The sequence below is a fragment of the Echiichthys vipera genome (genome assembly GCF_963691815.1).
Source record: "Echiichthys vipera genome assembly, chromosome: 13".
NCBI classification, from domain to species: Eukaryota; Metazoa; Chordata; class Actinopteri; order Perciformes; family Trachinidae; genus Echiichthys; species Echiichthys vipera.
Genome location: NC_139838.1, coordinates 26,717,331 through 26,788,933, shown reverse-complemented (window position 1 = coordinate 26,788,933; position 71,603 = coordinate 26,717,331). Strand labels below are relative to the sequence as shown.

Sequence of the window (71,603 nt, the reverse complement as noted above, 5' to 3'; positions counted from 1 at the left end):
GTTGGGGTTAAAGGTGAGATTGCAATAGGGAAAGGTTTGTCTCAAGAGCCAAGGGTCGAAAACGGCTAATCCAGTAAATCCAGACTCTTGTGTGTTTGGAGCCAGAATCTAAATTAAGGAAGATCTGAACGATAGACGGGAGATAAAGTACAAACACAATTGTCCCAGTTTTGCCTTTAGCTGGGGACCTCTGTTGCAATTTTGCATTGTTTCTGTGATGAACTGGGATATTATTTATTTGATCAGTTGGGTAGAAATAGTGAATGAGAACGAGAGCAATGGACTGTACCATTTAAAATGGAAAAAAACATCATGGAGTCTGAATATGTAAGTGATTAAACCATCTCTGATTAAGTCACCAAAACTGTCTCGTTAAAGTCTGGTCTATCGAGTTTGCTAACTTGCTAACTTGCTAACTAGCGCTAGCATTAGTCACTGGTCATGGACCTGGACGCAGCCACTGTGAGATCACCCACTGGTTTGTCGACTACCGATTTGAGGCCTTAAGTTTGGCATTTAGGTTGACGCCATCTTGTTTTTTGGGAGCCAGAAAGGGACCATATTTGGACGAGAGGACGGAGCTTACTAGTAGCTAACTAGCTTGATTAGCAAAGTGCATCTGTAATTGAAGTTAACATATTCATTGGGATAATAACTTTAGCTAACAAAAAACGGACTTTAAACTAAATATACTTCCCTGAAAAACAGTCAACTCCTTAAAGTGTCTTTCAGTAGCTTCACCTGAAGTCTTTTTTTAGGCCAGGCCCCCAGGAAATGTGCCGGGGCAACTCCTGAGTATACTGAAATGAGAAATGAGTACATTTAATTGGCTGGATTATAAACAATTTGTATGGGGAAGCTATTTTACTCCCAAGGTGACATTGGCTTTGCATGTCTTCCTGGCAGAGCTGTCCAAAGCCTCAGCAGCCAGATGGCAAAATCCAATTCACCTGGGGAGTCTTGGCTGATGGTGCCAACAGGGAGGCAGGGCTCTGCGGTTTCACGTCAGCAGAGGAATTAAGTTGTTTTATTTAAAACAGAAAAGAAGATCAGCGGTTTGCCAAGAGAGCTTGCTGTAGATGCTGCTCTATACTCCTGAGATAAGGAATTAAAGCAGCGAGTGTGGAGCATGTCTGCAGGCAGTTATGTCATCTTAATCAGACTGAATGCACTTATAGCTTCTTCTTCTTCTTGTTACTGTGCTGCGTAATATTATTTAATAGGAGTCAGACTTACATGTGAGTATTGTTTTGTTCCTGCTTCACGTCTCGATTAGCAGTAAACCTACTTCATAACCATGAGATATACGGTATTAAAGTGAGCTGGTAGAGAGAGGTGGGAGAGATCAGAGTGGCCAAATACCACTCCAGACACGACCCCCAAGTCCTGAAGAGTTCACACATTTCATTCCTGCTGCTTTCCCCACCATGCTTCAGTCAGGTAGTTTACACATATAGAAGGACCACCCCATTAAGCAGGTGCACTGTTGTGTGTTGATGTGTTTTATAGCAGAGCAGATGGCGGATCAGCAGTCATCACTCCGTTAAGCCACTCGCCACCACTCGCTAGTTTTAAACTATTAAATCTTTTGCTGCGTGAAGGTCCAAGGTAGCTTGGGGAAGGTCTCACTTTGTCACTTTACTTGATCTGGTTCATTCAAGGGGGTCAGAAGTAGATCCTTGACCCACCCAACACCACTACACTCTACACTTTATGCCCCTGATCCCAAAAGACGTGCAAGATGCAGCTATGAAACTTTACAGGTTTGTAGTTGTGATCAAAATGAGGGCTGAGTTCAAAGATGAGTGTGGAAAGTAGGGAAGGGGCCCACCGCTTTATGCCCCTAACCCGATTTGCCCTCACAGCTGGTGCGATCCCAACGCAAGATGGTCCCTTGTTTGAAGGTAGAGTCTGAGATTCTCATCCAATACAGCTTTTGTCAAAATCAGCAAATATCTCCTCACGATCTGCTCGCTGTCTGTTCTATATGTGCACTGACACAGCCCTGGCTCTGTAGATGAGAAACAGTCTTGGAGAAAGTGTCTTGGACCAAGCCGCACAACACAATTCCAGCTAAACAGCCACGTTCGTGCTTGTGCACAGGGCAGGGGAAGGCCATTGGCTTATACAGACAAAGGCAGTGGGAGTGAGAGGGAAGAAACACTAACGATGGTTGTATTTGTTTTGGTGTTGAGTTCAAATATCAACAGTCTTTCTCCCGAATCGCAGAAGATCCCTGAAGATCTACCTCCTCCACCACTGGTCGTCTGCGACATGCTTCTTGTTTTTAACTGTACCTGTGTCTCTTTTGTTCACACACCATCTAGAAAGACGTGACTTGGCAACTTGACTACTTGGGGGAAAAAAAGATGAAGCTCAGTACGCTAAGGGGTTCACATGGGTGCTGCAGTGGCTCCACCTCAGGGTGATGCAGTTTAATAGACTTATCTCAATAAGGGGAGGCTGATATCCTCTGCTGCTCACAGACCGATCATCACTGATTGCCCTCCTCAGCTGCTCACGAAGGTAGGAAACTAACAGAGCTGGACTATACTTTACAACACCAGATATCACCATCCTCACGACTCAAGAAACTGAACACTCTGCATGGACCTTTTGACTTTCTTGGACTATTAGTATTAAAAGTATTTATCTACGTGAGGACCAACATATTAGTGAGGATATGAAGCACACAGAGAAAGGACAAGGGAAGAAACTACTTTTGGATGAAAAGCATCAATGTTTATATTCATTTTCTTGTTGTTTTTTGTGTATTAATTACCTTTAATAACATTGGTTTTTCTCCCCGTCCACAGCACTGTGGAACATTTTATGGCTTAGATGATGATGCGATTGCGAACAAAAGACCTGAATGCTTTGATAATCTTAATCACCTGCTGTTCGCCATAAGAAATCATTACATGGCTTATAGAAATGTACTTCTGCTACTTCTACTCTACTCTTTCCAATTAACACGGTAGAGAATTACAAAACTGTTTGAAGTATCACACTAAATGTCAATAAACAAGCACTTAGCCTTAACCTGGGTGAATCCTCTTGCTGCTTTTACTAATGGTTTATTGGCTTAGATAGCTTACCAAGTGGCTTCTGCTCTTTTCACAGCATATGCTTCTGTGACCAGGAACAGGATCAAGAAGGATACTGCAGCCCAGCATACCCCAGGATTAGTCTTGTGTTTACTACTTTGACAGAGGAGGAACTCCCTAGGTTGACGCTGTTTGTTAATTGCCCTAGAAGAGCTAAAGGGCCACAAATTCACATTTTGAAATACCTCTAAAACATCTACAACACCATCAACAATGGGTAACGCCAAGAGTGGTGCTGTATCCAAGGAGATCCTGGAGGACCTGAAACTCCATACCAAGTTTTCGGAGACTGAGATCGTCCAGTGGTATGAAAACTTCAAGAGGCAGTGTCCGACAGGACGCATCTCAAAAGAGGAGTTCCAGGGCATCTACAGCAAGTTCTTCCCAGAGAGTGATGCCCAAACTTACGCCCAGCACGTTTTCCGTTCCTTTGACACAAATGATGATGGCACACTGGACTTCAAGGAGTATATTGTTGCTCTCCACATGACATCAACAGGGAAGACAACCAGTAAACTGGAGTGGGCCTTCTCGCTGTTTGACGTGGACAAGAATGGATACATCACCAAGTCAGAGGTCACGGAAATCTGTACGGTGAGTTTTGGAGAAAGGGAAGTGTTGTAGTGGGCTTGCAAACAGCCATTTATTGTAGTTTGTCAAGTGTTTGGCTTCAACATGTTGAGGAAATTGTTTGAAGGAACAGTTGAATAAAAATGAAGCTTAGATAACAGTGTCATCTGCTTAGAAGTTGATATTAGACCGTCCTGTACTGTATCTGTTAGAGGCTTCGAAAGAATGGTGTCAGACATTGGCAGATTTTGACGTGATGGCTGCAGGTCGCCCTTTATACTTTAATCTTTTAACACATTAAAACATTAAATGGTCCTGAGAGAATTGTGTAAAGGAATCACTGAGTACTTTGAGTAAAGATGAAGTAGAGACAACAGTCTCATCCACATATAAGTTGGTATTAGACCCTCCTGTTCAGTATTGAATGGGCAAATTGACATCACCAGTGGTTAAACAGGGTTTAAATGGGTGTGTGATCATCTCTATACTACGGAACATATTAGAAATTAGGTTGAATGGACATTGACGACTTGAATGAGAGATTATCCATTAATGAAAAGTAAGAGAAAGGCTTAGGTGGATGATTGAATCAGAGGTTCATCAGTAAAAAGGCAGGAACTAAAAGATTAACACATTTATTGACATTTGCTGAGGAGTGAACGCTAAAGGAAGCTACATGTATCATATTTGTAGACACATGGAAATCAGAGGAGCATGTTCGTGTGTGATTTAAAAAAATATAGATTCACATTTTTCACCCACTCCCTCAATAATATCACTGATTTTTCTGGCAAAATAATTTATCTGCAGCATTAGAAAGCTATGCTGTATCTAATAGAATTACCCTCGTTAGGTTACATGATTAGTCTTGATCGATTGACGCTGATAAAGAGTTTAGGGTGAATTAAGGGCTTAGCCTACAGAGAGTATGGGAGGATATGTATCTATGAATATAGAATGAAGAGTGGACAGGTAACATGTTCTCATCTTATTTTATCTTATTATGTGAAAAAGTAAAACATTAAACCAATGTAAGGACTCAGTAATCTATTTAAACCATTTGAGTAAACTATGACAAGTGCAAACAACAGTATCATCTGCATACAGGATGATTTTGGGACTGTCACATACTGCTACTGCATGTTTTGGTGGCTTCTTCATCTTAAAACTTTTCAATCATCAGATAGTTTACAAACAGCATGGTCATATACTCACTGAACAATGCCAGAGAAGCCAAAGAGTGTGTTGATTAATGTGTTTGTTGTCAGTTTGTTACTGTTTCTGTCAGCAGACACAGGGTCAGACCATTGATGTGACAAAACGATTGAGATTAAAGGAGGATTTGGGTGGGATGGTTCCCCTCCACTTGCAGTCCTGAATTGAGAATAACAGATTTTATATTAGGTGATGACTGGCAAGAGGGGCTAAAGGGGAAGTGGCTGGGAAGGGAATCCATCTTGTCTGATCATCATAAAAAAGTAAAACATTTAAAGAGTGCTGAGTGCTTCTTTGTCTCTTATGTTTCTTTTTCCTAACAGGCGATTTTCAAGCTGATTCCTAAAGAGGAGGTGTCAAGTTTGGCTGAAGATGAAAATACAGCTGAGAAGCGGGCAGAGAAACTCTGGAAGGTCTTTGAAAAGGGCGATAATGGTGAGACCCAACAGTGTGAATGGAGACATTAATGAATACATTTGAAACGTGCTCTTGTTTCTGCACTGTCTTCACTGGATGACTGTACAATACGATACAATACAACAAGTCCAAACACATGTTTATGGTCCAGTGTTGAGTAATAAGTAATAAAAAGTCTGGTAGAAAAAGGGTTCTTTCAACATTATGCATCTGAATCAGGACAACAAATAAGAAACAAATGGAGCAAACGGGTTCATTTGCAGTCAAAATGATTTTGACTTTGGTACTTTAGTGTGTTGAAATGCTGGTCTTTCTTTCTGCACTATAAAAGGTCGCAACTGAATCAGTGTGCTCCAGCCTCCAGTTCCTGTGGTACCCTTAGGTACCGTCTTTAACTTAATTTAATGAAATTCCAACGACTTCTTCTCCCTTTCTCCCTCCAGAACGAGTTGCAGAAGGAGAGTTTATCCAGGGAGTGTTGGACAATGAAGACGCTCTTCGTTTGATTCAGTATACACCTTTGAAGTAACTTTTCTACAGATTCATTGTCTCCCTCTCCCGTCATGTTGTTTCCACTTTACCCTTCTCTCTGCTGATACAATGACACCTGACGGCACCTTCACAAATGTGAACACGTAGCAGGTATGACGATAACGCCCCATCGCTCAAATTACAGAATGGTGCAGAGTCTCCTTCAGGGTTTTTTGTGTCACCAACAGATTTCTTTATCATGCACCACATACAATAAATGTCCCTGTCTGTTCACCATGAAGTAGACACTGATACCCCCTTATACACTTCCCCATGACTAAATGAAATGTGCACAAATTTTGCTTTTTCTGCTAAGATTAGCTTCATTGAAGTTGCAATAGATGAAGCACATACGGTATTTTTGAAAACTGTTGGTGTTTAGTTTACATTTCTTGGGAAAATATTATTATGAAGGTGTATTTTAGAAACTCAAACATGCATTTTATTATGATAACATGTTGGGTTTTTCTGTCTTCTCATTTTACACTTACATGTTATTTTTTTAAAACCCCGACCAACACGAGTGCAGCGAGGTGTAACTGTACTTGGGCTCGTTATTGTCTCATTTTGTGTCTTTCGATGTGTTCAATTCATCCATGGGGCACTGTGATATATTATTATATTTTTGATGTTGTAGTTAAGTGATTCACGTTGGAGAATACAGTGTATTTGATCATGTACAACAACAACAACAATAAATTGAAACCATCAAATTGTAATAAAACTTTAAGTGTCGGATTAAGTGTTCTTTTCATAATTCTCTCTTTTTCAGTTTATAATGTTACTGCGTGAAATCATTGTGTTAAGAAGTGCCGCGGTGTGTTAATGGATCAGCAGCGCTCTAAGGGCGCACTCGCACTGTCCTTCTGCACCGGGCCAAAACAGGTTTTTCAGCTAAAGCCTAGTGCATTTGACCAGTGTGAGTGCACCTGCTCCGCGCATAACTGCAGCCAGTCTGAGAGAGGTGGGCTTTTGTAGAGTACGAGCGTGCGCACGTGTACGAGCACGAGCATGCACACATGTATGAGCACGAGGCCTACGACGTAATTTATGTGCGCCTGTTGGGACATAGAAAAAAGAAGGAGGGACCATGCGCGGGCATTTAAAACAATGGCGGTGAAAGGTTGACGTTGGTGTGATGCAGAGGTGGAGTGTTTACTGCAGATTTGGTCGATGAAAAGATTCAAAAACAGTCGACAAGACGCACAAAAACTCTGAGGTCTATGGACCTTTTGCAAAGGTGTTCATGTATGGAAACTAATGAGGATGCTGAGTGTTAAACATGTTTACTTTTTTAGTTTAAGATACAATCCAATCAGCAGCTGTAAAGACATTTGACTCAAAACCACACATGTGAAGCTCATGGTAGCACTGGAGGAAAAATCAGATGATCACCAAAGAAATCGAGATTCATCCTCTGGGGTCCACGAATATCTGTCCAAAACGTCAATCTGTCCAACAGTTTGATGTGTCTGGACAAAGTGGTGAACCAGCATAACATGTCTTACTGAAAGCGTGTCCAAGAACAGGTTCAGAACCGCGGTGCATCGTCTCTGGCCTCCTCTCAGCACCTGTCCCCGTTCACACAGGTGCAAATGACGCTGGTCAACATCTGCTCCGCTCAACCCGCTTTTTGACCTGTTTACACAGCGCAGGACCTCTGTCTGTCTGAGTTTAATCTCTAAAAACAGAGGATTTACCTTTAAAACACTGTTGTCCAACGGATAATCCACATTCCCCACGGTTCTGATTGGGAGCGATTTCCCTTGTTCCCAGTTGGGTCTGAGGATTATCGGAGAAACCAGAACACGCTTTCTATGTCGCTGCTCAGACTGTGAGTTTAAACGGCAGTCTAACATATAAATGATCCTGCAATGAATGCTCTTTTTTTCATTAGAGTCTGCAATATGTTTAGCTCTTTTGAGGTATTTTGGTGTTGTGGTACTACAAAATAAGAGCCCAACCCTTCGCTCCTCTCGAAGTGTCCAGATGTTCACAGTTGGCCTGATTCATTCAAGACAAACACAGGAAATAGTCCGTATATAAAAGATTTATATTGTTTCATAAGGAGAAGACCTACTTTACTTTCTTGCTCCACTTTCTGGAAGACATCTGCTGAGTTTTTATTAAAATACACATGTTTTTTATTTGATTAAGAATTCATTTCAAGTAATATTTTACTAGTCCACCAAGAGAAAATCTATTTTGTAGAGTTCCTTCAAAATAAAACAATCATCTCTGAAAAAATAAAAGACCTTCTGTTACGGATCGTCAAGGATTAGGACCCAAAAGCGGGAGACTGAGAGAATGAACACAGGGGTTTATTAACAAAGTCCAAAAAATATCAGAAAGTGTCCAAAAGAGATGAACACAAGGTGTCCGCGTAGGCAGGCAGCTGGAGGCTGGAGGCGGGCGCGTGGCAGGCAGGACAAAAACAGAGTTAGTGCCAGAATAAGCTTCAAATGTTAACGAGTTACCAAGACAGTAAGAACGGTGGCACCAAGCTCTACTGATGAGACAGAGTTATCTGGCACAGGAGTCAGAGACGGCTTCTTATGGAGCAGGTGATTAAGTGGAGATGGGAACCAGGTGTGCCTCGTTGCCCTTGCCTGAGTGGGTCAGCCCCGCCTCCTGCCGCTCTCCACACTGAAAGTAAGAAACTCAGAAAAGAGCAGAGTGCACACAAACATACGTCAGCCCGAGCCATGACACCTTCTTTGCTTTTGAGGTTGACCTTGTATTAGCGACACATACGAGCTGTGAAACGACAAAAGGTTTTAAACACGTGGCAAACGAGAATTAAAAACAAAACTTCCTCAGTTAGACCTCTGAATGTTCTCATGTGTCCAGGTCGTCGTTCCCCTCAAAGCAATTTCAGTCAAAAGCAACTGGACTTGGTTATTTGTCTAGGAGGACGTTTCACCTCTCATCCAAGAGGCTTCATCAGTTCATGTACGCATCTGACCAGGCTGGGACTGGACCAGGACCAGGACCAGGCTGGGACTGGACCAGGACCAGGACCAGGACCAGGCTGGGACTGGACCTGGACCAGGACCAGGACCAGGCTGGGACTGGACCAGGACCAGGACCAGGACCAGGCTGTGACTGGTCCAACTAACTGGTGTTGAGATCCAGGTATTTAACCTCTCACAGGGCCGATGATGTCACTGGAACCCTTTGTGCCCCAAGTGCCAACGACCGTCGTTAGAGTGAGAGTCATTGATTTCGACTTTGTGAGTGCTGGTCCAGGTCCTGGTTCTGGTCCTGGTCCAGTCGTTGGTGGAAGTAGGTCTGGACTTGGTTAGTGCTCTATTGAGTCTGAACGACAGTCGTTGGAGTCACAGGAGGACGTTTGTTAACAGTTGTTCTTTGAGGTTAGAAAAGTTCGCAGACGTAGACTGACTAGAAACACATTTGTGATACTCTGTGGTACTAGTTGAAAATATGTTCCCATCAAAACGTCATTAAGAATTCAGTTTAGATGCATGGGAACGTAACTTTAAGGAGACAGGGCAGAGCCATGATAACATCCACTAAATCAAAGAAATAACCCGTGCGTGTTCCATGGGTTGTGTTGTGTTTGAACTTAATGATCTCAGTGACAAGTGGCGTGGGAGGCCCATCTTACATAAACTGTTTTACATTTTTAATTACGTTCCACAAACTTAGTGACCTCTAAGTGACGACTCAGTTTATCTCTGCCTATATCCCGCCAGTCTCTCTCTCTCTCTCTCTCTCTCTCTGTCTTCCTCTGACTGGGGAGATTATTGCGTTAATCTTCTGTCAGGCAGCATTCAAAGGCATCTGTCTTAATGTCCAAATCTCTCTGTTGCTCTAATCTTTTATTCTCACTTTTAATTCAATTCAATACAAGTTTTATTTATAGTGCCAAATCATAACAAAAGTTATCTCAGGACACTTTACAGAGTAGGTAAAGACCACACTCTATGACTTATTTATGATTTACACAGACCCAACAATTCCCCCGTAGAGAGCAGTGTCAACACAAACCTTCACTATAACAGACAGGAACGCCAGAATAGTACTAAAATGAGTCATAGGGCAGCCAGTGTCGTGCAGCAGTCATAGCATAGTTTGTTGAAAAAAGTCAAGGAAACATCAAAACGGCCCAAAAATGCTTAAATCAGTCATACTTGTCTAAAACAGTCGTGGTGGTGACTGCTGCCGTGGTCCTGTGTGCAGGTCTCTGCTGATGGTGGTGGTGCCTGCTGCCGTGGTCCTGTGTGCAGGTCTCTGCTGATGGTGGTGGTGGCTGCTGCCGTGGTCCTGTGTGCAGGTCTCTGCTGATGGTGGTGGTGCCTGCTGCCGTGGTCCTGTGTGCAGGTCTCTGCTGATGGTGGTGGTGCCTGCTGCCGTGGTCCTGTGTGCAGGTCTCTGCTGATGGTGGTGGTGCCTGCTGCCGTGGTCCTGTGTGCAGGTCTCTGCTGATGGTGGTGGTGCCTGCTGCCGTGGTCCTGTGTGCAGGTCTCTACTGATGGTGGTGGTGCCTGCTGCCGTGGTCCTGCGTGCAGGTCTCTGCTGATGGTGGTGGTGCCTGCTGCCGTGGTCCTGCATGACGCTTCCTGCTGCTGTTATAATCTATCACCTTAGCTGTGCTTGTTCCTACTGTTCTGTTGTATTAACTGCCATAACATATAAGTCATATTCACATTACTATAGATGTTATTATAGTTACTGGAAGTGTGTCTGTCTTTGTGTCTCTGTCTCTTTTCATTGATAAACATAAATATATATAAACAACATTTAATACCTGGGTACAAACTCAAACCAGATACTGAGGCTGCAGGTAAAAAAAGAAGACTCCTGATAATGTGTTACTTCTTCGTATTTGTCCGGGTGGTAAAGACTCTTGAAATGGGAGTTATTCCAAAAATCTTTACATTTCGTTCTAAATATTGCTGCAGCTGCTTCTTATGGTTCATACTGAGGAGTCTCATGGGGGTCTGAGGCTGCAAGTTGTCTATGAACGTCACACTTTCCATTTCACGCGAGGAACCCCGGTCTTTAAAGTACTGTTACACAACCTAAATATCTTGTTACTGCATTTTTATTTCCGTGTAGACATCATCAGACAATGTGCTCTGTTTCCATTCATCACATTATACTGGACATGACTTTTCATCCATTCATACAAAACACATATTAAAAACAAAAATCAAATACGGTCATATACCACAGTCGTTGTCACAGTTGTGTCTCTATCACCTTCTGAATATGAATCTCACGTCACGAGTCATGAAACCACGTGCAGTCCCTGAAGAATTCCCTGTAAGGCTGAATTTACTGTACATGAGCAAAGACCTGCTACTGATCTGTGTGTTTCTAAATGTTATATAGTGAGACAGTGCTGACAGGTGACTGCATGATGTCACAAAACACATTTCTACAAGAATTAACAGGGTTTATAAATGATAGTAGACACAGTCTTCTGTTGACTTGGCCACACATTACTGCCTTTTGGACCTTATATGTATATATATATATGTATATATTTATATCTATTTATCATGTTTTCACAGAAATCCACACTAGCAACAAAGTCATTAGCAGAAATGAGTTGCTCCTAGTTTCCTGCTGAATCAACACACATTTATAGCAATGCAGTTTTCAGGACTCGTTCCGACCGCTACGCTCTGAAACCCACGATATCCAGTGGTCCGTGCCACTTTCAATCGCAGGCCGCCGCTGTGCCCAAAAGCTGTGACGGAGACCCACGTGGTCGTTAGAAAGGAGGCAGCCGGCCAGGCACGGAAGGCAAAACGGAGGAAAAACTAATATTGTGTGTGTTGGTGTTTCCCAAACTGTTGACTAGCAGGGCTGGATGCATCTTCACAGTGTTCTCTCATCAACAGGTTTGTACGATATCTTATAAAAATGTGTACGATATTGTGAAACGGCGTCCGCGAATGGACCGCGACGGTTACATTTAGGAAACAAAGGGTGACTGTTAGGGTTACGCATCAAAGGGACTTGGTTAGGATTAAAAAAAAGACTGTTTTTTGGCTTAGTTCTTCCAGGACAAGAGCACTGGTCCCCCGGGTGAAAGTCCATCCACCACCCTGACCTGCCTCTTAGAGTTTACTCAAACAAAATGCCAAAGTCCAGCCCGGTGAACCCGGCTGCAGGAGCGTGAGAGCAGAGGTTTGCAAAGACTCCAGTGGGATAATTGCATAAAAATGCGATAAAACCAACCTTACAGTTTATTTTTGGAGTCTTTGTGCCCTGTAGTGCTCAAGAAATCAAATGACAGCTTTAAATGATCAACTGTAAAACCGTCATGCTACAAGTCTGATTTGAAACTGCAAAAAAAACCCAAATGAGTGAAAATGTCGAGCCGATCCTGGCGAGATATGGTCCCAGTCCTCGGTCTCCCGGGGTTTTAGCAGAGCGAGTCCTCTCTCTCCTCCTGCAGAGCGTAATCTATCTCGTCCATCTCCCGCTCACAGTCTTCACATCCTTCAGCGCAGCAACCCTCCACCACCACCATCCCCTGAGGGTCCACCAGCCGCCCTCCTCCCATTTCACATCCTCCTACTCCTCCCATTGTTCCTAAACCCATTCCCCCAACTCCTCCCATTCCCATTCCTCCCATTCCTACGACATTTCCTCCAACACCAACTCCTCCCATTCCCATTCCTCCCATACCGACTACATCAGCCCCCATTCCCCCAAGTCCTCCTACTGCCCCCATTCCTCCCATTCCAACTACATTTCCTCCCACTCCCACTCCTCCACCGACAAGCAGTGCTCCCCCAGCGCCGCACGCCAGATGGCCGACAGCTGGTCCCACTCCTCTGGGCCACATAGGGTCCATGAGTGCCCCCTGCTGGCCAAGTTGAATGAGCTGACTGACGGAGTAAACCCCTCCACCGCTGGCTTGAACGACCTCCTCGTAGGAGGGGGCGCAGGCAGCAGCGCGCGCCTCCTCCAGCCTCACACGGGCACGGTGCTTCATCTCGATGATGGTCTTGGTGTAGGAGTTGAGCGTGGCAACGGCGGCCGCCATGCAGCAGCTGAAGGACAGCCAGGCCATGCTGGTGAGGGAGGAGAGAGTTGAGAGAACATTATGACCTATTTCATGAGACCACAGGGTAATGCAATGTGTTGTTTGTAAGTGCACAGAAGCCGACTTGACATAGCGGCAAAACAGTGGAAGTGCAACTACTTTGTTCGCCGCAAGACGCCATTGGGCCCCAACAGACCCATTGACTTACATAAAGAGACAGAGATCTGTAGTTCAGTGGATACAATTTCAAGCATCACAACCTGATGTAGAAACCAATGCCTTGTTTCACTATCAGAATTAATGAGCTGTGATAGCTTCCTCCATTTTGGCCTCGCTACCATGAAATGTTTCAACCTGACAGAAAATCTTCTTATGTCTTTAAAATGCAGTTGCTTTCTCTCTGTCATCGATTGTGACCAAAACTTTAGTCTGATTTTTGAAAGGGGGGTTAAATATAAACAAACTGACGCAAAAGACCATCCGTAGTCCCAGGTCTGTGGCCTCCAGTCTTTGGGCCCGATGCTCACGGTCATCTGAAACACTGTGGTGTACATCATGTGTGCAACCATCCCCATCATTCCTGGCAGAAGACAGAAATAGAGTTAAAAGAGAGAATAAGTCGTTTGACTGCTGTGATTGGTTGTAGGTCTGCACCGTATATATCCCAAATGAACGGAGAGGTTCCAGACTAATACGCATTTGCCCATTAGTCTTACAGCTAGACAGAGAGTGCCCCCCCTCCTCACCTGAGAGGACAGTGCACATGGCAGCGAAGGCGTTGATCTTGAGGGCGTTCATCTCCCTCTTGGCACAGAGGCAGATTGATTCCACCCACATCAGCAGGAAGCCCATGGCCAGAAGACCGATATACGTGAACTCACTGATGACTGAGAGCCAGAGGACGCCTGTGCATAAAGAATACACCCCTTAATGTATAATACATAATAATGGAAAAGTTAACTGGAATACAGGTGATATTTGAATATGTTTTCTGTCACCGACCTTGTGTCTCTCCTGGCGTCAGTTCGATGAAGCTGCGACACTTTTCTTCCTGATCATTACCTGGAGGAACAATCACAGCAGAGTTCACGCTCTGACATCCTGATGGCGTTTAACAAGAGACATCTTCAGGTCATAAACATATGAATGTGGAATCTGTAGCAACGGGACAAGAGTTGGGTCTGGTTTGTAGTCTGAGTAGTATTGTCCGATCATGTTTGAGCATGCTTTGGTCGCATGCAAGTAAACTATCGTCTAACGAAGCTTTAGCTTTTCGTTAGCGTTGTGTCATTATTTAACATCTGCTTATTGAGTCGCCGCCTCTGAACTCCATCCTCGTGTCTCAGGTTGCTAAAGGGACTTTAAACAACGACGCTCAGAAGAGGAAGTCTTGGTCCAGACACGGAAACGTCAGCGTCATTGTCGCACATTACATTGTGGCTTTTGCGTTTGTGTTTTCCATAAATGTGCGTGGATTTTCTAATTTGAAAAAGTGTTTTGGACGCAACCTCAACTGGCTCCTTTCAACGCAAAGGAGCAGCGGCTCTTCTCCGAGTTGAGGTGGTTCGGGCATCTGGTAAGGATGAACCCTGGGCGCCTCCCTAGGGAGGTGTTCCAGGCACGTCCAGCTGGGAGGAGGCCTCGGGGAAGACCCAGGACCAGGTGGAGAGATTAGATCTCCACACTGGCCTGGGAACGCCTCAGGATCCCCCAGTTAGAGCTGGTTAATGTGGCCCGGGAAAGGGAAGTTTGGGGTCCCCGGCTAAAGCTGCTGCCCCCGCGACCCGACCCCGGATAAGAGGCTGATGATGAGATGAGAGATGAGATGTTTTGGACGCAGTTACTTCGCCCAGTGTCGGCCGTCGTATTATATCCTCCGCCATAACAAAAGCGAGGGCACTAAAGTGTTATGTTACAAATGTAACGTGTAGTGTTTTGGGGCGAGACGACATGAATAATCTCCTGCAAACGCCGAGAACTCGTTACTCGTCATAAATCCTGAAACTGTGATGGAAAGAGTTGCTTTAAGCCCGGTGGTTCACGTTCCTGCGGGAGGAAGAATTAAAGATCAAACCGCTGAAATATCGACCAATCACAAAGTCCTTTAGTGGGACAATACATGCCAGGGATTACTTTTTGTTTACAGGAGACCTAAAGCCTGCTCTGTGAACGCAATTTAATAACCGCAGGAATAATATATTCTCATCCGTAATAGACAGAACAGCAGTGAACCAACGGATGGGGGGAAAAAAGCTTGTCCCGCAGTACGAACCAGACAATTCCTTTATTTATCCCTTTATTTCTGTCGCTACAATCCTCCAGGCTCGTGCACTTATCCTCCTTAGTGAGAACTGAGGAGGGTTTTAACTGATCATTCCCAAAAAGTGAACACAAACATTGTTTTTCCCTTTCTACGTCGTCGATCATCTCGTGCAGATGCTCCCAACAATGACACCCTTGAGTACAAACTGAGTCGTCACGTTGAATGTTCTCCCCTCCCAACACAAACCTTCGTTGTGCTTCTCACACGAGAGCCAGAAGCCCGTGTGGAAGTAGCGCAGCATGTACTTGTCCTCGCCCGTCTCCCAGATGTAGTGGACGGCGTTGGCCAACTGCTTCCTCTTGATCCTGGCCAGCTCCTCCCTCTGCTGCGGAGACAGCGTCACGTTGGAGGGCGGGTGCCTCGGGTCTGGGGTGGGGGTCTCTGCATGGAGAAAAGAAATAAACGTACGGAGAGGTGCAGGAAGAGGAAGACATGTACATGAATGAATGAAATCTCTCCCTCAGTGCAGCACGCCAAGAAACCCTGACACAAATCCTGAGAAGGTCACAGTGTGTAACGCGATCCTGCCCCGAAACACCGCTCTGTAGGTAATCTGTCGTTTTCTACGCAGTGAAAATTGAATCGTACATGGAGACAAACAGGCTTAGTGCCGACAGAGAAGACAGCAGGTCAGAGGATCCAGATAACACACAGTCGCAGACACAAAGTTCTGAGATTAGCAACAAAGCCGGGATTATGTGAATCTCTGCCGGTCAAGTCAAGTGTGAAATACTTGAATATGATGTAGAAATAATGTGGATGCCGTAATATTCATGCAGTGGATCCATTATTTCTGGAACTACGTTATTCATACATTATTAATATGCTGCACACTCCCTCACAGGTGTTCTTAAAGAGTGACATATAGAGTTTCATGCATGTGACTCATCAGCACATACAGTAACTATACATATCTATACATACAGTAACTATGTATTTCGATACATATATACATATATACATAACTATAAATATCTATACTCCACATAAAATATGTTGTCTTTGTAACGCAGCTTTACTTACTGCAGCTTGGTATAAAAGAGGACGGCAGCTTTTTGGTGCACTTCATTTAAAACATTCATAACTGTGATATTAAAAGATAGTTGAATATAAACAAAGTCAAGTAACAATTTTAGTTTAATCTAAGCAGCGAGAATGAGGGCGCTCTACAGTAGCACAACTCGGCAGTAGCTCAGTCCATAGGTGACTTGGCTGGGAATCAGAGGGTCGCTGGTTCAAGTCCCTGTGTGAATGGAGTGTGGACTGGTGGCTGGAGAGGTGCTAGTTCATCTCCTGGGCACTGCCGAGGTGCTGTTGAGCAAGGCACCGAACCCCCAACTGCTCGGGGCGCTGGTCACTGGCAGCCCCCTCGCTCTGACATCTCTCCATTAATTGCATGTATATAGGTCGTGTTTGTGCATGTGTGTATTTAGGGCGTGTGTGTGTGTAACATGAAAAATAATAAGAGTGAAAAAATTGCGGGATAAATTAAGTAATTCTTCTTCTTCTTCTTCTTCAACTCCAGTTCCAACCTCCTCCTGATAAAATATCGACACATCATCGAATAATAAATATAATAAAGAGCTTCATTTCCACCTGGTTTATAACGGTGTTACTTCACTGCCACGTACTGTCCCTTTATCACAGTTTTACCTTATTATTTTATCTTTGTACAGAGTCTGGGCTCTTACTCTTGTCGTACCTGACAAAGATTTTCTAAAAGTGTGAAGTTCATTTAGACATCTGCGGCACACTAAACTGTTTTTTAAGGATGTATTTTGATGTGAAGCAACATGTTGAAATATGAACATTGATGTGGAAAACCCTTCAGAAGTAGATCAGGACTTATTTCGCTCCTTTAACATCAGACACACAGGCTTACAACCACATCAATCACATCAATCACATCAGTGCCAGCCGGGTTCTTCACTAACACGTGTCCCTGTAGGGGAGACCGGGGTCCGTTGTCACATTGTTTTCCTCTCACATTAAATTCTCATCATCAACGCGTCTTACAGTAGTCATTCCTCCATTAGAGCGAAGCTGAAGGTCTCGGGTTGAAACGGGTTAACCCTTAATTTTTATAACTTATTTTTACAGTTCGAGGCCGACCTGCGTCCCCTTTGCTTCATGCCCCCCCCACCACCACCACTCCATTTCCTGTCCATCCTATCTGATAAAAGGCCTGAAACGTGCCAAAAAAGCATCTTTAAAAACATTTTTTTGGAGCTAGTGACACTAAGTAAGTCTTATAATTAAATCATTGCCATCCCATCCTCATCAAAAACCCTTTGTATTGTCTTTTTGTTTAAAATAATGAATGTGAAACCGTGTTTATTGATATAAATGAACCATGAATGTCACATGTGACACGTGAGATCCCAGCTGTGGCTCTTCACTAAGGTTTGATTCCAGCTACCACGTGATTTTAACAAGCAACTCAAATATAAGTTACTACCTTCCTCTTTTTTAACATGTGTTTAAATATGAAATTACAAAAGTTTATTATAAAACCAAAAACATTAAAAATGACTCTGGCTCATAAAAACTTGCAGATTTCGCATCACCTCATTGTTTTTTGTTGTGTGTTTGACAGAATGGCCAGAAATGAGCACGAAATCAAAAGTTTGATCTCCTCTAGTTTGGTCTAATGAGCACTGTGACAACCAGCCCCGGTCTCCCCTACACCAGCGTCAGCCGTGCTGCAGGTTAAACTGGACCTTGTCTCCTGGCCTCACCTGTGGTGTACGGCTGGCTGTTGTTCTGCCCACAGTTCTTCAGCTTGACAGGGGACAGGCAGAGAGGCTTCACCACCTTGTGTGTTCCCTCGCACCAGTAGGAGGTGCAGAACGCCAACACGGACAAGGTGAGGGCCAACGAGGTGAGGGAAAGGGACAGCAGGGAGCGGTTACGTCTGGACATGTTCTCCAGCATTGTTGCTCCTCGAGTTAAAGACGCTCGAATGAAGAAATGAGTTTTGACCAGAGAGCGTGCTTGGGCTTCACTTTGAAAGTAGACCCGGATTCAAATATAGCTGCAAGAGCCTTAAAGGGCGTGTTGACCAATCAGGACGAGGATGAGAGGGGTTTTCCGTGACACCGCAGTGACAAGTCCAGATGAAGTGTGGCGGGCTGCTGTGGTGATTGATTCATGGAGGATGGTAGAGACGAGGGATTAAGGATGAGAAGTGGAACAAAGGTCAGAGGTCGGGTGGAGAGATGGAGGGAGGGTGGCGGCTTGAGGAAGGAGAACAGCCGATGAGGTCAGGGGACAGTGGCATGGAGAAAGATGAAGTGCTGGGATTAATCACATTCAGCGGGTAAGAAAGAGAAAGAGACAGATGTGCAGGCCAGAGGTCGCAGGAGGAACTCTGGCCTCCCTCCCACTCCTGTTTCCGTCAAAGACAATCTGCAAAGTCCTTCATCAGATTGAAATTCTCCACTTTCGTTTCTTCTCGATGTCACGGCACAAGCCAGGCGGCACGTTTGGCTCCGCACATTCCTCTCCCCGAGCTGCGGCTCTACCCCATGTTTCCACTGCCGTCAGACCCTTTCTCTGTTCTTAGGACTTTCGCTTCTCTCGGATGGAGTTAAACGTCTAAATCTTATCCCGCGGATGTTGCCACTAATCAGGTGTGCTCTCAGGGTACATCCCGTTCTTCAACCTGCTCCTCCGCCTCTCCGGGGGGGGATTGAGCTCACAAAGGAACGATTAGTCCGGTATCTCAAGCCTACCTCTGGGCCTGATAATCTGTGTTAATCTTGCAGGGTTAGGTGGATGAGATTAAAGCCAACTGACTCTCATGCTCTTTGTCTGGATGACCACCTAAGAGTAAAGAAGGGAGACAGAGACATGCATCTGGATTAAGACAGGAACACTTTGTTTCACTCCTGCCGGTGACGTGTAGGGAGGAAATGTCACCGTCGCCGTGCTGCTGCCCACAATAAGCTCTATGCTGCACTTTAAACAAAATCACATGCAATAGAGATACTTCTTTACTTCTATACTTTTATATTTCACATTTGAACTTAATAAATGTCCAGTGTGTGTTGTGTTTTTATGTGGAACATGCATCACTTGAGTTCTACTATTGATTTTGTTGTATTCCTTTATACAATGACTAAAGATCTGGTGGCATGGTTCGTCTCATTCAGCAAGAACTAGTGAAGTGCTCCATGAACAGCTGCAGCCACCGGGACTTACCCTCAACATCATTTTTTTTCCGGCTACAACATAAATTCTACTCTTGCGCCTCGCTGCACGGCTTCCTCGCACACACTCCACTCGCTCACAGGTTCACCCACACACAAACAAACAAACACACACACCTGTCCGTCCTGCAGCTGAACGCAACTATGAACCACCCCCACAACGACTCTGTTGGTTCTCTATGTTCAGAAGAAAAAGCTTTATAGTTTAGACAATATTCCATCCATTCATCCATCTTCAACCTCTTGTCCCTGTCGGGGTCGAGGGGGAGCTGGAGTCGATCCCAGCTGACATCAGGCGTGAAGCGGGGTACACCCAGGACAGGTAGCCAGTCTATCACAGGACACATAGAGACGAACAGAGACAGACAACCATTCACACCTACGGGTGATTTAGAGTCATCAATGAACCCAACACCTGCACGTCTTTGGACTGTGGGAGGAAACCGGAGAACCCGGAGAAAACCCACGCAGACACGGGGACAACATGCAAACTCCACACAGAAGGGCCCCTGATTCAAACCAGGAACCCTCTGGCTGTGAGGCGACAGTGCTAACCACCGCACCACCATGCCACCACAATTACAAACCCGCCTGCCACTTCAGCACTACGGACAGCACCGTGGGTTTCTCATTAGACAGGCTGATATGTCAGAGCCGTGGTCGGGGCCGTGGAGTCTACGTTTTCTGAGCTGTTGCACCAGGAAGTAAAGACACAAGGATGATAAACTAACAACATGGAAGCTCCATCGTCCAATTCAAGATCCAAACTTTACACCTTTCAACATAACAAAGGCGGTGCATACCAGATCCACTCCTTCTGTTCTTACCTTACACAATAAAAGCTTTAGATTAATGATCAACTGTTGAGCCCACCTGGAAGTCTGAGCACATCACTAGTATGAATACCCACCACTGAGTCCTCGCCGCAGCAGCCCGGGTTAGACTCTAACCTGTGGCCCTTTGCTGCATGTATATTCTACACATCATGTTAAACACATTTTGATGTATTTGCTTTCTTTGAAAACTCTGGGATCTCCACTAGAATTTAAATAATGCAGGTGTTCGGTTCATTGATGACTCTAAATCACCCGTAGGTGTGAATGGTTGTCTGTCTCTGTTCGTCTCTATGTGTCCTGTGATAGACTGGCGTCCTGTCCAGGGTGGACCCCGCCTCACACCCGATGTCAGCTGGGATCGGCTCCAGCCCCCCCGCGACCTCGACAGGGACAAGAGGTTGAAGATGAATGAATGAATGAATGTTTGAATAATGTTTATAGCTTGTAATGATTAAAGTTAAAAACTGTTTGTCTTTAAAATAAGCCATCATGAGTTACTGCAGCCTCTTCTATCTCTTCCCATCACTCCACTGATCACACATACCCCCGTTTTAATCAAACCCTTCCAATCAAACATTATTACGTCATGTTCAATAGATGGGGTTTCATTTGTTCCGTCGAATCATCTCCTGGTGTGAAACCAAAACACTTAGGCAGTTGTGTTTCCTCTTTCCTTCACTGTGCATGTGTAAATTTAAAGTCTCTGTGCACGTGTCTGTGTTCTCAACATCTGACAGATTAACTGAGACACAAACTCAAAGTACTATCCCAGCGCACAGAACAAACATGTGTACTGATTAAGTATAGTTTCGGTGGGTAGAGAGCTTATGGACAATGGTGTTAGTTGACATAATTGTATATCGTGCTAACTCCGTATACGCCTTTGTCACGACTCCATTGAAAGACAAATGATAACGCTGAATCATCACCCGGCTCTAGGTCTGATCTCAGTGTCACCATAGAGACACAGAAGACGTGTGTGAGAGTCAGTTAATAAACACAGAACACCTTCATCCTCTCCCATCCTCTGTAGCATCTCATCCTCATGTCTGTGATTGGAAAAACCCAGCTTCTGTGCCCCCTCAACTTTCATCAGCTCACACTCATGCAAGGAAATAAAAGCATCTGGACTCACCGTGTTGGAGGCTCCTCGTGTTTCCTCCACCAGGGATTCCTTCACTTTCCCTCCGCGCTCCCTCGCTCGTCCATCCCTCCTGCGTCTTGGGTGAGTTTCCATCAGGAACCCACCCAGATTTCTCTAATCCTCAGTTAAGTCCATCTGTTACTTTCCCTCCCCTTTGCTCTCTATGCTGTGTCTATTCATCCACAGCTCTCTCTCTTTCTCTGCTTTTCTTCATCTCTCCTCCTCACTCACACATAACCCCGTGACCTCGCTCCTATAGTGATTAATCTGGCAGTATGGTATAGAGCAGCTTTGCTTGAGATGAGTATAGTTTCATGCTCCAAGCTGCTCTCTAAACTTCCACCCGTCTTAACACAAACAAGCACAGCTGTGTGGCAACTGGCTCGAGGCAATCCCATGACTAGAAAGTCACTGGGTTGAGTCTTTGATTGGAAACCAAGCGTGCTGCAGGAATAACGTGCTCAGACTTAGCAGGTTTTCTTGCTTCAGTGGAGTTTGTTTGGCTCTGTGAGAAGAACAGAGGCCTGAAACAACACATGTTTACTGTTTATATATAAAATCAAGCAATTTAATCGTCAAAGCACTTATATACAGCGCCTTTCCAGTCTTCTGAGAACTCAAAGCGCTCTACACAACTCTACGCCGCATGCACCTTCACAGTGAAGGCGGAGCTGCCCCACGGTGCTTATCAGGATCTAATTGAACCGGTTTGGGGTTCAGGATCTTGCCCAAGGAAACTTTTAGTCATTTTCAATCAACCAGTTTTTAGGGCCGGTTCGGAGCCGGTGCCTAATCACGACCCAGATTTTCCTCTTCCCAAGAACCGGCTCTCGGCCTGGAAGACGGGTTCCCGAGCGCCCCTAAGTCCTTGCTGGTCTAGAACCAGCGACGGTCTTGGTCAAGGTCTTGCTTAGAGGATGGGCTATCGTGAGTAACTACAGCAATGAAAATGCTGTGAGCGCCATTTTTTAAAAACACAGCACTGGTGACAACAACAAATCATTGATATCAATATCTGAAAAATACGGACAAGGTAAACCATTGGTCGTAGGAGGAGACAAACCACCTCGTAGGAGTATGGTCCTCGGCTGAGGTCCAGAATAAACTGGAGGGAGCTTCAGGAACAGAACCTGATTTGGAGGAAATCCAAAGGGAGGTGGGGGCAGCAGAGTTCAGTTGGACTGTTGAGCAGATAACCAACAAATGAAAGAAGCTCAAAAAGGACGTAGGGGACCAAAAGAAGGACTTCGGGCGCAGCGGACAGAGGAATCCTCACTTTGAGGTTTTGGACTCGGAGGAGGTGGTACCAGGGATCAAACTACCGATCCCCTGAGCCACAGAAGCCCAATAGCCAATGTGTTGTCATGCTTTGGCAGACAGAAGAAACAGTCAGCAGTGATGCTTCTATTGAGCCGGAGAAGAAGACAAGTCCATTATTCTCAGTTGGCTGCATGAGCACGCTAAACACGTTAAAGATCCTCTTCAGACGTGTTTTAGGACATTAAATTAAAACCATAATACAGTTATTTTACATCACAAAGCAAAATACAATGGTTTAAAACACTCAAAGGCACATTTCCCTCACTGAAAACACAGAATATATGAATATGCAAATGTTTTTAACTATAAGATAGAAGATGTGTTTCATTGTGCTCCCAATACCAAACTGCTGTTGGCTTATTCATTTGAAGAATGGCTTTTTTCTGTTTATGGCTTTTATCTTTTATCTGTTAACTAATGAACTCTTCATGTGTTTCATACAGAGCAACTGGACTGTTGTTGTCTGATGAGGTGTATATTTGCAGCCCTCTTGTGGCGACAGTAGGCAAGTATTCATGGATCGTAAGTCAAAGTCCAGCTCAAAGAAATCCACAATAAACAGGAAACACTTTGGTTTGAAACACTTTGATTTGAGAGAATAATTTCCACAGATGGGCCTAAATTATGATTAACACAGTCATTTTATTTCTCCAATGTTCTGTTTACTGTCACAGTTTACAACACAGCTTTGAATTTAAATACACAGCAAAATAAAGGTATTTCATACAAAATTAAATTTGAGAAATCATAATAATTGGATTGTTATGGACTTAGTTTGTAATCCTAATATTTACTTTCCATACTTCCGCAGGTACGCCGTCTGTCAGTCAAGTTTTCCACCAAACTTCACATTTTAAGAAGTCACAAAATACACGAAAGACTTGAACGGACCCGTGAAACACAAAGGACGATTCAAACGTAAGTGAACTCTTTGGTCCTGTCCGCTTCCAGAGGGGCTCTGATTGACTGAACACCCCATAAACTACAGTTAATCCTGCTACTGTTCAGGTTTACGGAGTCAAAACGTCTTCGGCCGCGAGGGAGCAGCTGTAGAACCACATACAGAGATGCGTGTGTGTGTGTGTTACTGAGTTCACACACCGAACAGATGAGGGGCAGATACACACACACACTCTTACAGAGGAGGATCTGCTCAGACTGCATGCACATTAAAGAGGTTGATATGTTCAAATTCGGTTTTTATTCAGCCAACGCTGCAGCTAAACATCGTACAATAATGCATTTGTGTTTATCGTCTAGTGTTAAAGCGGAGACACGTTCGATCAACTACACAATGGATCCAGAACGGCTACAGGTCTAAACAGGGAAGAGAAAGCCACCATTGGTTACTGAGTGGATTGAACAGCCGTATTAGAATGAAGCCAATCAATCGCATGTGATCAACACCATCAGGGCGACCCGCTGCTGCAACGTTGCATCAATAAATAATCAAGCAATAAATCAATCAATAAATAGTTACTCATGATTGTAACACTCTAATATACAGTATATTTCAAGGTTTATCTGTGATTACTTCCAGTATTTACAATATATAGGGCGGGCACACACACACACACACACACACACACTGCACGCATGCAGGTCACACGCACACACACGCCTTGTACAAACACATACACACCTACAGTGACGTCTCTCCCACATCAGTTCTGTCAATGTTTTACACGTCAACACTCACATCTACGGTACTCTGCAGGATTTCCACACAGACAATCACACTTTGGAGGGAGACTTGTGCATGAGCAGGACTGAGACCGGCTGATCCAATACATTTGATCCAAAGACGTACAGGATCACATAGTTCACTGGTTCTCAAACTGTTGTACTTGTACCACTGGTGGTACTCAAGCTCTCTCTGGTGGTGCGAGAAAGAATCTATTGATTTATTAATATAATACTGAGAAAACATTTAAACTTTTAAGATCCACAAAATGTCATTTTAGCATTTCCTGTCATATTTTTGTTTCAGTATCAGCCTGTTATGTAGTCACATGTAGAGTTAGGAGCTAAACTGTGATCGCAGGATAGTGAGCAGAGGGAGCAAATGATTGGTTTAAAACTCAGACATGTCAGATGCTGTATTTTAACATCGGTCTTTGTGCTGGTTCTTGAGAGATCCTGATATTTTCTGAGGTGCTACGTCGTGTACAAAGTTTGAGAACCACTGACCTGGTTTGTTTGCATTTCATTCTGCTGCATACATTGAAACCATGGCTATCATAGTGATTGGACAAGTGTAGAGCTCAAGGGAAGTGTCGACTGGGGAGCACATGGGTTTAATTAAAAAGATCATACAAGTGGTTTTGCATGTTTCAGCCTGACATGTTGTAGACATAGCCAATGTTTATACCGTCTCCTACCTTCCAGGCTGCCGCTGATTTCAGCCCACCTATTTGTCAAAGTAATGCTATTATCACACGCTGGTTCAGTCGGGAGCAGGACTCACGACTTAATTAGTGTCATAAATTACTGTGTGTTCCAATACACACACTATTAGTATGGCAGAAGAAGATTAACCATGTCCTGGTACAGGATACGTCAAATGCATTATGCCAATAATACCAGGATGTCTTACTGCATCCGGGCGCATTATGCAATATACAAGCCAGCATGTGTTTCTGGTTATTCTGAGCAAGGGGGCAAAGTTCTACCGCATGCAACAGTACAAACTTTGTAAGGGCAGCTGCAGTCCTTTGTAAAAGTCTCAAGTACAGTACGGAGCTAATAAGATATTCTGATTAACAGGCTAAAACATGTAAAACTACCATGTGTGGTCATTTAATAATACATGTATCTGATATAAAAGATTACATGCCAGGTGGTCAGAACAGGAATGGATTGTTGTTTTGGTTCACCGTCTCACCCAACCCGCTGCCTGAGAGGAACTGTGGTTGGAAGGGGACTCCCCCGCCGGCCTGTGGAGTGGATCCTCCCAAGTGAGCCATTTGGTGATTCCCTCCAAAGAAACTGGACCGACCCATTCGTGCTGAGAGGGGATCTGCCAAAGGACTCCCGACCAGGGATCCAGACTGCACCATCCCCACTCCTCCAAAAGCGGGGTTCATGTTGAGTCCCATGTTTGGACTCCCTCCCACAGAGACGGATTGTACCATTCCAGTTCCTGAACCCGGAGGAGCCACCTGAGCTGCCTGAAGCATATTCAAGCCAGAGTGAGACACTTCCATGGTATGAGACGGTAGCTGAAATAGGTGAGGTTCCCTGGAAGGGTTGGAAGCTCCAAAAGGTGCACCAAAGGAAGGAGCAAGGGTGGCACCAAAAGGACTGTAGTACGGGGTTGATATTTCAGGACGGGACACCCCTGCAACAGCCCCTGATCTGACCACAGGGCCAGATGTCATGCCCCTGGCTTTGAAAGCGCCTGGGAAATTAGGAGGAGTAACAGGAGGATGGTGGGATGAGGGGAAGGAGGGAGGGATACAGTTCGAAGTGTTCCAGCAAAGAGAAAATGCACCAAAGCAGAGAAAGGGGTGACAGGAGTTACATATCTGCTGGTTAATATACACTAGTCTCTACTTTACTTCAATAGGTCACTAATGCTCAAACACACACACACACACACACACACACACACAAACACACATACACAACAACTACACACTTTACAGCGAGACCACAGGGGAGGGCTGTTGAGGAAAAACACATCACAATAAGCTTTTCCATACAAACCTACTGATAAATATTTGTCACTCATACTTCCTCCACCCCTCTCTCTGGACTTCAGCTGAGCAATAGTCGGAATACATTTTACAGGGGCATTACTGATTTTGTGTGTCTCTGTGATTTCCCAGTCATCGAGGCCGATCATGCATCCATTTGAATCGAGCGCACCGTAAATAATTCCACCTGAAGCCTTTGTAAAAAAATGGTGCTTTTCACCCAGAGTGAAGCCTTTTCTCTGTCCTTACCGATGGCTTGTGTCTGGGCGACGGGCCTGTTGACAAGGGGGCACTGTTCGGGTTTCGGGTTAGAAGAAAATAGATCGTCCAAGTCAACAAGCGACGCCCCCGCGGAGCCCAGAAACAAAGCAGTCTTTGTGTACGTCTTCTCCTCCTGTGCAGTTCGCTTACCTGCAATACAATAAAGGTCCACATCTACTCTAAAAGGTGTTGTCTTTGGGGGACAGGTCAGGGAAGAAGAGAGAGCAAAGCGGAAGAGAAGTTTAGTTGATTAGGATTGTTAGCAAACCAGCTGACTGATGGGAAGACGGAGGTGAAATGGAAAAAAATGGAAGAAAATGCTCACAAATGCAAATGACCATTAAGTGTAAGAAGAAAAGCGTAACACTGATCATCGGATGCAGGCACACAAACAATTAAGTTGTTAGAGTCACCATTTTTTAGCTTGACCAGCTGCCATAGACTTCTGTTTAATACAAGCAAGCAAACATTTAAGCAGACTATGTAGCATAAAGATTTAGTTGATTTAATCTCAGTAGACAATGAGGTACGACGCTCATGAATAATGGATGGCTCACAGAAATTAGCATGTGGACAGAGTGTAAAGTGCTATTTACCTGTCCCATTGCTTGGTGCGTTGCTCGGTGCACCCCAAGGATCGCCTTTTTTAGATGCTCCGTCGCCAAAGGGGTCACTAGATGGGGAGGAGTCTAAGGGCGGAGCAGGTGAGCCCCATGCATCATCTGTGCTAACTGGAGCTGCAGCTAAACAGGGAAATAGAGAAATACAGATATGACAAATATTTTAACATTTGAACAAACATGAGGTTCACTTATTAGCCGTTTAAAGATCAACCATTTCACACCGCCTTTGTCAGCAACTGGAACTTTCCAGCGTGTCATTACGTGACCCAATCAAGGCACCTCAGTCATGTCATGACAATTGGTGATGATGAGGGAGATGGTAACCTCTGGTCTCTGATGTCATATAAAAAATGGCTTCCTTGATCTTTCTCCAACTTTCCATTGACTCATGGTCGATAACTTTGAGCCTTTGCCCGACTGGGAAGGTATGACTACTTTTGTCTCAATCTCTTAATCAGGGTCCTCGCCATTTCACCAGTAAAGTGCTCACGGCACCTGCTGCATGTGATGCTTAATAGTTAGTGGTAGGTACTGACTCGCTGTGCCTTCAAGACTCCAGCTAGATATAACAGCCAACCTCACAATAAAGTCCCAATAAAGTGGGATGAATCTGGCGGCACAGGGGTTGCGCCCTCCACAATATATGATGTTATCAAATGATAAGTTCTGATGACACCTGATACATTTCCATTCACTAAAGAAGGCTGTGGAGTACGGAGGGAACCTTGGGTTTAGAAACATCTATTTGTAAGTTTCTTACCTGGGGCCCCCCATGGGTCATTGTCCAGTTTGGATGCATCCCCAAACGCATCAGAATTAGCAACGGGCGAGGAGGCGCTTGTCCCGTCCCCCCAGGGATCTCCACCCTTTGGTGCAGATGATGTCCCCCAAGGATCTGATCCAGTGCTGGGTGGAGAGCTAGCAGGGGCTCCCCATGCATCCGCACTGCCCTGGGGCGAACTCACTGGAGGAGCACTGAAGGGATCTGAGGCATCATCTTTTGGTGGACTGGATGCCACTGTGAATGGGTCCTCTTTAGGGGGTGTTGTTGGAGCAGCAAAGGGGTCCTCTTTTGTCGTTTTAGGTGGTGCAGAGAGATTGTCTTCTTTGGGTGGTGTTGAAGCAGCAAAGGGGACCTCTTTTGTAGGTTTAGATGATGCAGAGAAAGGATCTTCTTTAGGTGGTGTTGTGACAGCAGTGAAAGGATCGTCTTTTGAGGATGCAGGCGATGCGAATGGATCTTCTTTAGGGGGCGTAGACGCTGGTGCAGTAAAAGGATCATCTTTTTGGGTACTGAATGGGTCATCTTTTGGGGCGTTGAATGGATCGTCTTTTGGTGCGTTGAATGGATCGTCTTTTGGGGCGTTGAACGGATCGTCTTTTGGGGCTTTGAATGCATCATCTTTTGGGGCGTTGAATGGATCGTCTTTTGGGGCTTTGAATGCATCATCTTTTGGGGCGTTGAATGGATCATCTTTTGGGGCGTTGAATGCATCGTCTTTTGGGGCTTTGAATGCATCGTCTTTTGGGGCGTTGAATGGATCGTCTTTTGGGGCGTTGAATGGATCGTCTTTTAGGGCGTTGAATGCATCATCCTTTGGGGCGTTGAATGGATCGTCTTTTGGGGCATTGAATGGATCGTCTTTTGGGGCGTTGAACGGATCGTCTTTTGGGGCGTTGAATGGATCGTCCTTTGGGGCATTGAATGGATCGTCTTTTGGGGAGTTGAATGGATCATCCTTTGGGGCATTGAATGGGTCATCTTTTGGGGAGTTGAATGGATCATCTTTTGGGGCGTTGAATGGATCATCCTTTGGGGCTTTGAATGCATCATCTTTTGGGGAGTTGAATGGATCGTCTTTTGGGGCGTTGAATGGATCATCCTTTGGGGAGTTGAATGGATCGTCCTTTGGGGCGTTGAATGGATCATTGTTAGATGAACTGAAGGGATCCGGTTTATCTTTTGGAGCAGCAAATGGATCTTCCTTGTCTTTGGGTGCATTGAAGGGGTCCTCTTTTGGTGCTGCAAAAGGATCTTTTCCATTCTTTGGTGCAGCAAATGAATCTTCCTCTGTTTTTGGTGCTAAAAATGGATCTTCATCAGTTTTGATTTGCGCCCCCCAAGCATCAGTGCTAGCTGCTGTGTCAGGCTTTGTGGATGTGCCCCATGCATCTGTGGTCTCTTTGGGTGCTTTAGGGGCTCCCCATGCGTCTGGTTTCACCTCCTCCTCTTCCTCCTCCTTCTCTGCTTTTTCTCCTCCCCAAGCACCTCCTTTAGTATCATTGCCTTTGCCGGCGTCCTCCCATTTCAGCTCGTCTTCACTCATCTTGGCCTAGGATGTTACAATTGCAAAACAAACACTTATTCATGGCTTTGTTTGTTTTCCTTTGTCAAAGGGATATGGATTTTACTGTATGTCATTTTGGAGCTACGACATGTAGAGTTATTGTACTTACTGCATTACATTGTACTAGTGTAGTGTTTATGCTATTGTGTCCACTTGCTGTTACTGAGCACTGCTATATGCTTACCCTCCTCTCCATGTCCTTCTTCTCAGCTTCCTGTTTGAGACGCTCCTCTTTGCGGGCAGCGAAGGAAGCCGTCAAGTCGGCCACTGAGGGTATGTTGTCTAAGGATGGAAGCCCTGAGGACCCCGCAACATAGCATGGCTTGTAGGCGGGATCCTTGATAGCGTCGGCAGATGAGGCTGATTAGAAGGGATGGAAGGCGATTGAATGAGATTTTTGTCGGAGACAGAGACAAATTTAGTTGAAAGTTGAAAGAATGTGTATTTGACAGTGATACTTCAGGACAGAACCTGCAGCACTTTTTGACGTCTTCTCTCTCGTCTTAACGGCAAAGTCCCTCTCCTCCTTTAGTTTCTCATCATCCTCCATAAGAACGAGGACAACCTTGGCCTTCTCTCTCACATTTCCACCCTGAGACAGATATGCTGACATTAGACTTTAATTTGACTCTGACTACTTGAGCAAAAATCCTATCTGAGCCTGAAAGGCAACCCCTAAATGGTACAGGTCTTATAAGCCTGAACGTGTCAAGTACTGTAACTCTGGAAAGCTTTGGAATCAGGGATTTTTACATTTGTCTGAGACACCAGACTCAGACTGAACCTGTTTTCATTATTGTATTGCCTTGGCCTGTCAGTTAAAAGGAATATAGTGATATGAATATTGTAGTGTCAATAATGGATAACCCTAATGCGCAGCACGTAACCTTTAAATGGATACTGAAGGCGTCACCTGATCTTTGCCGTCCTTTTCTACAAAGCGATACTCTGTGAGGGCTTTGACTATGTAGATGTTGTCTTTCATCTTCAGAAGCACACGATCGTCACCGGTCTTCAACAGGTACTCCAGCAGCGTCAGGGACTGGTATGGGAAAAAAAGCATGACAATGAACATATTCATGTGGAACAAGATGTAATATCAGTGGAACAAAACTAAACTGATATTTAACAGTGTAACCGTTCTTGTTTGTTTTCGATATAATTGTGGAATTGATGGAACAAAACAACAAATGACAACAGAATCTGTGTAAAAATCACATATTTGGTCAGAAAGGCTAAACAATCCAAACAAAAGCTTCCTAACATGCAATGCTTTAGTTTACACTAGTGTAGCTGATACAGAGTCACATGACTGGCAGAGTCACATGACTGGCAAAGGCACAATGGTAATATAACTGAGTTGGTGATACCAGTAACTTAATGGCATGCGGTGCAGTTTACGCCTTTACTAAAGAGCAGATAAATAAATCATAGCATGTGATGGAACAGAGAGTGCTTACACTGCAGTAAACAGCTATGCATTTCAGTTGCACTAGTACAGTTAAAGACTGCTGCACTGGTAAACAATGCAGTGTTGTGATTTGAATCCTTTAAACTTTGAGTGTCTCTGTAGATGTAAAGGGCACTCTAATGCAGAATATCCTGGTTTTAATCACATACTCTAACATTTTATTCCAAATCAAAAGGAGGTGTCTGTATGAAATGCTAGGTGATAAAAAAGATGGACTATATTTATTGTCTGAGACCAAATAAACGATCATATGTCTTGTTTTAAAAAGGTTATTGGATCATTCATCGGACTGAGGCACCACAGAGAGGTCTGATGCCACAGCCTTTACAAACACTTGGTGTGTTTGAAAATGACCTGCGTGATTAAATATAATGACATTTAAGGTTAACATAACGTCCACAAGTGTCTTTTAACCACGGTCTTGTTACATAATCCACTTGTTGTGTATCGTTGCTGATACCTTGTGGATGTGTCTCCAGTTCTTGTCATCTTTCAGCCGCTTCCAGAGCATCGTCATGATCTCGTTGCAGGCCACCACATTGTAGGTCAGATCCGAAATATCAGCCATCTGAGAGCTGGATGGGCCCCACGGGTCATTAGACGTTGCCTCTCGTACCTGCAAAAGAAGCAAAGCAAGCAATGTCAGCGTGTAGGTAACATAAGGTGATAAAGTGCAAAGGTCAGAGATAAAAAGGCTCAAAGGTAGAAACCGTGGCACGGGTTACAGTGTAGCAAGTCTCCCTCGCCATCATCTGATGTGTTCTGCAAGGTTACTACTGATCGTGTTTCATCAGATTAGTGTATTTCCCTAAAAACATGACTGTTAGTATTTAAAAGAATAGCTCACTGTGGCTCAAGAGAACTATATGAGCTCACTGCTGTAGAAACTTTAAATTAATGGCTTTTTCCATTGATCTCCCACCAACAGCTTTAAACTCGTCCGACCCTGTGGTGAGTTCATCCTTTCAGACTCAGGCTGTACAGACGACAAGTTTCCCAAACCCAGAACTGTATTTAACTTACTAACTAACTAACTCTGTTTAAATCACCATTTATTTAAAGTGTGTACGATGATGTACAATGCATTTAAAATGTGTCACTGGATATTAATAACTGGCATCTAGTGGCCTACAGGTTTGGTTAGGTTAGGTTTAAGGTTATCCCCCACACAGTGTCAGAAATGAAGGGGGGCAAAGGGCAAAAATGACCCCAGAAATCCCAGAATGCCCCTAAAAACGTGACGGGGGGTCAAAACTTGCCCCCAATATCGTGACACACACACACACACACTTTGGTTGCACTATGTCTCACACAAACAGCAGTTCATATAAATGCAACGATAATAGCAATAATATGCTCAGTCTCTACTAGATACAATGGTGTAATTATTGTCTGCAATTAAATCATTTTACATGAAAAAACACAAACTGTATGCAATAATTACTAGTTAGTGCATACTGAAATATTTTCTTTTAATTTCCTACATTCACTGATTTTTTTTTTTACATAAATCCTCTTGAACTAATGCCTCTTAAACTCGACTTAAAGAAAACAATGATGGAACATTTTATTTCCTGCAAGAGGCAAAATGTAGCTGACATGCTTCACTTTGCTTTCTTTACCTTGACCTCTGCCTCAGAGTAGTTCTGGACCAGGTTCTTCAGCTGTCGACGGAGCATGGAGGACGTCATGGTGTCTGGAGGGGAGGTGGGGAGTCAAACCACCGCGATCTGATCCAGAGAAATCTTGTGAACAACACTGCATGATAACATACACAGGCCTATACACATTTACAACAGTGTTGCACGGTAAACCGATACTAGAAAGGTACCGCAGTGCCCAGCCGTTAGAAACAATATTATTTCACATTTTATAAGTATCAGTGTTGTATGAACTTTGTACGACAGCTTCTCTGTGCTTCATCACTGTCTGCAGCCAGAGTGGGTTTGGTTTCATAGTGACAGACAGACACAGAGCAAGATGGACATGTTTGAAAGTGGCATGGGTGCTCCTGCCGACCGTCCTAGGCTGCTTGAGCTGCTGCCTCCACGACCCGATCCCGGATAAGAGGTTGGAGATGAGTGAGTGAGTGACTTTTTAAGATGTTTTAGTTTTCCGCCGTGGTATCGTTCCAGTTTCGGTATTGAGAAATTGGAGGTCATCATTTTGATATTGTGATATCACTAGTTTACACACACACATACAGTATCATAAACACATGCAAACCCCCATACCTTCTGTAAAGTCTACGCTGTAAAGAGTGGGTTGTGTGTTGCTTGAGTGCTGGCTCAGTGAGCGTACATCCTGCTGCTCTCTCTTCCTCCTGACTCACTGCACGGACTCGTCTCAGGATGAGAGAAACCAGATCCTACAGCTGCTGCAGGGAGGAAAACAGGAGTCAACATAAAAAAGAGCTGAGGCACTCAGTGACAACGGCAACCTTACAAACACGAACGTGTCACTGCAAAGCTCCTGTGGACTAAAGGTGTGCCAAAACCTGCTGCTGTGTGTCAGTCTGTCATAATCACTGCGACAAAAACACACACTCTCATCTGAGCTAGCTTAATGGCTAAGCTACAAGCTAGTTAGCTGCCAGCATCCTGGGGCTGGTGTGAGGAAATACGCTAAAACCTTTTTTATACAGTGCACCTGGATGGTCCATCTGAGCCCCATCAACTGTAAGTCGACGTGTTTGTAGGTAACGTGACTTAAAGGATGCGTTCATCGTGTGTTCAGGACCTCGGAGAGCGACTGAAGACGGCCAGCTGCCGTCACCGCGGCTAACGGTCGGACGTTGTTGCCAAGCCAACGGGAAAGAGCTTAAATATGAGACTAAAGCGACTAAATGAAGGATTGTGTTTTCGAGAAACAACTGCTGCTTTTTAGCTCAACATAAAGCACATTATTTCCCTTAGTCCGTGTGTTAAATCTGTGTATTTACATCGAAAATAAGAGACTAACCCTGAGCTTCAGGAATCTTCGAGGAGACGGAGACACGACGACGGTTTCCGCTTCCGCAGTTTTCAGCACCTGCTAGGCCACGCCCCCTCACGACACTTATAGCTTTTATTTTATTATTTTTTTATTTTTATATTAAATACACGTTTATGTTGCTCGGTTCTGCGTCTTTTATTCTGAAACATAAATATGTAGATGTATACATATGTTAAAAATATCAAGCAGTTTCATGAGAGTGAAGTGCCCTGACTAAACATCACTTAAATCCCAATACATAAATAAATAAATGCATTAATAATTACATAAATAAATACATAAATAAAGAAAAAAATGCATTAAGAATTACATAAATAAATACATAAATAAATAAATAAATAAATGCATTAATAATTACATAAATAAATACATAAATAAATAAATAAATAAATAAATGCATTAATAATTACATAAATACATACATAAATAAATGCATTAATAATTACATAAATAAATACATAAATAAAGAAAAAAATGCATTAATAATTACATAAATAAATACATAAATAAAGAAAGAAAAAAATGCATTAATAATCACATAAATAAATACATAAATAAAGAAAAAAATGCATTAATAATTACATAAATAAATACATAAATAAAGAAAGAAAAAAATGCATTAATAATCACATAAATAAATACATAAATAAATGAATAAATAAATGCATTAATAATTACATAAATAAATAAATGAATAGATAATAAATGCATGCATTAATGGGACCTCCTATTTCTTTAATATATGGACAAAGACATATATATATATTTATATAAAAATAAAAATAGCAAGCAGTTTCATGAGAGTGATGTGCCGTGACTAAACATGACTTAAGTCCCAATACATAAATAAATAAATGCATCAATAAATGCATAAATAAATACAGGAATAAATAAATTAATGAATACATGCTGAAATAAATGAATACATAATGAATGCATGAATTAATGGGACCTCCTATTTCTTTAACATATGGACAAATACATATTTATATTTATATATACATAAAATAAGAATATCAAGCAGTTTCATGAGAGTGAAGTCTTATGACTAAACATGTATCTATAAATAAATGCATTAATACTATATAAATAAATACAGAAATAAATAAATGAAAACATGCTGAAATAAATGATTAATAATAAATGCATGACTAAATGGGGCCGCATACCTATTTAACACATGGAAACAGAAACACAGAATATCTAAATAAAATAAAAATATCAAACACTTTCATGAAAGTGCCATGACTAAACATGTCTCAATAAATAAATGCATAAATAATATATAAATAAATACAGAAATAAATAAATGAATGAGTCAATTCTGAAATAAATGAATAAATAATAAAAGCATGAATAAATGGGACCATTCACCTCTTTAACATATGGAAACAGAAATACAGAAATAAATAAATGAATGAGTCAATTCTGAAATAAATGAATAAATAATAAAAGCATGAATAAATGGGACCATTCACCTCTTTAACATATGGAAACAGAAATACAGAAATAAAGGAATATAAATGAACACAAATGTAGAAATAAATGTAAAGCAATTATTATTATTTATTTTTTTTATTTATATATTAATGCATTCATTTATTGATTTAATTATGCTTTAATTTATTTATTCATGCATTTATTCTTTTTTTAAGTCATGTTTAATCCTGCATGAATAACGGCTCTGACACACACACAAACACACACACACACACACACACACACACACACACACACACACACACACACACACACACACACACACACACACACACACACACACACACACACACACACACACAGAACCGAATAAATGAGTCACAACCACAACTCCACATCAACAACAGTTGAGCCAAGATGGCGGCCGAGGGCGAGTACGAGTCGATCCTGTGCGTGAAGCCCGATGTCAACGTCTACCGCATCCCGCCGAGGGCTTCAAACCGGGCGTACAGGTACAGACACAACCGCCGCCCGGTAACGGCGCCGTGAAACGCGGTTTAACGGTGTTTGCTGTCGCTCGGTGCGGACATTTTCACTCTCACTGCCACAACATGGGTACAAATCACGACTTCGGGAGCTATTCTGTGGGGAGGAAACCGTGAACACCCGGTGATGGTTGTTAATATTTAACGGTTTGAACCGTCGGCTGGTTCTCTGTGGAGCGGTCAGATGTGATGTGTGTGGCCGGGGTACGTGTCATCATGCCGGGCGGTTTGCCAGGGCAGCCCCGCTCTTGTGTGACAGCTCGGTTGTCCTGTTTCCCTCACAGTGACGCTGTTGAATTAAGAGGAAAGCAAAATAACCTTTCATGTTTGTTTGGTTTGACAGTTTTTGCTTGATGTTGTTTTTTATAATCAAACTTTGCGTCCCTGTGCATGGGCGGATGATGGGACAATGGGCCCCTGGGCACAGACATGTAAGAGCCCCCCCACTGTCTACGAAGGATGGAGCCAGACACCTAACTTTAAAGGCTACTTCTAGATATTTTAGGTCTTTGTGTCAATTGTTGTTTTGAATTTCTTTGTAATTGTTTTGCTTCTATTTTGAGCCATATTGCATCTTTTAATCATGAAATATGCATTAAGTCTTTACTGAAAAAGTTAGGATACATCTCAGATTTGAGTGCTTTTAGTGTCACTTCACTAATCAATAGCCTCACAAAGGGGCGACTGTGGCTCAGTGGAAGAGTGGGTCGTCCTCCATCCCCACCTCCCCCTGGTCCACATGTCGAAGTGTCCTTGGGCAAGACACTGAACCCTGAATTGCTCCCCGTGCTGCTCATGGGTGTGTAAATGTGGTGTGAATGGTTACATTAGATGGTCTGTGGATGTCCACTGCCATCAGTGTGAACGGGTGAATGTGACAAACACTTGAGTAGACAGAAGACTAGAAAGGTGCTTTATAAGTACAAGTCGATTTACAAATTCTCTCATCACGGTTGTATTATTAAAAATAATGCTTTAACAGAGTTTAATGGTTCAGGTCAATATTATTTGTGACAAAGAGTTACTGTAGATTGTTATTATACCATCTTACAATGGCAGAACTAATCACAGTAAGTCTACCACCTTGTCTGTGTACAGGGCAGCTGACTGGAAGCTAGATACTCCGGACTGGTCCGGCCGACTGAGGATCACCGCTAAGGGCCAAGTGGCGTACGTCAAACTGGAGGACAAGATCACGGGTAGGACCTCATTGTAAAGCTGCTATATTTTAAATACCCTGAATCACTAGACTTATAAACTCTACAATTTGTAGCCATAAAAACACCACCAGTGGCATGTCTCGCTGTATCGTCATGATGATGATGTATCATTGATCACGTTTGCAACCATAATTATTATCATTGTCATATTCTATCACCTTAACGGCGAGGAGATCTGGGTGTCTGACTAGAGCTGAGAGGAGCACGCGGCTAACTCACCGGTGTTGGCGTCCTTTTGACCTCTCCGGTAAACACAAAGATAAATTAGGCCGTTAAAAGGATAGCTTTTTAGTTTATTACCATTAAATGAACCCAAAACATTACGCCATCGTTTATATTTGTAGGTTAAACAGAAGGTTTGATAGAATTTAGACAAAAACCGTCCGACTGGTGACGCAGATCCCTTAACTGTTGCAGCTCTAAAGGCAAGACTATTAAACTGATCACCCCTCTGTAGAAGGCTGTCACGAAACAGGATTTTGGTTGTTTATAGGACAATAACCTCTGATTTAATGTGATGAATAAGCAATAATAAGTAAACTTGATATACTGCATGTAATGTATACAAATGTATAGTTTACCACAGCTGTAAAATCTGGAAAAGCATGAAAATGCACCTTGAAATGATTGTAAAAGTGCTTGAAATTTACTTTGAAAAATATGTAGGAACCCTGAAATTCAAATGGTCATGTGATGTACCGGTTACCTGTCAAGGTTGTACCCCCAAAACAGTGCAGCCCTCTGTAACTGATGGATGGATGGATAGATGGATAGATAGATAGATAGATGATCCCCATCTCTTGTCATTTCTCCTGGTGTCCTGCAGGGGAGCTGTTTGCCCAGGCGCCAATCAGAGAGTACCCCGGTACTGCGATGGAAACGGTCAGCGACTCCAGCCGATACTTCGTTCTGCGGATACAGGACGACAGCGGTGAGGGTGTTTGAAGGCCCTCAGTCCCCTTCTTCAGGATGCACATCTGAAGAGCTATACATGTCGGCTGTTGTTCACGTCAGTCGCTGTAACTCCACCTCCCGTCCGCAGGTCGCAGTGCATTCATAGGAGTTGGCTTCGGGGACCGAGGGGACGCTTTCGATTTCAACGTGGCTTTGCAGGACCATTTCAAGTGAGCAGAGATCAGAGTCTGATTACAAGCATGTACATTCACAGCAGTGCATACAGGACATAGATGCTACTGTATGTTTGCTTTCCTTTCATAGTGTTGACAGTGTTGGCTAATCTGACATCCTGCTGTCCCACAACCCTCTGCAGCATGAGCAGTCCATGCCAAAGCAGACGCAGTCTTTGAGTTATACAGGACTGTACTCGTGGAAAGCTGCAGGCTGTCGTTTCCCTTGAAACTGCTGAGGTGCATTGTTCTATTTGTGTATACGTGCTGATGTTTTGTGTATGTGTGTGTGTGTGTGTGTGTCTTTGACTCCCTGCAGATGGGTGAAACAGGAGAATGAACTGAGTAAAAGTGCCCAGCTCGGGGATTCAGGACCAAAACTGGACTTGGGCTTTAAAGAGGGACAAACCATAACACTCAACATAGGGGTAAGAACTTCATAGTGTCCGGCTTCTTCTACATTTTAAAATAATTTAAAGCAAAGTTAGACTGTTGGCAAGTGTAGAAAGTGACATTATAATGCCTTATTCATCATCCTCATACCTTCTCGTTCTTTTTGTGTTTACAGTTTTACAGGCAAAGAAGAACATATATAAGTTATTGTGAGTTTTGCTGTGGTTTCTATAACAGAATTAGCCTGCAAGCTGTCACAAATGAATCATTGCATTTCATAGGAGTTTAAGAAATACCTTGATGCTGCCTATAAACTAAAAAATGAAGCACGAAGAATGACTGGAGATGTGAAGCTTCGAGGAACCTCTGTAATCCACTGAGCTGTCGAATCATAATTCAACATTTAGTGCAGACTTCTCATCACACGGCTCTTAAAAACACTCTTATCAGTTACTTTTTATTATCGTCCAAGAAAGGCATTTAGCTTGAGTCTGTCAATCAAAATGGTAACCAAAGGTGACGTGGTGACGTGGTCGGGTAGCGTGGACTCCTGGGAGCTGTTGTCCTTATGTCAGTCAGGACTCTTCAGTGTTCGTCGTTCAGGAGGATTTACCGCAGAGGTCCCTCCTCTCCAAAACACACACACCCTCGTGATGAAAACCATTAAAGAAGTGCACAACTCAACAAAATATGACATTTTAATGCAGAAATATTACATATTATACCTTTTTTCCCTGATTTTAACATAAAGAAACTGCTGGTTGAGATTCAAACATCTGAGTGACGTCATTTAACATTTCTCTGTCTCTAGCAAGGTAAAAAGAGGGATAAGCCCCGCCCACAGGGCTCAGGTGGGTTTGGACTCCTCCCCCCACCACCTGGAGGCAAGATAGCCCCTCCTCCTTCGCCAGGCTCATCCAATCACAACACAGTCCCCCAGACGGGAGACATGGCAACAGGTAAATGGCACCCTGAGTCAAACTTAAAGCAGCTCCGAGCTGTTTTAATTTGGGTAAATGGAGCAGCGTAACATCTCTGCAGCGTGTGGGCAACGACAGGAGCGACCTATTTTCTTAATCACTGTGGGATTTAGTCGCATGTTGAATGAGTCGTGCGTTTTAGAGCTTCAGGCTGCAGGAAGTGGAGTGAAATGTGTGTCAGTCTGTGCGTGAGCTGCTGTTAAAGGAGCTCTGTTTGTCTCTCTGTGTCGCTCAGGCTGCCTGTTGGAGCTGGACAGTAGTAACTCCAACACTGTGGTTCAGTCAAACCCTGGTTCAGATCTCTGGGGGGACTTCTCCGCCACTGCAAGGTGAGTTTTGTTATATGCACTATGAGGACACCCACACAGGGATCTGGCTTTACACAAGGTTTTGGGAATGGGTTGCAGGGATTTGCTCCCATTCAGCCACAGGAGCATTAGTGAGGGTGCCAAGGTCCAGTTCATTGTAACTGTGAAGGCCGGTCAAGTTCTTAAACACCACATGAAGTTATTTTAAGGGCGTTTTCACAGCAGTTTCTTTGCTCTGGTCCGAGTCAGGTGGTGAGTTTTGTGAACTTGGAGTTTTTTTCCCATGTTTTTAGGTTTGTTTTCACACAGAAAAAAATCCAAGCTAACTAAAATGCATCACGGCAAACCACATGAGTACGTTCACACGGCTAATTGGTCTGATGCATCAGTGGTGGGAGCAAGAAAGTAAATGCAGGAAGAAGGTCTTGTCTTCTGGACTCAATCTTTGTTCCTACCTCACCTGTGGTCATGAAAGCTGGGTCATGATGGAAAGAACAAGGTCGCGGATACACGCGGCCGTTATTCGGTTTTCTCAGGAGGGGGCTGGAGTCTCCCTTAGAGAGAGGGGGAGAAGTTCAGCCATTCGTGAGGAACTCGGAGTAGAGCCGCTGCTCCTTTGCGTTGAAAGGAGCCAGTTGAGGTGGTTCAGGATCATCTAGTAAGGATGAACCCTGGGCGCCTCCCTAGGGAGGTGTTCCAGGCACGTCCAGCTGGGAGGAGGCCTCGGGGAAGACCCAGGACCAGGTGGAGAGATTAGATCTCCACACTGGCCTGGGAACGCCTCAGGATCCCCCAGTTAGAGCTGGTTAATGTGGCCCGGGAAAGGGAAGTTTGGGGTCCCCTGCTAAAGCTGCTGCCCCCGAGACCCGACCCCGGATAAGAGGCTGAAGAGGGGGCTGGAGTCTCTCTAAGGGAGACTCCAGCCCCCCTCCTGAGGAAACCCATTTCGGCCGCTTGTACCCTTGACCTGGTTCTTTCAGTCATGACCCAGCTTTCATGACCATAGGTGAGGGTAGGAACGAAGACTGACCGGTAGATCGAGAGCTTGGGAAATTATTTTTGTTACAGCAGCAGTGGGTCAGCAAATAAACACTTTGTACATAACATACATAGAATCCAATATATACATAGTGTGTATATACACAGTGCACAGTGGGACCTCAACGTAATCGTAAAAAGATGGGTAACCCCTGATCCCTCGTCTCTGAGCAGCAACATGAGTCCATATACTTTTAGCCATGTAATGTAAATGAACTATGTAAGATGTTTCAGGAAAAAACTGTAAGATTTATAGTCTTTAAATAGTTTATTGTGTTTTTTAATCATATTTCGTAACCTGCAGAACACTGGTATGGTCCATTAATATGATGATATCAGAATACATTAAAACTAACCTGTGTGTGTGTGTGTGTGTGTGTGTGTGTGTGTGTGTGTGTGTGTGTGTGTGTGTGTGTGTGTGTGTGTGTGTGTGTGTGTGTGTGTGTGTGTGTGTGTGTGTGTGTGTGTGTGTGTGTGTGTGTGTGTGTGTGTGTGTGTGTGTGTGTGTGTGTGTGTGTGTGTGTGTGTGTGTGTGTGTGTGTGTGTGTGTGTGTGTGTGTGTGTGTGTGTGTGTGTGTGTGTGTGTGTGTGTGTGTGTGTGTGTGTGTGTGTGTGTGTGTGTGTGTGTGTGTGTGTGTGTGTGTGTGTGTGTTCCAGCTCCGCTCCTCCACCCTCACAACCACAGAACGCCACCAACTGGATCCAGTTTTGAGCCGTCGGCGTCGGTTGTGATCTCTCATCTCGCCTGCATCTGTGTCCGTAGCTTCCCGTGCATCACACTGAGCGTAACGCCCACACACTGATCCCAGAGCAGGGACGTGAAACTCCACCGAGCTGTAGAAACAAGTCCCAACATCATTTCGTTCAGAAAGAACCGTGGTTCTTTCAAACACTCTTGACAGGAAATGAAGCGTTGATCTGTTTTTAAAGCCATTACACGATATGAGCCATTTCCATAAATATGTAAGGGCTAAGTGTGACGTCCTGAGCAGCAGGTGTTCCTCTCTGTGTGTGTCTGCAGCACCTCCCCAGCAGATGGCTCTCTGGGCAGAGCTTTAGCTCAGCTCTTGAATATGTTTCTCACTGTAACAGCTTCCCCTGCAGGCCGTGCACAGTGCTACAGCTCAGTGCTTTCTGTTTCCTGCTGCTGTGAATGATGTGCTGCACCGCTCCCCTCAAGTGAACGCTACTTTACCTGTTAAACAGTTTCTTTACCGCTCTAAAACTGGCACTTACATCGTACTCTTTCTGTATCCCCGCCTTATTATTTCTAATGGGATTGAGCCTAATTATGAAATGACAGCATCAGTTTAATTTATTTAAATAGAAGTTCTGAAGAGAGGACAATGGGCCTCGTTTACCGACCGTCATTAAGGCAAGGCAGCTTTATTTGTAACGCACTTTTCATACACAAGGCAGACTCAAAGTGCTTCATAGCAACATGTCATGAATTAAAAAATGCATCAAAGAAAGACAAAGAGAATAAAAACACAGACAATAATAAAACAGTGCGGACGTTAAAAGTGCAAAGATTTAGCAGAAAGCTGAGGTGAACATAAAAGTGTTCAGTCTAGTTTTAAAAGTGGTCAGAGTGAAAGTCTCACTTCTTCAGGAAGTTTATTCCAGCTGTTTGTTGCATAATGACTGAAAGATGCTTTCCCTTGATTTGAGTTTACTCTGCCAACCTCAGAGGATCTTAGTTTTCTAGAAGGCTTATGTAGTGGGAGCATATCAGTGATATACCTCGGCCCTGGACCATGTAGTGATTTATACGTGAGATTTTGAAATCGATTCTCTGATGTACAGGAAGCCGGTGTAATGATTTAAGAACTGGTGTAAAGTGCTCACATTAAGAAGCTGTTACTTCTTAAAACCCACTCACACGGTTTTTACAGAGATTCTGACGTTAACGGATGTTTTCTTACTTTGATTTGATCTCAAGGAAAAACAAAATCCACACACTCACATTTGAGTCTCACACATTTATACAGTGAGATCATGGATTAGATCATAGGATTTAAAATATCCTCAGCATTTATTATATTTTCATTATTTTAATTTATAATTTGATTTTTTAAAGATTATTTTGGGGATTTGTTCCTCGCTTTCATTGGATAATACAGATGAGCTAAGTGACGAGGGACAACACCTGAGGCTGGGTTTAGGATTAGGATTAGGATGAGCGAGCCCACGCTAACGAGGAAATGGGATTCACCATTTTAAGAACAGAGGTACAAACACGCCATGAATCTTAAGAACAAATTTAAGGCGGAAACGTAGGAAGATGTTGGTGAATGAGGCCCAGGAGTTTTTACTTTACAGAGAAGTAGGATTTTCAGACTGAACCGGGGATTAAAGGACCCGTTCCCATCTTCACACTGTGACTCGTGGAGTATGTCATTGTCAAAAACACCAGGACTGAATAGCTCACACACCGCAGGGCTCCAATTATCACACACACACACACGTGTTAGTGTGCCGCGGTGGTCTGAAGAGGAGCCCTGCTTCGCTCCATACGTCGCCTCCGGGGCACAATAACTATACGTGATCATTGGAGCCCTGCAGTGTGCGAGCCGTTCATGCTCTGTTCCTTGCTTCGCTCATCTTTGGCTTGTTCACCTCTGTCTGTTTGTGTCCACACGTCTCAGATGTCTGTTTAAAACCACCACTGTAGGTTTGAGCGTGGAACCAGCTACTAATGTGTTCATAGAGCCACGTTAAGCAGGATGATGTAGGTAAAAGGTCTTAAGATGTGTTTATAGAAATATACACGGGGTATATTAACATTCCTGTCTGCCATGTTACATCTCTGAATGTTTACAATGTAAATCACACTTGTGTTTACTGCCTGGGAGCTTGTTTTTGTTGTGACACTGAAATCATGTATTTGTTTTGCTGTAATTTTACATTTTTACATAAGTTTATTGCATTAAAAACAAAACAAAAAACGAGTTAGCAAAGAATGAAACATATCCAAACGTACATACTTGAGGCCTTCGTCACCCAAATCATCATTTTCACCTCGTCCCAATTAACTTTCCCATTTTTCCAGAATCCAGTAGAATTGAATGAACGCAGGACTAAATATGAGAAAGTCCTGTTTAGCCTTGAAAACTTCCCTTAAGACCCATCAAATGAAATATTTAATGTGGGGATTTGTTGGAAATAAAAACCCCAGCTTCACTTTTTACATTAAACATGAAGTGGTTAGCTCTGTCGCCTCACAGCGAGACAGTCTCTGGTTCGAATCCCGGCTGGGGCCCTTCTGTGTGGAGTTTGCATGTTGTCCCCGTGTCTGCGTGGGTTTTCTCCGGGTTCTCCGGTTTCCTCCCACAGTCCAAAGACGTGCAGGTGTTCGGTTCATTGATGACTCTAAATCACCCGTAGGTGTGAATGGTTGTCTGTCTCTGTTCGTCTCTATGTGTCCTGTGATAGACTGGCGTCCTGTCCAGGGTGGACCCCGCCTCACGCCCAACGTCAGCTGGGATCGGCTCCAGCCCCTGCGACACCAACAGGGACAAGAGGTTGAAACTGAATGAATGAATGAAGTAAACTAATAATGTCCCCCAGATTTCCATTTAGATGCACCTGCACCTCCCCTTCTGTAACAAGCACCATTCTGTTCAAGAGACGGCAGACGGAGAGGCGTTCAGTTACAGTGGACCTGCTTTTTCTTTTGTGAAAATGACGTGAGGCTTTTTTTTTTTAACAGTAAAATGTTTAGGGAGCTGTTGTTTACCTGCAAAAACAGCCCTGATCACGACCTTCGCACTAAATCCTGAATGTTTCATGGAAGGAAAAGTAAAGTAAAGACGGTTCCTGATGCAGAAGCTGCTCAACACCAGTGTGAAGCCGCGGTTCGACAGCAGCTTTAGGAAATCTGTAGAAAATATCTGGAACTTAAAGGAGTAGTTTGACGTTTTGGTAAATGCTCGTATTTCTTTTCTTACTGTGAGATGATTGATATCCCTCCCATCATGTCTGCAGTTAGAGGGAAAGTGTGGGTTCCTGTTAGTACACTGGGGAAAAACAATGATTGTCTTACTTCATCTGATGAATGTCTTAATGGCAGCAAACGATATGTTAATTATGATTTTTGCGCTGTGATTTAACAGGACTTTAACCTGTGAATGGTCCTAAACGTCTCCTCGACTGTGAATTCCTTTTGTTTGCGTTTTATTTTGAAGGTTCGCTGTGATCAGCTCACATGACCTGCACTTAACTGGCATTAGGACGCAGGGCTGATTGATGACGTGTCGCCGTGTGTGTGTTGTGTTTACATTGCTCGTGATGCCGGCTGAAATGTATTTAAAAAGTTTCTCACTCATTCCACTCTGGCTGTGAAATCACTGGACTAACACTTTTGATTTGTGTCCGATTTAATGAGAAAAGAGGCAATAAATCCTTTCAAAGGACGCATCGGGTCTTATTCCTGTAACCACAAACATCAACATCATGAATGCCTTCAGACTGTTTATGAGGAACTGTATTTATTCCAGCTATAATCTGAATTATCTCTCTTCTGCTAGACTTTAATAATGTTTTAATAATCCTGAGGGTGGAGCCAAAACTCTGGGATTATAGTATCTCTCAATAAACCCGCTTCTGGGGCGGCAGTAGCTCAGTCCATAGGTGACTCGCCTGGGAACCGGAGGGTCGCCGGCTCGAATCCCTGTGAATGGAGTGTGGACTGGTGGCTGGAGAGGTGCTAGTTCACCTCCTGGGCACTGCAGAGGTGCTGTTGAGCAAGGCACTGAACCCCCAACTGCTGGGGGCGCTGGTCACTGGCAGCCCCCTCGCTCTCTCTCGTGTGTGTGTGTGTGTGTGTGTGTGTGTGTGTGTGTGTGTGTGTGTGTGTGTGTGTGTGTGTGTGTGTGTGTGTGTGTGTGTGTGTGTGTGTGTGTGTGTGTGTGTGTGTGTGTGTGTGTGTGTGTGTGTGTGTGTGTGTGTGTGTGTGTGTGTGTGTGTGTGTGTGTGTGTGTGTGTGTGTGTGTGTGTGTGTGTGTGTGTGTGTGTGTGTGTCGAGTAATAATACTAGTAGTAATAATAAGGAATTCTTCTTCTACAGTAATTTGAAAAGACTTAAGACAATAAAAGTATCAGGGCTATTTAATTATATTCTACATGAGTTAAAGTCCGAGACACCTGTTTAAACTCACCACAGCTGCATGTAAAACTCGCTCATGTGAAGGTCGAGAGGGGATGAACTGACCTTCAACACACACACACACACAGATATAATGACGACTAAGGCCAAAACTATGAGCACGGACATTCTGGATCATAAAGCATTGAACGCTGATTCATTGGTTGTTGTGTTAACTGTTCCTGGTTCCAACAGGAGGGTTATCAATGATGAAGATGAGTGGATGTCTGTGCATCTAGTGTTCATGAAGCTGCAGCAGGTAAAAGGCAAAAGTCAGACTCTAAAGTAAAGTGCGACCTCTTCCTGCAGCTCTGTCCTGAGCCAATAGGAGCACTTCCTTTCTGAAATGACCTGTGATTGGTCAGAGCCGTGTAATATTCAGTATACTGGATTTTCTAAAGCCTGAGAACGGAGCAAAGAGGAGACGCTGAAGTCGAGTTTTCTCTCCGAAAACTTGAAATACAACGAGAATTACGGGTATTATGGATAACAATCCCAAAACATGGGTCTACTTTGGTGGAAATTGTGCCTATTTCAGAGCGGCAACTGAACTGCATGAAGTAGTTAAACATGGCTTTTGATGGGGCGGCCAGTGGAACAGTGGTCAGAGCTGTCGCCCCATGTAAAGAGGCTGAAAGTCCTCGAGGCAGCGGCCGTGGGTTTGACTCCGACCTGCGGCCCTTTGCTGCATGTCCCCCCTCTCTCTCTCTCTCTCACCCCATTTCCTGTCTGTCCTTCATAATAAAGGCTTGGAAAACTGCTGAAAAATAATCTTTGACTTCTTTTTTTTGCACCTCAGTAAAAGTACACTTTACTTATACTTCTGCACTTTTGTACTTGTACACTGTTATTGTTACTTTTGGATAAAGGCTTTAAGTCCTTCCTCCACTGTCGCTTGTCGTGGCACCACCACCAGTACACACACACACACACTGTAAGAAGCCGGTTAGGTAAGAGGGTCGGTCCCAGGAGGGAGAGATATTGCGGAAGGTCAGGACATGATCTCATTGAGCAGTAACTTTTAGCTCTGCTGACGGACAGAAAGAGAGAGCGACAGACAGCTGGACGGACACACTGACAGACCTCTGCTGCTCCATTCATCTTCCTCACATTCTTGTCACTTCTCTTCAGCTCATTTGAGTCTTTTGGTATTTAAACAAAGGTGTGACAGCCCTGGATGTGTCTGAGTATTTTCACTGAGCAGTATTGTGACTTTTACTTCAGTCAGACATGTGAGTGCTTCTTCCTCTGGGTGAGCTCGATCTGGGTCACCTCCTCCTCTGTAACCCACACCGAGCCGCACATCCGTCCATAACACCATCACACATGTCGTTCTGATGGATTCATTTGGATCCTCGTTGCAGCCAAACTTACACACAGAGAGATTCAAGGCTTAATACACTTGATCTCCCCACATTCAGATGCTGTTTCCCTCTTTAGAGAGCGAAATCTGTCACGATGATGGATCAGATTTCAATGGTTCAAACTCTGCAACACTCCAGTATAAGACGGGCTGTTGAGCGTGTGGTCAGTGTGTCTGGTCTGGCCGGGGTCAGACAGGCACACACACTCTTATATCACCGAGGCTAATCTTAGCTTTGCATCACTTTCAAAGCCACGCGCATCAGCACTTCATAAAATAAATTGACAAGTGGATTTTTGATTTGGCTTGAGGCTGTGATGAAAATAACTGGAGCAGGTGCCCAGAGAGGTGTCGCCGTCAGGAAACAACATGTACCCCTGACAGGAGATCCGTTTGCCACCTTCAGATCCAAATGAGGCTTCAGTCTGCGCTCACGTGCTGCTCTGAAGCTACGACGCCAGCAGAACTGAGAGTTCCCTTCATATAAGGTGCTAAATGATAATGCAGATGTGCTTTTTAGCCGCAGGTTAGTGAGTGAGTTAGTTAGTCCAGATTGTGATATCTCAACAAATGTTGCATGTGATGCCGTGAGAGATGAAGTCAAGTCCACAAAACTGCAGTTTCTCGAATGGCCGCTTGAGTCAATCCTCATCGACCCCCATGTTAAAATGCCCAACTCTACAGTTAAAGTAAACATGTTTACAGCCGGGTACAAAAGACAGTTTTGGTCTCTTTAGCTAATTTCACGATTCATGGGTGACACAGTGGTGTGGTGGTTACACTGTCACCTCACGGCAAGAGGGTTTCAGGTTTGAATCCCGGCCTGGGCCCTTCTGTGTGGAGTTTGCATGTTGTCCCCGTGTCTGCGTGGGTTTTCTCCGGGTTCTCCGGTTTCCTCCCACAGTCCAAAGACGTGCAGGTGTTCGGTTCATTGATGACTCTAAATCACCCGTAGGTGTGAATGGTTGTCTGTCCCTGTTCGTCTCTATGTGTCCTGTGATAGACTGTCCGCTGGGATCGGCTCCAGCCCCCGCGACCTTGATAGGGGACAAGCGGTTGAAGATGAATGAATGAATGAATGACAACGGGATGCATTTTTTATACAACTCAACTGTTTAACTCATATTAAGGCTGAAAGTTATGCATTTTTCTGCACTTACAAACATCAAATAAGCCATCGAGAAAGTTGTTTTCCTGTAACAACTATTAACGGAGAAATCCAGGAGAGTGGCTAACAGCCGGACGAGGCTAACAGTGATTAGCTCGGGGCAGTACAGTGAAGGCATTCAAACGTCTTTTTAACCACTAATGCTGCTGAAAATAACAGCAAACCTCTGCAGCAGCATGAGAAGAGTCCCTACACACACAACAAAGCAGCAATGGGCTCCTGAAAGACCATTAATTCACTTTCATGGACCTAAAGAGCATAAACACAAATTGCATTTTTTGTTATTTACAACTTAAATCCTACATGCCCATCCTTTCTCTAGGCCACATATCACAGCAGCAGGAGCTTTACAACAAAGTTCAAACACTCAGGTGAAAACACTGAGCTCAAAGAGGGGCTCTGCGATCTGACATGGGAGAGGTGTGGAGTAGGATGTCTTTGTGTGTGTGTGTGTGTGTGTGTCTGTGCCAGGACAGGAAACAAACCTGAACCTACATAATAACAAAACCTCTTATAGTATAGTTTACAGCGATTAGTTCAGATTTTTCCAGCAGCACTTGAAGGCAGCACAATAGTAAGAACAACAGCTGCTGTACAGGTGTGTGATAACATGCACACTTTTATTATCACTCCACCGCGGACACTGATATCAGCGGCTGCCACATAATGTGACATATGTGACAGATCTGCATTTTATGTATTAATATATTTATGACTGCGATAAAAGGATGTATTTATGATCAGCCTCTCAGCTTCTAGCCTTGCTTTTCTCACTTTCTTACTGACACTTTGGCAAGACAACCACGCATCTCACAGCTCACACTCGCCTGTTACGCAACCCTGGCGTGCTCGAGACACGCAGCGTTAATGCAACGTATCAGGTGAAATGCGAGGAGGTGGATAGTTCTCAGGCCAGCGGCCAGCGTCCCCCCACCTCGGCCCCTCAGACCTGCTTCCCAAGTGTGAAACGATAGTCAAACTGTCTCCCTTTAACAAGCTCGCTAATTCACGAGTTTTGGCTCAGGGTGGTTTGCGACATGACTTGGACTCGTTCCTCACAGATGATCTCTTTATCTCAGCAGCTAGAATTCGTTGTTGGCTCAAACCAGCAGTGATATAATATTTGGCAGTGGACGCCGGAGTGATTAAAGTGCTTCTGGGAAAAGCACGAAGCAAAGTGGGGACTGAGAGGTCAAAAGTCACTTTCTCCTTTTAGGTTTTTCAGGAAAACCTGAACCAACACTTCGACGGGACGATTTAGGTGGAGGTGTGTGTGAACTATCCACCTCCTCGCATTTGGTGGATGTGTAAGGATGATGTCATCTGAGTAAACACGGTAAAGTCCAAGACTTAACAAGAGGTCACGTTTGTAGATAAAGAGGATCTTATCCGCAGGACCTTGAGTCCATGGACTAAAACCACCTTCACGGTCTTCACCTCGGCTCTTCTACAGCTTTACATCAATGCTGGGGAAGACAAGAAACTGTGAAGAAAGCTGTTGTGAATGGACTCGTGTGTGTGTGTGTGTGTGTGTGTGTGTGTGTGTGTGTGTGTGTGTCTGGGGGCTCTGAGCACATCCCACAAATCCCTCATTAGAGTGCTGTTATTCTGGCATCGCCCCTCTTTGACTAAACCGAGCCGTGAAACATATTTGAAAGTGCCTTTAAACTGGTTTACGTGCATGTGTTCAAACATACCTTTAGTTATTTTGACCTGTTCTCACTCACAACCCTTCAAATATGTCAGTGACTGTTACGACACAGAAGGCAGCCTTTAGCATCTGCATGAGACACGCTTGAGGTGACGTCTGATCTGACGTCGAGCCTTTGCGGTTTTTCAAATGAGGTCATCTGCTCCAGACACGGGACGCCGGGCACACCCACGAAGTACAGCCACGCACAGCTCCGGTAGAACGTGCTGCTGTTCACTACATGTAGCTACATGCTAACAGCAGACGAAGCTGTAATATTGCTTGCTTGCGTTGTTCACTGCTCCCTAATTTCGGATCAGAGTCCTGCTGCAACATACAGCTGTTGTGTGTTTGGTTTAGGAGGCTTTATTTGTGACTTTTGACGCTAGAACATCCCATTTTACACTCAGTTGCCGTCAGTCTTCTGCAGAAGGAACGGGACAGTGGAGCGGAGACCCAGAAGTGCTGACCAATCACAGCAGACTGGGCTTTCGGGAGGGGGTCTTACAGAGCTGCTGCTACAGAAGAGTGAATTCAGGTGCAGCAGCCATGAGCAATCTTTGAACAACAAAGCATGCAAACATGTTCTAGCAACACAAAATACACGTATGAGCCTGAAAACGAGTATAATAGGTCCCCTTTAAACTAACCGAAAAATTCAGCAGCTTATTTCTCACCTCAGATGCTTTGGAAACACCTGCTGGTGAACTATCTTCGTAATATTAGAGAATATTTTAAAATCCTTTGCCTAATGAAATCTGGGAGCAGGCAGCCCAGTGAAACGTCTGTCCAGTTAGGTGAAGCCTGTTTTCTCAGTTTGTCATTGAAAAGGAATTGATAACCGTCTTGACGAGCCCATCAAGCGTGCAGTGCTGAGAAGCGATGAAACCCCTCGTGTCCTGAAACACCACCGTGGACCCATACCGTCACCATGGAGACCACTCTTCTTGTCCAGTCAACGCTGCCTTATTTTAACTTACTTATGCAGCATACTTAACTTATAAAAGTCTTATAAAACTTGACCCTGCGCGGTAAAAAGTGACGCCAAGAGGTCCCGACCGAGCGTCCGTATGTGAGGAGTCAGTTATTTACTGTCTGTGGATTAAAAACCTCGTGTCTCTAAACGATGTCGGCTTTCCAGGAACTGAGGAAACAAACTGTGTCTTTAACTTTACGGCCGTGTAGGTTGGAGGGTTTTTTATAGCTAACATGGAAAAGGTTTCACAAGAAAACATTTATTGGTGTTTCATATACGACGGTGACTCAAAGTGGATTTACAGGGTTACATTTGGTCAAACATGATCTGTGCACGATGCATGTAGAGCTGTCAGTGAGGGCTGAGAGGGAGGAATCGCAGATCGCAGCTCTCCTTTTTTAGTACTATTTTGAAGCCGCCAAGATAATCGGCATCATCAAAACAAACAACAACGATCTGTGATCTATTTTTAGAGCGGTCCGTGTGTGAGGGCAGCATTTGCACCCTTACATAGGCCTAATGGATTGATCCTGCAGCAGTATTTTCATGTTCACCTTGGCTTGTTATTTATGACTCCTCTGGTTTTTTATTACACCGGGCAGCGGTTCAGCATTCTGCAGTCTCTCGCTGCTCCTGCTCTCCCCCTGACCTCCCATCCTCTCATTCTGTAAATGCTGAAACGGGTTTTTCTGGCGTACAAATCGTACAGTAGCCGGCCCCCGGCCCCCGCCTCTGCCCGGGAAACAGAGACCAGAAGAATGACTGCAAATCAAAAAACAAACAAACAATCAAACACACAAGCTAGCATGCAGCTAATATATGCATGAGAAGAGTCAGCTGTGATGTAATTGGCTATCAAAGTGTGCAGAAAGCAGAGCCAGAGAGCCAGGGTTGTTCAAAGCTGAAGAAATTACATTGAGGATTTTTTATTCAATCTAATCCTGAAATTCATGATGTGCAGAGTTTAAGCAGCTAACTAGCATACCTAGATCTACAGGCTTATGGTTGTGACCTGACTTGAAATTTTGCATAATTCATCCACGCTCACAGCTTAGTGCAGTATTGGCAAATATATCATTTGTAATTGTGAATTACGTTTCATATCCTCAAAGCAATTTCAGTCAAAAACAACTGGACTGGTTGTTTGTCTAGGAAGATGTTTCACCTCTCATCCAAGAGGCTTCATCAGTTCATGTACGCATCTGACCAGGCTGGGACTGGACCTGGTACGTTTCATATAAACAGAATAATTCTGCAGATAAAATCATTTTATCCTGCATCTTCTCCTCTAAACGGGTTTGTTTTGTATCTTGTGAAAAATTATGCATAAAAACTTGGATGTCTTACTAAATATGATTGACCAGTCCGTGATGGTTAAGTGTAGGCACCAAAATGACTGTTAGGTGACTAGTTGAGCTTCGGTAACACGGCGGCGGTGAAAAGGTCGTGGTTTGGCTTAGTACTTCAGCTTAGGACACGAAGGTCCTCACTACGCAGCGCTCTAAAAGTACATCACCGGATTTCCTATGATTTGTAGTGCATCACTGCACTCCTGTAACACTCCTGTAACATAGCCCCCAAATTGCATCTGAATGCAGTGCTATGTTTGGTCTGAACCCCTGGTAATGTAGTAGTAGTGTCTGCAGATCTGTGTCAGAAGCCAGTGTGGTTGACTGTGTACTGAAATCCACCTCTGCGGTAAGCTTCCAGCCGATTGCATGAGAAACGGTGTGTTCAGTGTGTGACTTGGCTGCACTGTGAGGGGTCAGAGCTGTCAGCCGCGGCGCTGAAAGGCTGCAGTGTCGAATTTACGACAGCGGATCTATTTTTGAAAACATCTGGGGAAGCTCTCCAGATGGTCCTCACTGTGTGTGTGTGTCTGTGTGTGTGTGTGTGTGTGTGTGTGTGTGTGTGTGTGTATAATGTTACGATGACATTATAGAGATTTGAGCTTGCCAGGTCATGTTTATGAAGGTCAACATACTAAATATCATGTTTAAATCGATTTGTTTGCATAACACTGGCAGATGTGACTTTTTATAGCACACAATAAAATCAGGGAGCCTTTTTACCAAAACAATCATTTTATTGCAATGAAATCATATTTTATAGACTGCCTTTGTCTGTCATATAGTAAATAAACAAGTATTTAAAATGTGTACACTTACATTGAGTCGGCAACACTTGGTATCGCAGTATAAATGTTATGTAATGCTGAATGTTACACATTAAATTAACATTACATATACAAAATAAGAGCAGGCATAGCCTCATTTTGTAGTTATGTACAAAGTGCTATATAGTGCTAACATGCTAATATACAAAACACACCCTAGCTTAAAGCTATGTTTCCAGTGCTACGCCAGTGCTGCTAAAATATATGCAGAAAATAAATATTTACTTTCAGAAAGTGTCTTTGAATATGTGCATATGTATCTCCCTCTGAAGCCCTGCAGCTCCCAGTCTGCTGGCAGACGTGTTCATGGCTGTTAAAACGGAGCACTACTGCAGGCTATATACAGTTCATGATGAACACACTGCAAAGTCCCAACACAAATATAGATGCAGTGAGCTAAAGACGGTGTCTTTTACAACAACATGGTATCATTACAGCACTGCTAATCACTCATAATCCCCAGAAGTGCAGCTATTTGTTCGGAGTCATTTAAAACTGATATGCAAGATGCAGCCAGTTATACTAAATATGTTAAATCAATGAATTAAACAAATGCCATCCCCTGTAGCTCTAAAACCTTGAGCTACATTTGAAGAAGAGCATGTTCTCACGCCGTAGGGTCTTTTTTAGTGATGGTCTTCTTTGTATCAGCGCTGAAATCTTCTGACACATGTAAAAGTTGTACAAAAACTGCTTCATTATTCAACGTTCTCATTATCCTGACTCCTTATCGCTCTCCCCTCCCCTCCATCTCTTTCATGTTCCTGATTGCTCCTCTCCCTTCTCCTTTCCCACGGCTCTTCTTCCTCTCCTCCTCCAGCCTCACCCTCTCCTTCTCCATCACCCAGTCCCCTCCTAGGTAATTCAGCGCGACGTCGGCTCCTCCGCGAAGCCGGGGCCTCGGGTCGAGGAGCGTCTGGAAGAAGCAGCGTGCCAGCGGGGTGAAACATGCAAACTGGGGCGCTACGGGAGGGCCGACTTTCTTTCCAAGTTCTGCCCCAATTAAGTCTATGACGTCCTGCGTGCTCTCGCCCTGCGGCTCTGCCCACACGTCCAGGTCATAATCTGAGCCTTCTGCTCTGTCAAACCATTCCCGATACTTCAGGTAGGAGCTGCAGTCGCTGGCTGTTTCAGCCCAGGGATGAGTGCCGGTGAGCATGGCGTAGGTCAGGATCCCCAGTGCCCAGCAGTCCGTGCTGGGCTCCACAGACCCCCAAACTCTCGTCTTCTTTTTCTTCTCTCCACCCTCCTTAACGTCATCATTCCCATCACTTATGCTCCTCCAGCTGTCCTCATTGCCGCGAGCGATCTCAGACTCAGGGGTGCAGTAAGGAGAGCTGTACCAGACCTCCGGGACCCTGGTGCCCCGGGCCTTCACCTGGTGGAGAGCATTTATTCATAAATAAAGTGCCTCAGAGCCTTTTCTTCATTGAGCTGGAGGAAATTATTAGACATCCAGCATTTATTGACACAGAGTTGTGTCATCAGCATAGCGATGAAAAGCGATCTTGTGATTATGTATTAATATGCTAAGTGGAGGCATATACATACAGAATAGAAGAGGACCTAGGACAGAGCCTTGAGGTACTCCGTTGCTAATTAATGTTTCCTGCCATTATTCAACATTTGAGTGTAGTATGAATACCATATGTTCTTTATACTGACCATGCCAAAGTCTCCTAGTTTGACCCAGCGGCAGGCAGAGTCGCAAAGGAAGACGTTCTCTGGTTTGAGGTCTCTGTGGACAAAACCAAGAGAGTGCAGGTGGGACAGAGCGCCACACAGCTGGGACACCACCCGCTGACAACAGTCCTCCTCCATACCGACCTGAGGAGGAAGAGGGGTGGAGGACGATGAGTCATACGGAAATCGGATATCACCAAATCTTTACACAAAAACCATAATACATACAGTATATGGTATAATAACCGCATACCTCAGGCAAGATGACATCGTAGAGATCACCAAAGAGGCTTGCTTGCTGAGCAAAGACGTAGTGTGAAGGTGTGGAGTAGGCGATTCCCACGGCCCTGGTCAGGGACGGGTGGGTGCAGAACGACATAGAGAGGTTATATTCCCTCAGGAAGGAGAAAAGAGACGTTGAATGACGAGGGAAGAACTTCAGAGCCATCGGAGTACCTGGAGGACACACAGGAAAGGAATTGATATGCTCTATGTCTTTTTGGGGATCTATCGAGGCTATAATGAATTTGTTTTTCCCCCTCTCACCCCTTTTCCTGTGTACAGCTAGCATGACTTTGCCATACGAGCCTTCACCCAGGAGCTTTAGGACCTGGAAGTGCTCCGAAGTGTCCATGGGTGTCAGAGACTGAGCTGTCAGATGGCACATCTCATCCAGAAGCCTTGTGGCAGCCTGGACACACACAAACACACACACACACACAGTAGAAAACAGTGACTTTTGAAGCAGAAGTTTGTCTTTTTCAACAAGAGCTCCATCAAGTGGCTGCATAAAATACAGAAAATGCTTCATGAGGCTCCATTTCATTGGGAAAAAGTCAAACTACCGTAAATAACAGGCGGTGCACTAATCAATGGCTGTTAAAGAGTCATTTGCAACATTTCCCCAAACATTTCTTGCACACTTGTTGTATGCAATTGGTTAAGCTGTGCGTTGTTGACATGTTATATAATATATATATGTAATTCAGTCCCATGCAGAATAAAATAGAACACTACTAGTACATTGATATTACGATACTTACCACAAGAAGTGTACTTTACTTAAGTTTACCTGATAAAATGAACTTGTAGTATCTTTCTTTTTGGTGAGGGCAGTCATACAAAATCACATAATACTGCAAGAATCCTAAAATATTCTAGGATATATGTTTTGGTCGTACCACCCAGAACTACGAGTAACTACATTAATGTGAATATTAACCACGAAGTCTGCATTTAACACAAATAAGCAACATTTGAGAGGTTAAAACGCTTTTCATCGTAAATCCGTTGCATCTCTTTGGAATGTAACACGACCGTTGCCGTGATGATGGTCGCCATGGCGATCGTGGCAACACTAATTCCACGGGTATAAACATGTCTGTTAATAGCCTCGTGAAATCCTTTCACACACAGACACTGTGATCTGTGTTTTGTCGGGTGGAACGTCGATGTTTCCACCGCAGCTGGCACCCTTGGGTCCGGGCTGGGATTTGGTGTCACCGCACATGAGGCAGCTCATTACAGCTCATTAGGGAAGAACTCGGAGCCATGAATGTGCCGTACACAGATACTGCGAATACCAGCTGAGGCTTCGTTCACACCAACAAACACAAGGACTCTCAATGTCTCAATGGCGTCGTTTTATGACCTTATCTCTATGATTTTAAAGATGCAAAATACACGAGGGACGGCTGTCGGAGCAAGGTATGATTCATAAATGTTCAGTTTAAATGAAATAGATAAAAAAACACTGCTACAGATTTATTTTATCTGCAGATGTGATACATGTACGATTGCATTACAGAAAATACTCAATATATTTTAAATATTTATGCATTGCAGAGATGGTGCAGCACATTCAGTAGTGTAATGCCATATGGTCCAAGTCTAATCCATGCGTGAATACATTAACAGTGTGGGTGGTCTCAGAAAAACATGACCCTCAGTGTTTGTCTCATCTCATCTTCAACCGCTTATCCGGGGTCGGGTCACGGCACAAACACTTCACACACTGCGCTCTAATTACTGAGCTATTCAGGTCCGACTGAAACAAGGCCAACATCTTCAAATTATAATTACACTGGCCTTTTAATTGTGTTTCGTGTTTAGCATTGTTTGTAGTTTTTTATTTATTTAATTGGGAATTCAATGGTGACTGTACAACAGCTATTTTCATACAGTTCTTATAAGTTTTAAATATTTGTTTGAAGGTTTCAAACGTTTATTTATTTGAAGTATTAAAATCTTCTCATCAGAATTGACTGAAAGTATGATTTTATGACTTGATACTTAATTCATATATTAACACACATATTGTGTAATCGTTAGCCAGGATGTGCAGGGATGCCTCTAAAGCTGCTTTCACACTGCTGAAAAGCGCCCTAACAAGCGCCCTAACAAGCGCCCTAACAAGCGCCCTAACAAGCGCCCTAACAAGCGCCACAACAAGCGCCCTAACAAGCGCCCCAACAAGCGCTCTAACAACCACCCCAACAAGCGCCCCAACAAGCGCCCTAAGATGCGCCCCAACAAGCGCCCTAACAAGCGCCCTAACAACCGCCCTAACAAGCGCCCTAACAAGAGCCCTAAGATGCGCCCCAACAAGCGCCCTAACAACCACCCTAACAAGCGCCCTAACAAGCGCCCCAACAACCACCCTAACAAGCGCCCTAAGATGCGCCCCAACAAGCGCCCTAACAAGCGCCCTAACAACCACCCTAACAAGCGCCCTAACAAGAGCCCTAACAAGCGCGTTAAGATGCGCCCCAACAAGCGCCCTAACAACCACCCTAACAAGCGCCCTAACAAGCGCCCCAACAACCACCCTAACAAGCGCCCTAACAACCACCCTAACAAGCGCCCTAACAAGAGCCCTAACAACCACCCTAACAAGCGCCCTAACAAGCGCCCTAACAAGCACCCTAAGATGCGCTCCAACAAGCGCCCTAACAACCACCCTAACAAGCGCCCTAACAAGCGCCCTAACAAGCGCCCTAACAAGTGCCCCAACAACCGCCCTAACAAGCGCCCTAACAAGCGCCCTAACAACCACCCTAACAAGAGCCCTAACAAGCATCCTAACAAGCGCCCCAACAACCACCCTAACAACCACCCTAACAAGTGCCCCAACAACCACCCTAACAAGCGCCCTAACAACCACCCTAACAAGCGCCCTAACAAGCGCCCTAACAAGCGCCCTAACAAGAGCCCTAACAAGCATCCTAACAAGCGCCCTTACAACCGCCCCAACAAGAGCCCTAACAAGCGCCCTAACAAGAGCCCTAACAACCGCCCTAACAACCGCCCCAACAAGAGCCCTAACAACCACCCTAACCAGCGCCCTAACAAGCGCCTCAACAAGTGCCCCAACAAGCGCCCTAACAACCATCCTAACAAGCGCCCTAACAACCGCTCTAACAACCACCCCAACAACCACCCCAACAAGCGCCCTAACAAACGCCCTAAGAAGCGCCCCAACAACCGCCCCAACCTTCAAGGAGGTTTCCCAAAAAAAGCAATGCGTTGTTAAAAAAGGCTGCTGCCGGAGGGCGGTTACCACCAGAGGTTCAGCGCGGTGAACTCTGGGTGGCAGAGCAAAATCTTTGTGCGTTCACATGGACGGCAACTGCCTCATACCTCTAACGCCATGATCAAAACTGCTTCCCCTCCCTGAAGTTACTGGAGGTGGTGAGTTACAACGCGGCAGTGCGTAAACCCCTAAAGGTGACGTAGTTTAAAGAGCGACAAAGTCTGTGTAGGGAGGAGGTGGAGGTGGATGGAGAGGTGAAACAAAACACAGGACGTTGAACCAGGATACCTTGTGAAACCAAAAATCAACCGTTCTTTTGTTACGTAAGTTACTGAACAAACACACAAACACCACAAACTTTTTCTAAACCAACTGGTTTTGTTGCCTAAACAGGTTCAGCGCTGCAGAGGTTTGCACAGGGGAACTGAGCGCTCGTGTTGATTGAGATGCGTAGGATGACGTTTAACAATAACGATAAAATTGCATCACATTTATAAGAAAAACCAACCCCAGTCTCAGTTTCATGAGATTTCCTAGATACTCCAATGGGATTCAAATAATATATAGTTTATTAAGGTTATAAAGTAGGATCATAAAGAAACATTTGATCCTTTAGCTCATCTGAAAAAGTGTCTCATAATAAGTGGGAAATGAAAAAACAACAGCGGCACAGTGGAGGGTCAGGAGTTAAGAGAGCGTCCAGCGAGCAGCACAGCTGACGCGCTCGCTTTAGACGAGTGTCAAAGGAGGTGACACCGGTCTGAGCCAGCACAGAACAACCCCGACAGCCTCACAGTGGGACACCGCGTTACATAACACAAGCACACACACACACACACGCGCACACACACACACGCGCGCACAAGGTCGGACATGTAATGAGTGATGTGTCTGTGTCTGTGTGTTTGTGTGCTAGAGACATGTTGACCTCTCCATGGAAATGGATCTCACTGTGACATGAACATACGTTTTTGTCTTGTGTTTGAACAAATATTACACAAACGCTCGAGTTCACAGGACTTTCCATTTCTCTCCTTGCACCTTTTTAAAGGAAATATTTGAGGCTACAGTGCTTTTCCCATCCATCATCAATGTAAATAATCTAAACGCAAACAAGCCCCGAACATCTATAATCCAACATTTAACTTAATGATCGAGCAGAACGGCGTGTTTTCAGATGCTCATGCACTCTGCGCTCAGTGATCAGCTCGTTGGGGGCAGCAGTAGCTCAGTCCATAGGTGACTCGGCGGGAAACCGGAGGGTCGCTGGTTTGAGTGCCATCTCCTAGATACTGCCGAGGTGCTGTTGAGCAAGGCACCGAATCCCCAACTGCTCGGGGCGCCGGTCACTGGCAGCCCCCTCGCTCTAACATCTCTCCATAATTGCATGTATATAGGTCCTGTCTGTGCATGTGTGTATTTCGGGCCTGTGTGTGTGTGTGACATGAATAATAACAGAGTCCTGTTGCGGGATTAATAAAGTAATTCTTCTTCTTCTTCTACTTCTTCTTCTTCTTCTTCTTCTTCTTCTTCTTCTTCTTCTTATCAAACCTCTCAGGAGTTCACTCTCCTGGGAGGTTTGGGAAACGCAAACGTAGAAGACTGTGTGTAAATCCTCCAGTCTCCTCCATACAGTGGGGTCAAACCTGAAGATGTCACTGATTTAACATCTTGAGGAATACATTTTTTAAGGAACGACTTTCTTTCTGCTAAATTTGAATAATTCAACTTCAGTTACAGTTAAAGCAGCTCCCAACATGGACGGCCCTTTTCCAGCTTTACACGCCACCGATCGTATTAAAGGTAAAAATCTGAAGTTTCTGTACTCAGTTAAATATTTAGAGTTATTTAAATGTTGACAACATTTAACTTGATTATGACATCACAAAAGATAAAAACCCACTGTGGACTGTAATGGTGATTATCATGATGTCGTCTAATCGTCTAACTGTTATATTAAATAATATAATATACTTAAAGTTAAACCCCACTGCATCCGACACTGACGATGACTCATCTCAAATGTGCTCCTTTGCAAATTAAAAATATAGAAATATATATATACATATTTTTGCATTTTACCTGCTCATTAAAGGATCAAACTCCACATTTATTCAGTCAATAAATAACTTTGATTTAAAGCGACAGTGTCTGAACATGCAGAAAGTTTTGTTTTTATTAGTCCAGGTTTTGACACAACTGTCTCTGAGATTTCTACTGAGCAAGCAGTTCTTTTATTCTGGATTATTTTTTAAATTTAAAAGTAGTTCCTGCAAAAAAAAACCCATAAATCACAGCTGTTCAAAGCTGTGAGCGCCACAAATGAAATCACATCCACCTCCGATGCAACGACACACGACAGATCCACCTCCAGGTGACGACAGAACCTGAACAATCTTACCAGTTATACAACGAGTAAATTAGGAAATAAAGGATTATTTTATTTATTTGAGCGGTCTGACCCTTTAACCTATGAAAGCGTTCCTAGCAGCGGGCGAATCCCTGCACCGGCTGGGACTTACTGTCATTTTGCAGCTGTGGTTCAGTTCAGCACCGTCGGTCTTCAGGAATAAGAAATCAGCCCAACATAAATTTTCTTCATTAAGCAGGTGCACCTGTCAGGAAGTCCTCCGCAGGTCCTCATGTGCTGCACTTCTCAGCCCTGTGGGAGTCTGGCTCTGCTGCAGAGAGAGTTTGTATAGTTTACTGTCAGCGGGGAAACTCTGCAAACCGTCCGACGAGCTCGTTGGAGGATTTCATGTCTGCTGCCGCTGCAACTTTTATCCCAAAGTGATCTGTCCTCACCGCCACTCCTCCCCCTGGATCCTGGAGAGTGTGATACATGTGTTTATGCGTGCGTGTGTGTGTGTCTGTGTGTGTGTGTGCGTGTGTGTGTGTGTGTGTGTGTCTGTGTGTGTGTGTGAGTGTGTGTCTGTGTGTGTGTGTGAGTGTGTGTGTGTGTGTTTGTACATCAACTTCTCCCTTCCTTCCTCTGTGTGTGTGTGTGTGTGTGTGTGTGTGTGTGTGTGCGTGTGTGCGTGTGTGTGTGTGTTTGTACATCAAGTTCTTCCTTCCTTCCTCTGTGTGTATATGTGTGTCTGTGTGTGTGTGTCTGTGTGTGTGTGTGTGTGTGTGTACTGTAGAGGGAGACTGTTGACTTGAGTGTGCTTATATGCACCATTGCATGTGTGTGAATTCTCTTGTACGGGCCGCGGACGAACGCGTAACATTCTGGAGCTGATGTGAATCACAGGGCAGACACTTTTGTCGACCTTAGGGATTCAGGGCGTTTGTGCTCTTTCCAAGCGCCGTTCCAGTTACAATGCTAAGAACTTGGTTAAGGTTCGGGAACAATCGCGATCAAAAGTAAAAACAGAGTTGAGATGTGTCCCAATGTGGACTTGGTCGCTCTGTTGCAACACCACTTGACTTCCTTCTTTGCTCCGATCGTACTTCAACAACAAATGAAAGTGGTGAAAGATGGTTCACAAGGTAAATGAGTCAAGGACGATGGCCATCCACCGTAGAGCCGGGTGTGTGTGACGATCCTGCCTGTTGAAAGGAAGGTTTTCTTCACCACTGTTGCTGTTTGCTCATGGAGGAATTGTTTGGTTTCTTTAAATCATAAAGAGTTCATGGTGTGGTCTAGACCATAGACGGTATAAAAAGTGACGTAGCATACCCTTCGTGGCCTGTTCTCTTAACTTGATCCAATCGTCCTCGGCCACGGGAGTCAGACTTTGACTCCTCACGCCTCATTTCCTCCCTTTCTTCTTCCTCTTACCTCCGAGGAGAAGTGAGGCCCAGAGGCTAGCTGTCAATCAAGACACGCCCCTAATTATTCATAAATTTTAACCTCCAATAAAATAAAAACTAGCCTGGTACAAAAAAATCCACCCCCTCATCGCTGTCAAGGAGATATGACCTAAACAAACAGACTACTATGCTTTTTTGCACCAGGCCTTAAACAGGTTTAATGATGCTGTGGAATCGGCCTGTTTAACATGGGGGTCAATGAGAAACTGCTCTGTTGTGCAAACTACTCCTAATGGACACTCAGAGAACTGCAGTTTTTGCCAGTGTTGTTCCCTTTCTGTCCTGTTGTGACATCCAGCCAATAAAAAAAGCAGGATTAAGGACTTTGTTAATACAATCTGCACATGCACTGTCTCTGAGCACTGATCTGCTCCTTCTATTATTTTTTAATGCTGTTTTATTTTGTTGATTTATCGTGTTAAGTTGTGTCACATGTTTAGCTGTGTGTCATGTTTAGTTGTGTGTCATGTTTAGCTGTGTGTTGTTTTGGTTTTAAAGGTGAAACTCGTGTGTTTATGCTGCTGTCTTGGCCAGGACTCCCCTGGAAAATGGGAATATTCCTGGTTAAATGAAGGGTAATACAGAACACAAAACTAAGCTGTTGATCTGTCAGTCAACATCACCTGTCACTCTCTTTCTCTCTCTGCATACAAAACATGTCTTTCTCTCTGTCTCCCTCCCTCCCTCCCTCTCTCTCTATTTCCAGTCAAAGAATTTCCCTCTAACACCCAGACCCCCCGCGGGTTGTAGATCAAGCTCTCAGCAACAACTGCAGGATCACTCAGACTTTCCCTGGAGGCCGGCATTAGTTACAGCGAAAGTCTGTCTGTGTGTGAGATCATCTGTCTGTGGCCACATGTCAACACGCTGACATTATGCAAGTCACTGTGTGTTCACTTCAGGTCTCTCACGGCTCAACAGAAGTGGTCTGTGCATTCCCGTGTGTGTCACTTAACCTCGGCGCTTTACGAGTGTTTGCATTGCAGCTGCAGATGTGGAGGTTTAATGGTACTTTTGCATTTGTTATAGCCCTTTTCCACCAACATGAGTGTGTGTATATGCAGGGTTTTTAAATGCGGGGAAACCCAGACTATATCTTTCTGCTTGTTTTTTTCCGGGTGTGTCACGTTTGACGTCACAAACACATTGGAAAACGGTAGAAAGTGTCATGGAGGCCAACGCTGAGGTGGTTACTTCTTTTTTTAAATATTAATTATCATTTCTTTCAAACTCGGTGCAGATTAATTTGTATCAATGTCTGAATTTAAGATGAGATGACAAAGAGTCACAGAAGTGAACAGGCGTAGGAATCCTAAACTGTGTAAAAATGGACGTAGCCTCTACATCGAGGTCCGTTCTCTCAACTTGATCCAATCGTCCTCGCCTACAGGAGTCTCCATCTTGTCAGACTTTGACTCCGCCTAATTTCCTCTGACCAAAAAGGGGCATGTATGTAACTTTAACCTTCAATAAAATAAAAACTAGCCTGGTACAAAAAAAATTCAACACCCTCACTGTTGTCATGGAGATAAGACCTAAACATACAGACCATAATGTTCTTTTGTCCTTAAACAGGTTTAATGATGCTGTGTAAACGGCCTGTTTAACATGGGGGTCAATGAGAAACTGCTCTATTGTGCAAACTGCCCCTAGTGGACACTCAGAGAACTGACGTTTTTGGCACTTCCTGATTGGATCAACCAGGATGTCGCTGTGGTGGGGGCCTGGTATGAATGATGTGAAACACAACAGAGCAGCCAACAGGTGACTGCTGGTATCATTTTTTCCCCTCTGTGGCTTCATTACCCAATAAACCTTGTTTCTCTCACAGATCCAAGCTTTGTTGAAGGTGGCGCCCCGTCCCACAGGCAAATGTTTCCCCGTCATTTTTGGAACTGTGCTCCCCCCCCCTCGCCACTTGTCATGGCTTCTGGCCAGAATGTGCAGCCAGGGTCGGTTTCGCAGACGTGTATTAAACTGGTCTTAGAGTTAGGCCAGTCTTACAGTCATTTGCAGCTAGATTAGTCTTGACATTTAAGACTAAAAAGTTAGCCCCCCCGCCCCCAGGCTACCTGTGGACTGTCCTGCTATACAGATTAATTTAGATATCTGTCTAAAGTCTGACTAGCAGTTAGATTTAAGGCGATCAATCTGACGGTCTATCTTAGTGAAACCAGCCCTGTATCACAGCTTCCTGGGACACTTGAGTGAGAGCAGAGGCGTCATTAATGTGATTAGTGGCACCTGTGCTTCTCCTGCCATGAGAGGTCAAAAATGTTTGCTGTGAAAACAGCTGCAGAACACACTCATGGGTGGTTTTGAAGTCAATGATGAGACATCTATTTTTCTCCATTTGGATCAGGGGCGTCCAACCCTGCTCCTGGAGAGCCACTGTCCTGCATGTTTTAGGTTTCTCTCTGCTCCAACACACCTGACTCTAATGCTCTGCTCGTTATCAAGCAGCTGAAGCTCGTCACAGGTTTGATAACCGTTAGACTCAGGTGTGTTAGAGCAGGGAGAAACCTAAAACATGCAGGACAGCGGCCCTCCAGGAGCAGGACTGGACACCCCTGAGATCATCGGAGGACTTTAAATAGGAAAGGAAAAATTAAGCAAAGCCGGAGCAGTCAGTCAGGTCTCTAGTTCAAGTGTAAAACTTTATTAATGACTTCATGTAAAACATACAAAAACAAAACTTACAAAATGTATAAATAATACTGTAAAGAGGCACTACAGCATGACAATACGTTATTATTAATATTATTAAATATTACATAATAGATAACCCATAGAAAAAAGAGATGCCTGCATCTCACACTATAATATAAAAAGCTCATAAATAGCATTGTAAATAGATATTAAAAAGACAGTAGAAAAATATTAATTGTTCCACAACATTTCCTTGTCATTTAGCTCACTGAGTAGACCAACGCCTAGCAGGCACTGTGAATGTAAACAAAGGGGAGTAAAGGTCACAGGCGGCCTCTGCACAGTGCATCAGTACGGCACATTTTAAAAGGCTACGTGTAAAATGAGACGTATACATATTTTCTTAAGAGCAGGCGTTAAACTTACATTCTGATTTACTGCTGAACTGATGCATCCACAACTCAAGATCTCGCTATTTGCGTCAAAAACAACAATCCAGCAGATGCATGTTGAGATATTTCACTGTAAACCACACATGGCGACCTCACGGTGGCGCTAGAGGAAAAGCGAGGGCGTCACCAAAGTCGGTAGGATTCATCTTCTGGGGGCCGTGAATGTTTGTACCAAATTTTGTGCCAATCCCTCCAACCGACCTGTAGGTGGCGCTTATGAAAAGTCACCAAAGGCATTAAAATGCATCCACTGGGGACCATGACCATCAGGATCGAACTTCATGGCGTTATCGTTGTTGAGATATTTCAGTGGTTTTGTGAGAAGACATCAGCGGCAGTGGCTTAATGTCGGGGGCAGCGGGATTGTCTCTGGAGAAACACCAACACTCTTTTTGACCACATGCAAAACACTTGTAACTGTTCAGAGATCTCCACGGAGAACTGGAGCACGTCGAAGGCCGTGGAGACGACGGGGAGCGAGGGCGACGGTGACGGTGACTGAGGAGCCTCTGCACCGATCTGAAGGAAAGAAGAGCGATGGAAGTTTAGGTTCAGGCCGCAGCTTCACAGTAAAATCAGATTTATTCCATTTTTGGACAAGTTTAATGTGAAATCCGTCCGCGCACAGCAGGAATTCGCACTCAGCGTTCAGATCAAAGTCTGTTTCTTTGTCTCTTGTTACTTCTTTTTTCCTTACTTTCCTATTTTTTTTACTCTAAACTGAACCAAACGATGCTGAGACAAACTCGATGATGTTAGATTTAAATGGAAACATTCATATAATTCATAATGATGATGATTTTTTGCGATTTTGGGCTATTTTGCTTCCATAACGTGTCTTCTTTTAGAAACGTGGAACAAAAACTATTTATTTTCATCCACTTTCTCAGTTTGTGTCTGTAAATTTCTTCCAAATTCACCAAAAGTTAGCATTAGATAATTCCTCATTTGCAAATGAAACATATATTTATTAAAATATTCACCCTATTGACCCTTGTCTCAACCTAAAGGTCGTCTTATTTGAAAGAATCTACATTTATATTTCAGCTTTCTCATAATTTTGTGAGGGCTCTCGATCTTCTGGCTCAGTGAGAATCAACTCACTGCGCTCAGGTGTGTGTGGCTCTGATTGGCGTTGATTAAGCCCAGGTGTGGGAGTTTTCACATTCCCTGAGTCTCCAGTGCTCTGGAAATCTATTCGAAACCGTTCCCTCACTCACCCACTCACTCACTTTTCCCTATATAGTGTTTATTAAATGGCTGCATCAGTAGATGCGGCGGATATATGTGCGACGGTCCAGCATCATTTAAACAAACAGAGCTGTAAACCTGTTTTACAGTCTGTTTAAGATACGAACCTGCACTCAGGAGAACGATCAAAGGTTGTACTGATGTTGCTAATTTTAATGTTGAATCCCAAATAAATTGTTGAAACTTCGATGGTGTTAAAGTGTGGTTTTGTTAATGGTTGTGTCCTGATTTTGAGATTGTGAGCACCACCACACGAAGGACTGACGGAGTTAGCATGCTAATCCTGACAACTAGCCTCCGCGGAGAAGTGAGGGCCAGAGGCTAGCTGTCACTCAAGAAGCCACGCCCCTAATTATTCATTAACTTTAACCTCCGATAAAATAAAAACTAGCCCCTCCCCCTCAGTGTTGCCATGGAGATCTGAGCTAAACACACAGACTAGAATGTTCTTTTGTCCTTAAACAGGTTTAATGGTGCTGTGTAAACGGCCTGTTTAACATGGGGCTCAATGAGAAACTGCTCTGTTATGAAACCTGCCCCTAGCGGACACTCGGAGTAGTTCGACTTTCCATTTGCAAATTAGTATTTCATGATATCCATTTCTAATTTCTCTTTTTCATGACTTATTAAAGCTTGAACCTCGAGTAAATGTTTAATTTAAAAGTCTGATTTTTATTGTGGGTTGAAATTATCGTCCATGTTGTAAATGAACCAAACGGTGCCGCTGGTCGTCTCACCTGCTGAAGAGATGCGTTGAGCAGCTTGGACAGCTGCAGCAGGTGAGAGCTGGTGTGCTCCGTGGACTTGGAGGACAAACTGACGTTGTCTTTGGCTATTTTCAACCAATCGACGTGCAGCCTGAAGGACTGCGTGTACGCCAGCAGCTGGGAGAGGGACTCGTTCATCTGTGGAGACAGAGAACGGAAATATTAATGTTTTTGTGACTTACACAGCGTTTCTACACTAAGGAAGTTTAGAAACTTGATTCCACAAACTTTACCTTCATGGAGCTGAAATTGTGAAATGTGTGTTGCACATGAGGAAGACTCTCCAGTCGGTGTTCAACGGCCTCGAAGTGTTCCAGTTCATCGTCTGTCTGTTGGGAACACGAGGAGAAAGTGCAGGTTGCTTTAAAATCTGAATATTTCCAAGATATAACAAAGGTTTCAAACACGGAAGAAACAGTTCCACCTTTAAATCGGTAATTCAGATCAGAAAGACACTTCAATCACATCCAGGCAGTACACAGTGAAATCTCACCAAGTCATGGAGTTTTCTGGATAAGCTGGTCAACCTGTCCACCTGCGGGATCATCGATCTGAAGGTGCCGCAGAGAGGAGGGCTGTGGGCGGGACGAGGTGACGAATGGACAAACAGCTCAGCCAATAGCAGCAGGCGGAGCAGACAAGAGGTGGCGTCATTAATGACTGAAAAGACAGGAAGAGATTAAAAGAGGCTGTTAGTAACGTGTTTCAACGACGGCACATATCAGCCGTTAAAGACGTCACTTTACGATAAGACTTACTGTGTTTCTTACTCATACATTTGTGACTTTAAATCATATTTTTCTCATGAATTTACAAGTTTAATCTTGAGTTTAATCTTGCCGAAATGGGTTTTCTCAGGAGGGGGGCTGGAGTCTCCCTTAGAGAGAGGGGGAGAAGTTCGGCATCCGTGAGGAACTCGGAGTAGAGCCGCTGCTCCTTTGCGTTGAAAGGAGCCAGTTGAGGTGGTTCAGGATCATCTGGTAAGGATGAACCCTGGGCGCCTCCCTAGGGAGGTGTTCCAGGCACGTCCAGCTGGGAGGAGGCCTCGGGGAAGACCCAGGACCAGGTGGAGAGATTAGATCTCCACACTGGCCTGGGAACGCCTCAGGATCCCCCAGTTAGAGCTGGTTAATGTGGCCCGGGAAAGGGAAGTTTGGGGTCCCCTGCTAAAGCTGCTGCCCCCACGACCCGACCCCGGATAAGAGGCTGAAGATGAGATGAGATGAGATCTTGAGTCATTTCTGTGATTATTACTTCCTCCCTCGGCTCCCTATAAAAGAAACCTTTTTAACCTACATTGGACCAAATGCAGCATCATATTTTCCTGTGTGCTTGTATTCTCTGCTTATTCTTTAATTATCGTGTTTCCTGTGGTGAAAACTCGTCCTTTACTTCCTTGTGTGTTTTGCTTCTTCATGTATTTCCTTAAGTGCAGTGTTGACCTCTCTTGGCCGCGGTAGCTCTAAGTTTCTTTGACATAATTGCTTCAGTGTGCATCTGTCACATTAAAGCAGTTTTGCCAGCTCTCTTCTGTGGCACCACATTAATTGAAAGCCAATGACACAGCAGAGTAACATTCAGCGGTGTAGTTGCTCACTGTGTTTGCAGCTGCACAGACGGTCACAACAGGTGGCTGCAGCGGAGCAACCAACCACAACGCTGCATTTCCAACCTAAATCTGACAAATCATGCGCACGTCTCAAAGGCTTAAACCAGAGACAGCTGCGTACTGCCTTTGTGAAGTCTTCAGTTAGCAAATAAAACCAGTCACATATGACATCTATGACATACAGACTGATTCATCATCAATGCAAAGGCTTATATTCCCTTAATAACGTGTTTTTATGTCAGCATCACTTGCCGTTCATTCCACCATACCTTTACTCTGATAACCAGACATTAAACAAAATGATAAGGGCAGAAGTTCAGATTCAAAGGTCTGCGGTGAGACTGAAGACCAAAATAGGTCAGACTGATTTACTGTTAGCATGCAAGTGGCTGAATGTGTGTCAGTGTGAGGGGAGAACAGACAGATTTCTGCAGACTGATCATTTGTATTGCTTGGAAACATAGAAGAGACGTCTCGCGGTCAAAATAAAAGTCAGCATTAGTTGTTTTTCTTTCCACTGGATGAATCTGAGGGTGCTTTCAAACCTGCGCTTTGGTGATTCTCGGATGAAGCAACATTGCTGCATTTTTCATTTGGTTAATTTAGCGTTCAGTGCACTTCATCAAGCTCCCCAAACCATAGCCTGTATAACAGAGATGGACGTAGCTTCTGAAAAGTAAAGCCAAATGTGAAGAGCCTTAAATTCTCTCTAATGTCCAGCAGGGGGCGACGCCACAGGCCCCAAAAAGAAGTCTGATTGTATAGAAGTCAATGAGTAAATGAGGCATCTTTCTCAGCATGATGCGCATTTAGGCCCTGTTTAAATGGAGACGATCTGGAAAGGAAAAGCAAAAGTGGCGTCGCGTTCTTGCTTTTTATTTTCCGCGTTCAGACGAGCGTCTTTGGGGGGAAATCTGCGTGCATACCATGACGCAAAAGTGCGTGGAATCCGATGTAGTGTGCACGTCAGGTGGCTAGGTGGAGCTGTGAAAGCGCTGCCACACAACAGCACCCAGAGCTGGTGCATGCGTAGAACCTACCTTCTCCTTCTCTCCCTAACAGCGGAGGAGCAGGACGCCGTACAGTGTGACAGGGATCTGCAGCACGGTCTGCAGCCTCCCACCGCCTCGGCTCCACCCAGGACACTTGAACGTCCCACTGATGGAGACAGTCCCACATGCTTGTAGTTGTTTACCTGAACTCTGCACACGGATGTTACAGAAACACGTACGTGACGTGAGCCAGCGCGAGAAGATCAGAGCTCACTTTAGTGTTTTTACCTTTACACACAAACACAACAGTGCAGCATTAAGATTTCCACTTAGGGGGGTTTCACTTTTTTGCGTTTTTAAGCCCGAAAAATGTTGTTGTCAGATAAAATATGTTGTCGTTTCCCCCCGTGAGCGTTGTCGTGTAAACCTTAGTTCATCTAGAGATAACGTGCTGATTTTTATTCCCATCCACTAATTGATTGGTTGAAGAGTCTGTAGTTTTCTCTGGTTGACCCTTAAAAATACCCCTAAAAGGCACTTGAATGTCCCTCTGATGGAAACACTCCCACATGTTTGTTGTTATTTACCTGAACTCTGCACACGGATGTTACGTAAACGCGTACGAGACGTCAGCCAGCGTGACCAGATCAGAGCACACTTGTTTTTACCTTTACACGCAAACACAACGCTGGAGCCTTTTATAGATTTCCACTCTGGAGGTGCTTTCACTTTTTTACGTTTTTAAGCCCCAAAAATGCCGTCGCCGTTTAAATGAAAGGCACATCTGATCAAATATTTAATCGTTTTCACCCACGAGCGTTGTCGTGTAAACAGGGCCTTCGTAAATTACGGCCCGATATAGAAAATCTCTCTTTCACACCTCACAAACCAACTAATATTGACTCTTTTTTCAGCTCTGGCTTGATCTCCACCAACTCCTCAGAAAATATCGCGTTCTTTAGCCAAAAGTTACTCCACAACATTCACCAGTGAACTGCGTTTGTCTGGAGTGTGTTTGATTTATGAGGCCGTTTCCTGCTGCTGTGACGTTAATGAAGCAGAAGCCGTGGGTCGTAAAACTTAAACAATGGGATTGTAAAGCTATGGGGAACTTCAGGTAATTGTGAGTTTATCCACCAACAGACGCACAAAACACTTACACTGTGTTCTTTAAGACTGCGTAAAA

The 71,603-nt window shown here is 44.2% G+C and overlaps 5 protein-coding genes across 5 annotated transcripts; 2 read left to right on the top strand and 3 right to left on the bottom strand.

The window, feature by feature from the left end:
- Positions 1-3,320: 3,320 nt before the first annotated feature.
- On the top strand, positions 3,321-5,838 carry LOC310955866 (recoverin-like; the record flags this gene model as incomplete). Its single annotated transcript, XM_083925942.1, has 3 exons — positions 3,321-3,701; positions 5,216-5,327; positions 5,753-5,838. The coding sequence occupies 3 exons, from the start codon at positions 3,321-3,323 to the stop codon at positions 5,836-5,838; spliced, it is 579 nt and encodes a 192-aa protein (XP_083782068.1).
- Positions 5,839-12,240: 6,402 nt separating this feature from the next.
- LOC310955803 (germ cell-specific gene 1-like protein) lies at positions 12,241-18,124 on the bottom strand (the record flags this gene model as incomplete). Its single annotated transcript, XM_083925848.1, has 6 exons — positions 12,241-12,895; positions 13,336-13,447; positions 13,614-13,772; positions 13,870-13,929; positions 15,377-15,571; positions 17,929-18,124. The coding sequence occupies 6 exons, from the start codon at positions 18,122-18,124 to the stop codon at positions 12,241-12,243; spliced, it is 1,377 nt and encodes a 458-aa protein (XP_083781974.1).
- Positions 18,125-26,428: 8,304 nt separating this feature from the next.
- LOC310955249 (uncharacterized protein) lies at positions 26,429-33,423 on the bottom strand. The gene is made up of 9 exons (XM_083925048.1): positions 33,337-33,423; positions 32,725-32,832; positions 31,563-31,718; positions 30,545-30,673; positions 30,103-30,223; positions 29,816-29,991; positions 28,044-29,616; positions 27,257-27,403; positions 26,429-26,810 (listed from the first exon to the last, which is right to left on the bottom strand). The coding sequence occupies exons 2-9, from the start codon at positions 32,791-32,793 to the stop codon at positions 26,545-26,547; spliced, it is 2,637 nt and encodes an 878-aa protein (XP_083781174.1). The 5' UTR covers positions 32,794-32,832; positions 33,337-33,423; the 3' UTR covers positions 26,429-26,544.
- A 2,486-nt stretch (positions 33,424-35,909) lies between these two features.
- LOC310955847 (adaptin ear-binding coat-associated protein 1-like) lies at positions 35,910-45,517 on the top strand (the record flags this gene model as incomplete). Its single annotated transcript, XM_083925914.1, is given in 10 exon segments — positions 35,910-35,925; positions 35,928-35,944; positions 35,948-36,048; positions 37,180-37,280; positions 38,128-38,232; positions 38,344-38,425; positions 38,748-38,856; positions 39,633-39,780; positions 40,037-40,130; positions 41,805-45,517. Coding segments are annotated over 10 exon segments (828 nt in total). The 3' UTR covers positions 41,860-45,517.
- Positions 45,518-53,611: 8,094 nt separating this feature from the next.
- On the bottom strand, positions 53,612-61,690 carry LOC310955496 (serine/threonine-protein kinase SBK2-like). Its single transcript, XM_083925318.1, has 5 exons — positions 61,404-61,690; positions 55,896-56,040; positions 55,603-55,805; positions 55,332-55,493; positions 53,612-55,044 (listed from the first exon to the last, which is right to left on the bottom strand). The coding sequence occupies exons 1-5, from the start codon at positions 61,407-61,409 to the stop codon at positions 54,394-54,396; spliced, it is 1,167 nt and encodes a 388-aa protein (XP_083781444.1). The 5' UTR covers positions 61,410-61,690; the 3' UTR covers positions 53,612-54,393.
- Positions 61,691-71,603: the final 9,913 nt, after the last annotated feature.

Excerpts from the sequence above, each read along its gene's own strand:
- LOC310955496 (XM_083925318.1), bottom strand. Across the intron at positions 55,494-55,602 it reads ACGATGTCATCTTGCCTGAG|GTCGGTATGGAGGAGGACTG; the intron begins GTATGCGGTTAT and ends CTTCCTCCTCAG. Across the intron at positions 55,045-55,331 it reads AACTAGGAGACTTTGGCATG|GTGAAGGCCCGGGGCACCAG; the intron begins GTCAGTATAAAG and ends GCTCTCCACCAG.
- LOC310955249 (XM_083925048.1), bottom strand. The coding sequence starts at position 32,793 with ATGACGTCCTCCATGCTCCGTCGACAGCTGAAGAACCTGGTCCAGAAC. Across the intron at positions 31,719-32,724 it reads ACTCTGAGGCAGAGGTCAAG|GTACGAGAGGCAACGTCTAA; the intron begins GTAAAGAAAGCA and ends CTTCTTTTGCAG. Across the intron at positions 30,224-30,544 it reads AAAAGGACGGCAAAGATCAG|GGTGGAAATGTGAGAGAGAA; the intron begins GTGACGCCTTCA and ends TATCTGTCTCAG.